We start from the raw sequence: 72089 nt of genomic DNA on the forward strand, positions 1-72089 counted from the left end.
TTGTAGAGTATATTTCTTTTATAGGTGATTCTTTTACTTATCCTAATAGTTCCTCTCTTACCTAAGTAAAGGATACCACTTCAAGACCTCAACATCCTTACCATTATCATTGGAGATATGAATTATAAACAATACACATCCTTTCCTACAACTACACTTGGCCTGCATAGCTATGACTATCGTCATTGATGTTTCTTTCTTCTTACCCTACAAGATTCTTTATTCTCCCTTTCCATCCAATAACTCAATAGCATTTTCATAAAAATCTACCTTAATCCTGTGAAGGTATAACCAATTCATACCTAGAATCATACTGTAGATCCCCATGGAAGCACATTTAGATGTGCTAATGTTGACATACCATTCAACTCAAATTCACAAACTCTTACCCAATGATGAACCCTTTTCTTAGGTCCTGTAGCCAACTACACTAACCAAGACTGTACATGCATTTCTTTTCTCAAACCACACTTATCCACCAGGTCAGGGTTAACATAACTATAATTAGATCCAAGGTCAATCAAAATAGAAAAAAAATTGATCACAAACATTATTTCCCATATCGATAATGAATTCCTAATGATCCACCTGCTAGTTATCCAATGCTGCATATATTCGAGGAATAGTCTGTCCAACATCCCCAATATCTACACCTCTTAAGCAATGTAAATCTGCATTCTTCCAGCTTGTCATAGTGAATAATCTCTCGTATGATGATCCTTGCCAAAATTCTAACACTGTAAAAGCTTCATTCCATCATCCTTATTCTGATCCTTAGACTAAAATCCTTATCCACTGTTAGATGCATTGAACTTCTTGTGGGGTGTTTCATTCTCCTTGTCATATGTATCTTGTGGTTTTCCTCTCTTCTTAACCCATGTTCCCTTATTATTATCATTACTCTTCCAATCCTACTTAGACTCAGTCTTATGTTTTGATTGCTTGTAATAGTGCTTCAACTTTCTCATGTCTCCCTCCAACGATCTAGGTTAATCAAAGTCAATACTATATTTCAATGATACTAGCAACCCATTGATGAATATTTGAATCTTTGCTTTATCCTCCTTAAGCTAAGTCACTTATATCAACAAATCCAATAATTTTCTAGTGTACTACTCATTGGTCATATATCCCATCTTTAACTCATAAAACTCCTTCACCCTATCATCGTAGTATCTCTTAGATAAATACTTCATCCTGAAAAATCTCTTGAACTCACTCCGAGTCAAGTCCTCTTCCTGAATGTTTATGACATTGTTTACATATTCCCACCAAATGTTTACTTTCCCATTAAGATTGAAGGTAGCTATCATTAATTTCATGTTCTTTGAGTAATTATGCAATCACAAAAAACTTATTCATCCCAAGAAACCAAGCTTCTGCATCTAGTGATTTCTTCATTTCTCCATCAAATGAAGGAGGCTTTTCTTTCTAGAACTCCTCTAGAAATTACTGCTTGTCACTCCTCCTATATGGATGGTAATGGTGATGATGATTTTGTCTCTCAGAAATAGAAATAGAATAGAACCGACGACATTACCCTTCCCGTCAAGTGTGTCCAAGAACATACCATCTATGTCTGTGTCATCGTTGTAAAACGTGTATTCCTACTGAGATCTGCTTTCATATGCCTCATTAGTCCCTTCCTCCTATCCATGATTGATCCTAAGTGGTCCCTATCTATGGAAGGTTGAAAAACTCAGAAGGATCACTACAATAACCTCTTCTTGTTTCTCCTGTGCCCTAGAAATAATTTCTTGTGACTAAATTATTCTTTCATTATCCACCTTACAACTCTTGATTTCTGCTTTCAAACTTTTCAAATTATTTGTTATATCAGGGGAGTACTCATCACCATGTTGCTCATATGATTTGTAGGGAGAGTCATGTGAGCTGTAGTCCACCATTTTTATTATCATCTTTGATCCCCTACTTCCTGAAAACATTCCATGTTAGATAAACCAAACACAAACATAATCAACATACCTCAATGAAGTTCAACGGAGGTTATCTCATCTACAAAATCAATCGAAATTAGCATGATAACACCAAATTCATACAATTAAATCATGCATGAAAATCATAACCATAACAATACATGCATAAAAAACATATCGATACTGACATGCATGCATGACAAACACATTCCGCCCATCTAGTCCAAGTGTTGAACCTGAGAGCTATGATACCATTCTGTAACTACCCCTCCCACATTTACCCAATTTCATTGGTCTACCGTGGTAAACATGAGAGAAATAACTACTAAGACATGACCCAACCTCCAAGCTTCACTTATGGAAGTGGGGCCATCAATTGAACCTTTGCTGACCTTCCTTAGGAGCTACAAGAACCCCAGGAGCTAAAAAACCATTCCATGTACGCAAATTCTGAGATGGATAGTTATTTCACTAACCTAGACTCCCATTCATAGGAATAACACTACATCCATGAAAGTGTAGGCCTCCAATTGCATGCATAACACTGCATCATGTGATTGCAGTCCAAATTTCTCAGTTCTGAGCCTGCGATGCCAGAATCACTGCCACCTTTTCAGGGCTTGTCTCCAGACCACTGCCTAGAATTTAATGAGACTTTCTAGAATGATAAATAACATTAAGACAAGGCCATTAATACAAAAATTGGTCAAATACTTGACCTAACCAAGCCTAACCATGATATCCATTTCATCAAATATATGGTGAACATGTAATCTATAGGTCATGAATGCATAATTAAACATAAGTGTCTAATAATTATCTGATAATTTTCAAGAAGGCCTAATTTACTCTCATAATAGCTGCAATAAATATATTATCTCATGTATTCATTAACCATTCATCAACAAATCACAACACTTCAAGAGCCAATGAAACTATACATCATATAACCAAAACATAACCAATAAATGAACAACATATACACCATGATAAAACAACCTTAAAATCCACATAATAACAAGTACGCTTACTCATGGAAATACAAGAGGAAAAGAGAAGTTATTAACATATGAAAAATCCAACCAAGTCAGGGAATTCACCCAACCATAGATTGGGCTGAACCAAATTTATCTTTCATCCAATGAACCATATGCCATATTCCAATCATGAATGTGGGATCTCATGGAATAAATTAGGAGAAACCAAACCAGGGTTTCCAGAGGCTAAACCACCTCAAACCTCAACCAATGATTCCACCTCATGGTTGGACATCACTAACACTGACCAGATCGGTCTATACCCAAGTTGTGTAGGGATCCAGAGCATTTGTCCCAACCACAACTCCAGGAACTAATAGCCCAACCCATGACCTTCCAAAGTGATAGAGAATTTTTCTAACTAAGGCTCCAGTACTTGTAACTCAACCCAAGTTGTTTCGGGGCTCCAGAGCATTTGTTCCGACCAACAGCTCTAGGAACTAGTAAATCAACCCACAACCATAAGGATCCTAAGCACCAATAAGAAACAACAAGTGGAAAACCGACAACACCATGGTTATCCACGAAATGGAAAGGCTAGGCAAAACCACTACAATCCATGCAATCCTCCATGCCAATGAAAGATCATAACCAAATAACCACATGCATATATCATGCGTGCTCAAACTAGCAAGGAAATAATACATGCAACTAAGCACTTGAAAAGAAATCCCACTATAGTTGTTGATCCCACTGTCCCCTTGCACTTTCTTGGTTTTCCTTTTCCTTCTTTCTCCAATTCCAATGAAAATTAGAATGCTCCAAGCATCCTCCAAGGTTTCTCTAAGTGTGTAACAGTATGAGAGAGAGAGAATAGAGAGAGAGCCCCAAGCTAAATCTGACAAAAGGTCATCACATTGATAAAAGGCTATGAACTAATCCTCATAAGCCTTTTTATCATTGAGGTCTCTATTTTCTTCATTTTCATTAATTTTCCTTCAATTTTCCTCACACACAATTATGTGACCTTTTGCCTTCCTTTTCTCCTTATTTTCCATCATTTTCATAAATAAATGCCAATAAATACCACTTTGCCTTTGTGAATTCCTTTGCCAATTTACACAACCATTTATTAATCACGTGTGATTCCCATTACTATGTTTTTTCATAACATTCATCTTAGAATACATGTTCCATGACCTTGGTTATTATTTTATTTGTTTGCATAGGAAATCAACCAGGGGTTGTTACATATATTATAAAAACTACTAGATATTTTACGAGATGGTTTGAGGAAACACCTATGCCTGTGGTAAACACAAATATAGTTGTTAATTTACTTGAATTTCACACCATCAAGCATTTTAACGTTCCTAAATCTCGTCTTTGATAATGCATCATATTTTTTCATCTCATGAATTAGATGCATATGCTATAGAAAAGGGAATAAATATTAAATATTCAGTAAATTATTATCCACAAGGAAATGGTCTTACTAAATCCTCAAATAAAATCTTACTAAAAATTCTTAAAAGAACGGTTTCAGAAAATATGAAAAATTGGCGTACTATGCTATTTAATGCACTATGGGATTTACACCAAAACTTACAATTGGAAAGTCACTTTTTTTCTTGTCTATGGTAGAGAGGATATTATGCCCCTCACATATTTCTTCCTTCTTTTCAGTTTTCCCAAAGTGTTCAAGAAATTAAGTCATCAACCATGAGAAACAAAAATAATGACTTACTGAATTTGAAGAAGAAAGATAAATGTAGGAATTTATAGGGTAACTTCCTAAGACAGAACACTAAAGGACACCGCTCACACACAGATCACAGATCAATACACCAGTATTTTGACGTGGTTAAAACCCTCAAAGAGGGAAACAGTCCACGGCCTGAGCCAACGCAGCCACTTCAGGCAATTTATTAATAAAAGAATGAAAATTTACATAAGCTTCTCTCATGAACAGTTAACCTACAAACACCCTCCATGCTCTTTAAATAGAGATCATGGACCAATCGGGTGTTAAGCCACGGATCAAGTGTCGGTAATACTAAGGAGAGAATGAACCATCAGATCACTACATATCGTGACTGTCAGATTGTAAATTATAAAATGTACATAGTAAAGAAACACACTTTACCTAATTCTATACTAGACCAAGTTATACTTAACTATTTCCTATGTGTCGGAATATCCTAACATCCCCCCTTAAGAAGAAATTGGGATAGGATTGAAGGATTTACAAATATGACACAATAGGAGAAGGAAGGAGGCACTAGAGCCTATCCCCCCTTAGTGGCAACTTCTTGAACTCCAACCATAAATCGAAGTTTAGTGAACTTCGCCTCTGTGAGAGCCTTTGTAAAGATTTCTGCAACTTGATCATCTGTTAAACAATATTTCACTTCAAGAACATGGTCGTGGATGAGCTTTCTAATGAAGTTCATGTGTAGTTCAATGTGTTTGTTGCGCTGATGTTGGACTGGATCTTTGCATAGTTGAATTACACTTTGATTATCACACCAAAGTGTAGTCGGATGTTGCTGCTGAAAGCCAAACTCTGACAGGATCCGACGAAGCCACAAGGCTTCCTTACTAGCTTCTACGGCACCACGATACTCTGCTTCTACTGAAGAAAGAGAAATGGCACCTTGTTTCTTGCAAGCCCATGTAATAGGTCCTGAACCAAGAGTGAACACATAACCTGCAGTAGACTTCCGATCATCAGGGTCACCAGCCCAATCGGAATCAGTGAAACCAACCAATAGAGGAGCTGCTTCGACACTGTAATGAATCCCAAACTGAACTGTACCTCGAACATAACGAAGTATTCTTTTAGCTGCTTTCCAATGACTTTCATGTGGGTTTTGCATAAACCGAGCAACAACGCCAACAACAAAGGAAAGGTCAGGACGAGTATGGGTTAAATACAAAAGTTTTCCTACAAGTTGACAGTATAAGGTAGCATCAACTTCAAGAGAAGTACAAGTGACTGAAAGTTTGACTCCAGACTGAAAGGGAGAAGGGGCTGGCTTACAGTCTTCCATGTGAAAATGACGTAGAATATCACAAGCATACTTGGACTGGGAAAGGGAAATACCTTCCTTGGATTGTAAGACTTGAAGACCAATAAAATAATGTAAGTGTCCTAAGTTTGTCATTTCAAACTTCCTTTTGAGGCTAGACTTCACATGGTTTATAAGGTTGGGATCACTACCAGTCAGGATAAGATCATCAACATAAAGAACAAGAATGATAAGAGACTTGCCCACTTTCTTGGTGTAGACAGTATTGTCAGAATGACACCTAGAAAAGCCATTTTCTAAAAGAAAGTTATCCATTTTGGCATACGAAGCTCGAGGAGCTTGCTTGAGACCATAAAGGGATTTCTTAAGCCGACATACAAGGCTGGAGTCTATTTGTATAAATCTAATAGGTTGTTCCATATAGATTTCTTCATGCAAGTCCCCATGCAAGAAGGCAGATTTAACATCCATCTGATGGACTTCCCATTTGAAAGAGGCAGCAAGGGAAAGAACAAGGCGGATAGAGTTGATTTTGGCAACAGGGGAGAAGGTTTCAGTGTAGTCAATGCCTTCAACTTGTGAAAAACCCTTAGCAACAAGATGAGCTTTATGTTTATCAACTTTCCCATCTGGTCCATACTTTGTTCTGTAAACCCATTTGCATCTAACAAGTTTTCATCCCTTTGGTAGAGGAACAAGATCCCATGTATCATTTTCCAATAATGAATGATATTCTTCATTCATAGCTGCTTCCCAATCTAGATGGCCTGAAGCTTCTGCAAAGGTGTTAGGATCATAATTCACTGAAGCTTGAGCCAGTAAAGAAGAGGCTCTATCAAACTGAGAACGTGTACGTCGCTGATCTGTAGGATCACCGGCAAGATCACCTGCTGCATCCCGAGTAGCACAGACCCATTTTGGAAGTTGAGGAGTTGAAGGAGGATCCTGAGAAGGTGGGGGGGGATTTTCATCCTCGCTTTCATCATCTGAAGAAGAAATATTTTCAAAAGTAGAAGAGATAGGGAGAGGTGGCACATCCACCGAACTAGGCTTGTAGGCCGATATATTTTCAGCAAACCTTACATCTCTTCTAATGATAACATTTTTGGACTTAAGTGGAATAATTCTATATCCTTTGACATCTTTAGAATATCCAACAAAAATACATTTTTCACTCTTAGGTTCTAAAGCTTTATGTTTCTCATCTGGAATATGGGCCCATGCTTCACTTCCAAAAACACGAAAGTGACTTACATTTGGTTTAATTGAGCTCCATGCCTCTTCTGGAGTGATATTATTTAAAACCTTAGTAGGAGTGCGATTTATTATGTAATTTGCACAGTTAATTTCTTCTGCCCAATAATTAAGACTAAGTCCTTTAGATTGAAGGATACAATTAGCCATTTCCTTTAAGGTGTGATTCTTCCTTTCAGCTACACCATTTTGTTGTGTAGTATATGGAACAATATGTTGCATTTGAATTCCATTCTCAGTGAAAAAGTTGATGAATTTGTTGTTAACACATTCTCCGCCATTATCAGATCTTAGCTTAAGAATTTGATGTCCATATTGTTTTTCAACAAAGGCCTTAAAGGCCAAGAACATGTTAAATACTTCACTCTTGAGCTTTAAGAAGTATACCCAAGTGCGTCTGGAGAAATCATCAATGAAAGTTAAGAAATACTTGTAGCCAGAGAATGAAACAAATGGAAGTGGACCACATAAATCACTATGCACGAGCTGTAAAGGGGCTGAGGCGTGCCAAGAGGCACGTTTTTCAAAACTGTCCCGATGATGTTTTTCAAGTGCACATCCGGAACAAACACCATCTTTGCAAGATACCATTGGAAGACCTGTCACCATATTTTCTTTACATGGATTCTGAAGGGACCGATAGTTTAAGTGACCAAATCGCTCATGCCAAAGTTTGCTCACTTCATCGTTATGAGCAAAAAATACTGAGGGAAGATATGATGACCCAAAGTTGTGAAACTTATACAACCTTGTAGAATCATCAGCAATGCCAGTAGCTGAAATCTGTCTAGGATCTCTTAGTTCCTTCACTACAACATCGTGCGGTGAAAATTCAACGATTTTACCTTCACCTGAATGAGTTATCTGATATACAGATAGAAGGTTGCAGGATAAGGTTGGAACACATAATGCATCATTAAATTGACCATTGTCTATATGAATAGTTCCGGTCCCTACAACGCTAAGAGATCTATCATCACCAACATATATGTTTTTGGTGTTACAATCATTTAAAGAAGAAAACATGGCTTTGTTTTTGGCCATGTAATAAGAAGCTCCAGAATCAATGAGCTACTCATGAGAATGAGAAGAAGAAGATACATTTAGTGCATAGCCAGACCGAGATGCTTGACAACCACATGCAAAAATTGCCATTCCTGAAGATGAAGTTGAAGTTGAAGAGTGCTCCAAATGGATATTATGCTTCTTCATTGCTGCTTCCAAGGCTTCCATCTTCTTAAAGCATTTGGATTCTAAGTGGCCATCTCGATTACAAAAGTTGCAATGTCTATCAGTCTTCTTCCCTTTGTTTTTATTTGTCTTATCATTTTGTTGAAATGATTTTCCATTTTGAGGCTGAAATTGCTTAGGACCCTTGTTTGGTTTAGGACCATTCCTTTTAGGATACAACTTCTTAGGATTCTTTGAATTTGGTTGCTACTGGGCGGCTAACGCTTTCTTAGAAGAGTTTCCAAGATGAAGAAGACCAAGGTGTAAGAGTTTTTCTTGTTCTCTTATTAAAGAATCACAAAAGGAATCAAAGGAAGGGGACTTCTAGGCTTGTCCTTGAGAAATGAAGGCTTCTCTTGTAGAATGGAAGGTGGAAACAAACACAGAATAGGCTGGTCCCAACTTAGTAAGAATGGAGTAGATAAGGCTACTATCTTCTTTCTTAACCTTAACACCTTCCAAGAGAAGTCTAAGCGTCTTGAACTTGGACAAAAAATCTTCAATGCAAGAAAAATTATTGGGGTCCAATGTAAGCAACTCATTTTCAAGTTGGTGGGCTTTAAGTTCATTTTTAATTCCAAAAACTTTAGTGATCTATTTCATTACTTCTTCAGAAGTATCAATTTCTGCAATATGGAATTTAAGATCTAGAGAAATAGACATCCCTATCAACCCACATGCTTGATCTTGCCTATTTTCCCATTTAGTTGCCTTATCTTCATCTTTCGGTTTGGTTTATTGGCCTGAGGCTATTCTGTAGAGACCTTTACTTCTAAGTAAATCCACAATATAGGACCACCATTGGAAGTAGTTGGTGCTGTCAAGAATAACTTGGCACGGACTTTCCATTTTAACAGAAAATAAAGCTATATATGCTGAAACTAAGTGTTCCAATGGAAAGATCTCAAAAAATTAGGCTGGTTAAAAAAAAACGGCTCTGAAAATGGCTTCCGGATGAAGAAGTTATGGCTTTTTGAGGAAAATTTGATGAAGATGCCGACGAAGTGCGGGAATGTGCGGAAATGAAAAATCCCTCCCCACAAAAAGGAGACTTGAACTCAAGACCTCTACTCTCATAAACTAGCTTTGGACCAAGTGAGCTAAACAAAAAGTTTGAGAGAAAGAGAGGGGCGGGGGGGGGTTCTTTTTAGTCACTGAAACTTTGGGTTGCGTGCTTACTTTGAGAAAGCTCTTTTTCCCTACAAAATAAAAAACACAAAGCCCAACATGGACATACAAAAAAAAATGAACCTCTCGGCTCGAAGTTAGATTTAGCCGGAAACTAAATATTTTTCTCAATGTTTCTGATTTTCCAATATCACACTAAGGCACAACAGAAAAGAGCATACGCATGAGAAAAATCCTTCCTTTCTGTTTCTGATTTGCCCAGATCGCACAGAGTCATAGGGCAAAGAGCATACGTAGAAATTAAAGGTACAGATCCAGTAATAAAAAAAACAAAACGCTAAATAAACCGAAACCGAAATAAACAGAGAGAAAATAACTGTAAACTGCAAATAAACACTGTATACCTCCAGATCTTAAAAATGACGTAGCTAGGGCTACCGGAAACCTTTTCGCATGAAATGAAAGGGGTTCCTCACTGGAACAGATGCTCCCAACACAATAGAGCAATCCTCTCGGCCCGAAAGTAGTCAAAAACAGTAGATCTAGGAAACGACAGTCGGATGCAGTTCTACTGGCTTCAGATTTGGATCACCAATGGACGCGGCCCTCAAATAGCTCTGATACCATGTAGGAATTTACAGGGTAAGTTCCTCAGATAGAACACCAAAGGACACCGCTCACACACAGATCACAGATCAATACACCAGTATTTTGACGTGGTTAAAACCCTCAAAGAGGGAAACAGTCCACGACCTGAGCCAATGCGGCCACTTCAGACAATTTATTAATAAAAGAATGAAAATTTACATAATCTTCTCTCATGAATGGTTAACCTACAAATGACCCTCCATTCTCTTTAAATAGAGATCATGGACCAATCGGGTGTTAAGCCACGGATCAAGTGTCGGTAATACCGAGGAGAGAATGAACCGTCGGATCACTACATATCGTGACCGTCGGATTGTAAGTTACAAAATGTACATAGTAAAGAAACACAATTTACCTAACTCTATACTAGACCAAGTTATACTTAACTATTTCCTATGTGTCGGAATATCCTAACAATAAAGAGCTAAAACTAAGTTTGACTGACATCAACAATTGGTTAATCATTGGTTTGAAAACAAGTCTTCTTCTAACAAGAACTTTGAGGTTGGTGATTTCATTTTAAAATGGGATAAGGATCATGAGGATAAAGGGGAACACACCAAGTTCCAAAATTTATGGTTGGGACCTTTCATTATTGCAGAAAAGATTGGACCCAACACATTTCAACTATAAAGCTTTGAAGGTCAACCTGAGTCACTCCCAGTCAATGTCCAACTTTAAAAAAAATACTTTTCATGATCTTTGTTTGAATAATTTTGTACATAAGCTTTCTATTTTTCTTGTATGCCCCTTTTGTCTGTGTGTTGTTTATTTTTATATTCCGCAATAAAAATGCCTGGGAATATCTTTAATATTTTCATGTATTAGAAAATTATTGATTCACATGCTAATTACTGAAAATTTTCTTTTAGTTTGTTATTAATAAGCAATTGATTTTCTCAAAGGTATCCTTCAATCTATTTTAAATGAAAATTGTAGGGACTCTTTAAGTTCACTTCTATTCATAGGAATTCATATTTTATATTAAACATGTTATTTCTTAACAACGTCATCTTAGATGAAAGGGTAAACTTCTTTTACCATATGACCTCTTAAGGATCATAGTTTCTCCCCATCCATTAAGTTTATAATGATTTTTTTCTTGAGTGTAATTGAAAATTTGTTAATTGGGAGATAGGAGGTCTCATATTGAGCCAACCTACCATGATCATAGGATCTAATGGAAGTGACATTACCACAGCTGGTCACCAAGCTAGGGTAATGGATTTTAGTCATTTGGATAAAAGACAAGAGGTATCATCATGAGCTGCCTTGCTCACTCTTACTAGTTCCTATGAATGGAACTAGAATCATCTAGTTACCAAGCAAGGGAAGTGGCTTTCAATTACTCTTGGTTCAAATAATAATAATAATAATAATAATAATCTGATTGACAACTTTGAATTCATTTCTAATGAATGGGACATTGGCACATATGAGGATTAAAAGGTAATCTTGTTGAGGCTATGAACGCCTGCTAACAGCAGTGGCTCTATTTGTGGTATTGAAGTCTTATTATGATGCCAACTTTCCTAATTGTTGTTTATCATTTTAATCTGTTACATTTATGAATCCTTATGGATACTTAATGAATTTGTTTTACTTTGAAACCAGTGAAATGCTTTCTTTTAGGAAGGCACTAATGAACAATTGTGTTGACTTATAGATAAAAATAAAAACAAATTAAAAATTTAGTACATGACATGTGACATTGATTCTATCTGATATTACTATAATGTTTCAAGTACAGATAACTAGTTTGACTCAGTAATTTTCCAATTGTTGGCAGGCCAACCACCTCCCCTCTCATTTGCCATCAAATGATAAGGGCCCCTCTTGATTTTTGGTTTTTGGTTTTTATTTTTATTTGGTTTGAATACATTATGTATAGTTTATTTTTTTTCTCAAGAAGTTATGTGATATACCTTTGATTTCTTTTATAAGTTTTACTTTTTTTCATTTTTTATTACTGATGCATTCCCTTTCACTAGACTTTCATCGAGAGTGACGAACCTTGGTTTATGGTCTCATAACAAAAAAATTTACCAAAGAATTATCACTTTACTTTGCATTTGAATATGTGAAAAGAAAGGTTGCTACAAATTTGTATTTTGTGGCAGCCTCAACTTATATTAGGGATTTTATATTTTAAAGTCATTTGAATATTAATCTCTTGATATTAAATGCATTAGGTTTTATTTTTATTTAGTATTTGGTACCTCTGTTAAACGATATATATTTGGTCTATTAAACTTGCATATCAAATGTTGAATACCTTATATCACCTTAGTTTATATTGTTTAATATAATGTTGTCAAGCGTTAAATAGGGTTTAATATTAAATTTGAAACCTATGATGATAACTATGGTTTGGAGATATTTTTTGCCAAAGTTCCTCGATCCTCTGCTTTAATCATTGTGATGTTATGTGTGATTATTGTGGGTTTTACATTATTGGATTTGGTAATATGTGTCAAAGGACTCAACACCTAATTCATTCCACTTGTGTTAATCCAACAATTATCTGCACCCATGTCTATCTTCATCATACTCTGTACCACATATTTTATTATCCATATATGAAAATGATTGTTACGATTTAAAGATCAAATTGACCTCCATCTGTATCATTCTCCTTTCTCTAAATGTTATTCTATCGATGTTGAGAGTTAGGGTTTCGAGGTTTCCTCCTTGTTACATGACCATCCTCTAGTTTCAGCTTTCTATCCTTCCTGTAAACCTATTGAAAGTTTAACAATGGATTGGTTTCTTCGAATCAAGTCTATTGGTACTAATATTCTTGAATCATATGAAGAATACAATCAACTGTTTCACAATGTTAGATGGTTCAATTTTCTGTAACTTTTTTCAGGGCTTTTGTTATGCAACCAACTCACAAATAGATAGATCAACAACTTAAAAATTATCCTCCTCAAGGGGGAAACCTCCTTTACATTACATAAATGAAAAATTCTTGGATGATTTCAATAAAAACATCCTTTCAATATATAGGAGTCTAAGGGGTCACAATATAATCAGAGCCTAAATAACAATAATAATGTAAGGGCACGACAATAACAATAGTAGGCTTCTATGGGGCACAATAATAACAATGTGGGGGCCACATGGGAACAACAATAAAAATAAGGGGGCTACATTAACAATAACAATAAGGGGATACACTAGTATTATAGGGACCTAACATGCCCCTCTCCTTAAAAAAAAATAGTTGTCCTCAACACTTGAGTAGTTATGGATGTTTCTATATAAAATTCTCATCCTCCCATGTAGAATCTTTAGTGGGTAAGTTCTTCCACTTGATGAGACACTCTAAAATTTATCGATTTCGTAGTTATCGAGTTCTTTTTTCCATGACTACTTCAGGTTCCAATATGGTTTTTCCTTCCTCTTCAAGTTCTGGAAATATCGTTTGAGTTGGGAGCTTGTCACCTATAACCTTCTTTAACCATGAAACATGGAAAAATGGGTGCACTTGAGAAGATGCAGGAAGCTCCAATTTGGATGCCATAGTACCAATATTTTGCAACACCTTGCAATGATTATAGTACTTTGGCGATAATTTATTATCGTTCTTAGCTTCCTTGAGGGAAATTTGTTTGTATGGTTGTAGCCGTAAAGATACCCAATCACCTACATCAAAACTTATTTTCTTCAATGCTAATCTGCTTGTTGTTTCATTCGATTCTGCACCAAAGTGAGGTTATCCTTGAAGAGTTGGAGAACTTGTTGTTGATGCTTGATGTGGTCTTCCACTGCTTGAACCTTAGAATTTTCTCTTAAAGATGATGTGATGGACGGTGGATGATATCCATAAAGTGCCATAAATGGGGTCATTTTTTCTACAGTATGGAAGGAAGTGTTATACCACCATTCGACTAGAGGTAACCACTTGACCCATTGTGTTTGCTTACCAGATAAAAAGCAATGAAGGTATCATTCCAAACATCTATTCACTATCTCAATTTTCCCATCAGAATGAGGATGATAAGATGAGCTATGAGCTAATTGAGTACCCAGGCAATAAAATAATTTCGTTCAAAAATTTCTAGTGAAAATGGGATCTTTGTCGCATACAATAATCTTTGGGTTTACATGTAGCTTTTGAATTGTTTCCATAAATGCATTAGCAACTGTACTAACTTTAAATGGATGAGATAATGCAAAAGAGTGTGCATACTTGGTAATTATATCAACTACCACCATGATGAAACTCTTTCCTTCGGACTTTGGTAAACATGTGATAAAATCCATTGAAACCTCCTCCCAATGTTGACTTGGAATGGATAGAGTTTGTAACGGTATTGGGGTCTTAATTGCTTCAACTTTATTTTGTTGGCAAACCAAACATTCCACCACAAATTTTTGAATATAATATTTAAGGTCATCCCAAAAAATTTCCTTCTTGACCCCGTGGTAAGTTTTTAAAAATCCTAACCGTCGTCCTAAGGGAGAGGTTTGCAATTCCAAAATAATATTTTGTTTGAGTTGGGAATTATTACAAAGATATAAGCTATATTTGTACCATAATGAATCATTTTTCCAGCTGGATGTATCGTATGTATTGGGATATTGCTACAACTTTTGAATGAGTGTCCACACTTCTTCATCATTCTTCCATTCATCCCTTGCTTCAGTTATGAAATTTGGTTGGATAATAGAAATGGCACAAATAAATCCTTCCACATCCTCATCCTTTCTTGAGAGTGCATCTGTAACAACATTTTGCTTCCCTTTTTTGTAGATGATTTAAAATTCATAACCCAACATTTTTGTGACCCATTTTTGCTGCTCTTCTAAAGATACTCTTTGTTCCAAAAAGTATTTAAGACTATCATGATGTTTTTTACCTTGAACTATCTTCCCATTAGGTAAGTTCACCATTACTTTAGTGCATGTAGTATTTCCAACATTTCCTTCTCATAAATACATTTGCGTAAATACTTTCCTTTGTTTGGACGACTTTCAAAAGCAACGGGTCTTCCTTCTTGCATTAAAACAACATCAATTCCATTTCTTGAGGCATCACATTCCACAATTTTTTTTTTTTGTGAAGTCTAGCGTAGCTAAGATTGGTGCTTGGCACATTTCCTCTTTAAGATGTTCAAAGGCCTTTGCTTCTAGATTCCAAGAAAATACATCTTTCTTCAGTAATTTTGTTAGAGGTGCTACTATTATCCCATAATTATTAACAAACTTGTGATAATACCCTATAAACCTGAGAAACCCTCGCAAATGCTTTATGGTTGTGGGGGTTTTCCATTCCTTTATGGATTTAATTTTGTTAGGGCCTAAATAAACACCCTCATGAGATATAATATGACCCATATATTCCACCTCCTATACTCCAAAGAAACATTTGGAGGTTTTTGCATATAATTCTTTCTCCTCCAATAATTTTAGCACCCTGTCAACATGTTGAGCATGATCCTCCCAAGATTTGTTGTACATTAATATATCATCAAAAAATACTAACACAATTTTTCTAAGGAAGGGTTTGAAAATGGAATTCATAAAACCTTGAAATGTAGAAGATGCATTAGTAAGGCCAAAAGGCACGACCAAAAATTCATAATGACATTCATGAGTTCTAAATGTTGTTTTTAGAATGTCTTTAGTATTCATTCTAATTTGATGATATCTTGAATGAAGATCTAACTTGGTGAAGTAAATTTATCCATGTAATTCATCCAATAATCCATCAATGATAGGAATGGGAAATTTATTTTTAATAGTGAGCTTGTTGATCTCCCTGTAATCAGGAAACATGCACCATGATCCATCCTTCTTGTGCACCAATACTACTGGAGCCAAAAAAGAACTTTGACTAGGTTGAATTATACTGGCCTCTAGCATTTTTGTGACCATACGTTCAATTTCACTCTTTTGGGAATAGGGATATCTATAAGGACTGATGTTTAAAATAACACTTCCTGGAATCAAATGAATATCATGATCATGATCACGAATAGGTGGGAGGCATTTGGGAGTCTCAAATACCTTGGAATGATTATCCAAGGCATTTTGTATATCTGGAGAAACAAATGATTTCTATGTTTGAACCTCTACTGAGCATAATTGTGCAATTATGCCCCAATGTTCTTTAATTAGAAGATTTGTCATGCTATTAGAGCTAATTGTCTTTCCTAGTTTCCCTACGATACCCATTAATTCAAACTCCTTTTATTCCAAAAAAAAATCAACAAAAGTTCTTGAAAATTAAAAGCTATCGTAACCAAAGATTGTAACCATTAGACTCCTAGTACAACATCAACACTACCCATTGGAATGGAGAGCATGGTACTATTCAATACATATTCCCCCATGATTAGCTTGATATTATGGAACTTTCCATAGTAATTTATAGTTCCTCCATTTACAACCATCCCTTGACACTTTGGTGGTGGGTATAGGAAGTAATTCATTCCTTGGCTATCTTACAATGAACAAAATTATGGATACTACCCGAATCAATCAACACTATTACCTTTTTATTCTTGATATGTCCTTCTATATTGAGAGTTTGAGGAGTGGTAATTCCTACCAATGCATTACAAGATATGTTCATACTCATTTCTTCTTTCTCTAGGGTTGGTTCCTAGTGTATATCCTCTTCTTTTGAAGTTTCTTATTCCTTTTCCTCCTCCTCTTCACAATCTATGTAAAATAATTTCTTCTTTGCACACTTAAGATCTTTAGTGTATTTTCTATCACAACTGTAGGAAAGCCCTTTTTCTTCCAATTGTTGTGGTGTTAACCTTGTAGGTTGTGGAAGGCTAGGATAAACAACACTTCCATCTTTATTGTTGTGAGTTGTAGGATTCCTTGTTGCCATAATTTTGTTTTCATTTTTTCTTGCCAACTTGAATGCCTTCTCCAGTGAATTAGGCTCCTAAAGGTGAACCTCATGTTGGATGTCATCCTTTAAAAGACCTATGATGAAATCAATCCTATGCTCCTATGGAATATCATTTACCCGTATATTCAATTTTTGGAAGTCCTCAATGTTCTCTAGCATTGAACCCTTAAATAAGGTGTTTCTCTTTGTATCCTCATATTGTGCTATCATTTCCTCCAAAAAAATTGACCAAGTGACAAATGGTTTACGAGAAAAAAGCCATCGATACCATACAAACTGATTGGGTTATAAATATAAAGTTGTTATGCATAGATTTTGTGTGTGTTGCACATTATGGAGATCAAAATATTGCTCCATATGTAATATCCATGTTACTGAATCCTTGCCATCAAACTTCCTCATATCGACCTTTGGAATATGGTGGGTGTTCAATCTAGCATTGGAGTCTATGAAATCATGATTAACATTTATTTTGTTCTCATAATGAGTTTCATATAATACCTTTTTGCCATTAGGAAGCATTCTTGTAGCAACTTTGTCAAATCTTCCTTAACACCTTTCATGTCTTCTTTAATACCATTCTTCAAATCTTCCATGTTACCTTTCATTTTTTCTTCTATAACATCCATATTAAATTTAATGATATCCTTAAAACCTTCCATGTATGATTTTAAACTATTCTTCAAACCATCCATCTTAGCTTCCATTTCATTTTCGGCTACTCTTTGTGAGAGTGAAATTTGTTGCACTTGATCTCACAATTTTGATATATCATGTTGCATTTCTTCCTCTTCTTCATGTGTGATAGAAGAGATTTATGGTTTCTTACTAGGTGTGTCCTTTTCTTGTTTCAAGGAATTTTGAAATAAAACAATGATATCTATGCTTCGCTATGCCCTTTGAATAACTTCAAAATATTTTTTCAAACAAAAGTTATGCAAAGTTTAAAAAATAGACACCTTTTTCTTTCTTTTTAGGAGCTCTTATTTTAAACGATCTTAACTCTGTAATTTTAGATCTCCAAGTTCTGAAATTTCTTCCTATGGTATCTCTATGTGTTCTCTTTCCAACCTCACAAGTCTGATCTAGATTGGATTCTTCAAGAAGTAGTTATGCCAAATCTCCCACGATGACCTGATTATGGGCTGGTTCAGTAGAGCGAAGTTGTATGGGATGCCACATGTTATTGTTTCAACCTTCGCCTCTAAAATTTCTACACGAAAACCTACAATTCGTGCAATTTCTGCCATTTATTACAAAATTCAGATCTGATTCCTTAAACGAAAGTTACGATGATTTTCCCTAGGTCACATGTTTGGGACAAAATTCTGGAGCATGAAAAATTCCTAACTTCCTCAGAACATATCTTTGAAACTATAGTGATCCAAGATCTGAATTGTTTGCATGAGGTTCTTCGAGATTTCATCTCCACATGGTAAAATTTTTAGCTTCTGAAGTGTTGAAGAAAAAATATTATAGTGAAAATTCCAAGATGACATGTTTGAAGAAGCGAAACCCTAGAATGCAAAGCCTTGATACCAAATGTTATGAAACCAACTCACAAATAGATAGATCAAAGAATTAAAAATTATCCTCTTCAAGGGGAAACCTCCTTTACATTACATAAATATAAAATTCTTGGATGATTTTAATGACAAAACCTCCTTTCTATACATATGAGTGTAAGGGGTCACAATATAATTAGAGTCTACATAACAATAATAATGTAAGGGCACAAAAATAACAATAGTGGGCTTCTATGGGGCACAATAATAACAATATGGGCGCTACATGGGCACACAAATAGAAATAAGGGGGCTAAAATAACAATAACAATAAGGGGCTACACTAGTATTATAGGGACCTGACAAGTTTAATCAAGGTGTAGTTGAGGTGTTTACCTCTTCATTTGATGGCAAGAAGGCAAAAGTGGGAGATATAGAAATGGTTGTAGATGTTAACTTTATAGCAGAAGCGACTAACATATATGTTGGTAGGGAAGAATGGTCAAAAAACCAAAAATTTCATGAAATTCGTTAAAGTAGGTTGCTGGGAAAAAAAGAGTACACTTATAATGTAAAAGGTATGCCCATTACCTATCTAAAACCTAAGTGACAGAATATGGTGTTGTTTTTGAGTTGTTATATAACTTGTGAGGGATGTTATAGTATCATCTTTCTTTATCACATAAGGTGTTTGATTGATCTGTATTGGATCATTATATCGTTTTTCATCCATCTCGATGCATTTGGAGAGGAAAAAATGGAGAAATAAGCTCATGAGACCATTTTTACTAGCGGGACCCACTTTGGCAAAACGGGGTTTGAAACCTTCTGGGAGCATTTTGACACACAAATGATGTTTTTTAGGGGTAAAAAATTATGGCTTTAGTGCAACACCATTTCATGCTATTCTACACACAAAGATATTTCCAATGGTGCAAGAAGCATGTCAATCAGGGTCTGTATGCAAAAGTTATGCCACTCAGAAGTTGAACTTCCTGTTTTCACCCCTATAGTTAGGGAGGATGTCATGTTAGTAGCCATTATTCATGGAAAATTGGCTAGCCATGTGATTGTGATGTAAAAGACTCTAGAAGAGTCTATATTGTAACTTTAGTTAAGAGTTTATGTATTCAAAATTAAGCGCTAATAGGCTATTGGGTTGTGTTATAACCATTCCACTAGGAGGAAGAGGCATGCCATTCTTACGAGAAAATTTTATTCCATAACTCAGAAAATATAGCCATGAGAGATAGGAGGTAGATCACATAGAGAGGATCTGTGCACTATAGCAACCCACGGGAAACAGGCCTTACTTCTTTGTACTCGCAGTCATATTTCCAGATAGAGAAAGAGAGTGAAGTGACCTCACCTTCCAGATGGGTTTTCTCCCGAAAGGGTTTTCTCCCGAAAGGGTTTCCCAAAGAGCATATCTTGTGTCTTGTGTGTATGTGTTCTTATTTTTTCACTCACTACTTTTATGCATAATTTCCATTCAGATGCATGCACTAATTACAGTTAAATCTACATATCTTAAATTTAAATAAAACTGTAATAATGTAGAATCTCATATTTTTAATATAATATTATCAGATCTGTTGTGATGAACTGTCCAATGGAATCTCCATAACAATTTATAGATCATTGATGGTATGTTTAGGTTATAAGTTGAACTTTCTTTTATTTCTGCATAGGATTCTGGCTAAAATGTCCTCCACATACCTGAAGTAACACCAAAATGCTAAGCATTCTCTAATTCACCATAGTTTTATTTCTATTCTAGTTAAACATCAACTAGCTAATATTCGGGATGATTGGGAATATTTTTTGGCCTATAACCATTTCGATAAAACCCTGTCTTCCAGGGAGATTGACTCTTAGATATCCTAACATGCAACCTCGTTCCCAAAAAATTTCCACCTTCACCATTACATGATGCCATGAAATTTGATGAGAAAGAATATTGTCAAGAGACTAATCCTTGTCTCTCGAAAGATGATATGGATTTGAGGCCTGAAACTTTTTATATTCGCCGAGAAGCTGCTCTGGATACTCCTGTTGGTCAGGACGAGGTAAAATGAAAGCTCAACAGTTAGGGTAATTCCAAAATTTATGAAGTTAAACCCCAATCTCATTTTTCCTGCCTGGAAACTGCATGTCAACATATAGAGAGTAAGCAAAAAAAAAATTTTGAATCTGATATTACACTAAAACTAACAACAAAAAAAACTTTCTAAGATGTGGAAAAATAAACACAGGGTTTCTACTGATAAAAATTGTGTTTATCTTGAGACCAATGTAAAGCCAAAGTCTAAAAATACTAGGCCAAAATCTACAAGGAATTATGGCTTCCCTTATCATGTCAAAGGCACACTAAGAGTGGATAATGATTATGATAAAATTGCTTCGGAGGCCCTATTAGATATTTTCTCGCACCAACAATTTTTGTTTTATAGTCCACGTCTTAATCACCAAATTAATCACCTCATAGGAAAATGAACAACTCTGATCTTCCTATAGGCTTAATGAAACACTTCGACAACAAAATTCTACCAGTTCGATCAATAAGTCATAGGTCTCTGACACTCATATCATTTTCAAATATTCAAAGGTCAAGGTCACAATCTCTCTAGATTCTAATGATACTAAATAAATATTTTATTATTAATATCTCTCAGTTGTTGGAAAGATAAGGTATTCTTATATTTTGGTTTTATTTTCTAAAACTGAAAGAGTGTTATATAATCCCAGATTCTGTAACGACCCTCTTCTTTTTTTTATTTCGTAAATAATCCTTTTTTCTTAATTTGTCATAGATAATTACATTGGCTGGTTTATTGATCTCATATTTTATGTAGCAAGTACCTATGAAATATCTCCAACTCCTAAGGATGATAGTGAAGGATTTTCTATTAGTTATTTTGTTGATGTTTTGTTATTTGCTCGAAGGGTTGAGAGGCCTAAACAATAAATTATGTTTATTTGTGTAAAAGGATTGTTTTTATATTTTTATTTTATTATGGACATATTATATGGTACAATAGTTATATATAATCCCTCATTTTTGTAAAGAAAAAGAGAGGATCCAAGAGGGAGAAGCTGGGAATAAAGGAACGTTGTTTAATTTTTACTGTAGAATACTTATTTTATATGGTGAAATGAAATGGAATACTTATGTTTTACTGTGGAATACTTATTTTTTATTATGGAATCTTATGTAATGGGATTATATTAGGATTAGGATTAGTTTCCAAAAGAAATCCTTCTTCAGAAGAAAGGATCATGGGATATCAGAGTTATAAAACCCATCAAGGATAGTTATACCAAATGACTTGGGCTATTAAAGAGCCTCAATATAGGATATTCCTCCCTTGTTGACTTAGTGTGTTAACGCTCGTGTCAACAACCTTCCTTTTTGAATTTTTTTGTATTATGCCACAGTTACAATTACTATCTTAATGCCAAAATACTCAAGTTATTTTAAACTACTCTTAAAGATGAAAATTTGTGTTGGTTTATTGATTAGGAATTAATACTCTAAGAACCTAGATGAAATGCATCAACAATTTCTTACAAAATATCAAAATTATTTAATAAATAAATATTTTTTAGAATAAATGTTCAAAATGGCATAAAAAGAGGATACATGATTTGAACATAAGGACTTCATTATAATGTAAAATGTCTAAGCAACATAAGTTTGATTTGAATACTCTTAAAATCATTTTTCTTCAAGAATTAAAGATGTATGGACATATGTACTTAATCTCATGGGAAAATAAGATGTGCCATAATTAAGTTATGTAGACATTTATGATTTGTACATAGATATTACCTAAGGAAAATCTAAATATGGTAACAAACTCAGAAATACCATTCTAGAGTTGATAGATTAGCGATTGATGGGATAAGAAGAGATGACATTGGCAATATATCAGAAAAATTCAAAACTGATATTCTCAGTACTCTTATCTCATAATTATATATTTTGAAAATTAAGGAAAATAAAGAAGAATAAATTGCAACTTCGTCTATTTTTTTCCCAAAATGTAGAAAGAAACATCCTTTGAGAGAATCTCCTTTGAATAATATTGAATTTTGTGATATTTGTGTAAGGAAACATATAACATAAAATTTCCCATTAATTCCAAAACTTAAAGCAGTTTATGAAGGAGATAAAAAACCTACAAAACAACTTTGTTTTGTTGCACCAAAAATACCTTGGTTTCCTCGAGCATGAGGTATGTCTCAAATTTTACCCAACAATTTAATTCTTATTATTCGAACCAATAATACCCAAACAAAATTGGATTTATCCTATGCCTTGAAAATCATGGTTACCACAACAAGTTCAAAACTAACCTTTGAAACAAGGATGGTGAGGGTATAATTGTGGGAATATGTCAAATTTATCATATTTCCCACAATAATATCCATAATATCCTCCACAAACACAATATACCCCACAAGTTCAACAATCATATCTTGCCCAACTTGAAAGTCACAAATTCCTCGACCAAAACAATTATAATTACCATGAAACCAACCTCCTCCACTACCTACCTAGTTACCTGCACAACCCATTCCAAACCCCAACAATAAGACAATAGAGTAACTCAACCCACTTACAATGCTCATTTATAGAATTTGCCAACTTATGTGATTACCCATCTTGATTGAGCGATATTCATCTTAGATAAGGAAAATTAATCCATCTTGATTTAAATGATATTCATATTACATCAAGAAAATTAATTTATAAATATTCTCCTATTATTATTGAGGAAAACATTGACAAAACACCTAGTAAATTAAATGATAATATACTTGTATTGAAATAAAAATAACTTCCTCCACAATAGGTCAACCATAGCCATCTTAATCTCCTCATTTCCCATAGACATTGAATTTACATAATCAAATCATAAAATCTAAATATGAGTTATTAGGTGAATTAAATATATTCCAATCTATACAAAATTAGTTAGGGAATTGCGTTGAAGAAAACTAGGAAGAGAAGAAAAATTCAAAAGTAGTACAAGTCATTGGCATTCTAATTGTAAAGACTTTAATTGATCGAGAAGTTGCAATTAATGTCATGGTAAAAGGAACTATGGATGAATTACAATTATCTAATCTTTTTAAAACACCTACAATTTCACAATTAGTTTATATATATATATATATATTCCATACATGACCAACGCCTTTTGTACACAACCAAATAAAGTTCAAAAACCTAGTATTTTTACATGGTTAAAACCCCCATGGAATGAACCATATGGCCACTTGAGGCAATTTTATTGATGCACAAGAAAAAAAAGTTACATAATAAAAGTTCTCACAATTTATCACAATTCTCACAATAATATCATAGTCCTTAATGATATTTCTAGAATGTATTTTTCAAACTTGTCAATGCACATCTTCACATTGTGAATAGAACTCTATTCTTCCATTGAGAATATGGTATCATTTAGATGGCATTTTGTGATTTCTTCTTTGCATTTGCTCTCATTCTTTTCCAATGCTTAGCAGAATATGTACAATTATATAAGGTAGGAAGATATGTTAGTTATGGCTTAATATTTTATTTATGGCCTTTTCTAATAGTAGTCAAATATTTAAAGTTTTTTTATCCATTTACTTAGATGATTTTGCATTAAATTTCACGTGGATGTCATTTCCTTCCATGCTAGTCCAAAATTCTTTTCCAACTCTTAGTAGGTGCAAAGATCATTTTATTTTTCCATATGATCTATTATGTGCTAGGAAATTGCAAAAGTATAAAGGAAGCATTACATGATGAGTGCAATTGTCCCCTATATTGAAGTTCAAAAAGGTAAAGGGTCATGTTACATAGTTCATTCCAATTCAAAATTCAATCAAACATGGGTTGTAGCTATATTTATATGACATTATCGTTAATTGAATTCTTAATTGGTTTCCATGTGAAGTTTGATTAAAAATGATTTTCCTATAGTTATTTGAGCGAGATTGTAAAAAATTCTAGGAATTTCTACAATTCCAATAAAATTTTCAATTAGCTTCATCAAATTCTGCTCACAAATATTTATAAATTAATCTAATTTTGTTGCCCTCTTTTTTCTCTATAAAATCTACCACACAAAGAAACCTTCCATTTTATAGCTCAAAAGAGAGCTCTAATACTAAAAATATAGTATAGAAATCAATTCAAAACTAGAACATCTACACAATAGATAACAATGGATTAAATGCATCAATAACAGACAAAACACTTCAAGTATGGTATTGCCATCAATTAATCCTCAAGGAGGAAACATCACATTGTTTATTTTTTATTTGTAGTACTATCTATTTCCTTGGAACATTCTAGTAGGTGGAACTTTCTATTAAATCTTCTTACTTTCATTGCATTCACATTACCAAATGGGCCTTGTTTATTAGAAATGACTCTCAAATATAAAAATTATCATTCAAATTTAGCACGACCATAACTATCCCATATCGCCCCCTAGGTATACTACAAAAACCCCTATGAAAATACAATATGAAGTAGAATATCCACTCTAATAGACTTGACCTATTTAGCATTTTGATTGGTGTGTTTAGCATTAATTTTAACATTTCCATCCCAAATTCTAATGTTTTTTTTTTGTCTTTGTTTCTAATCTCTATGCACTTACCAAAAGGAGTTTCAATGCTACTAATAAAAGGAGTTGAGAGAGGCAAGAATAAATCCATCAATCCAAACACTATATTTACTCTTAGGAAAAGCTACAAGCTTGATTTTCATGGATGTGGTGATGAGGGAAATCCATACCAACCTTCATGATACTAGAACTATATTTTCGACAAACTATTAGCCAAATTTCATCTCTATAAGCCATACTATAGTGCATTTGCTAAGAATTTTGTGAAAGCTAAAGCTATATATCATGATAACAAAATCTTGTAAATGATATATATCCACACAGGAGTTTTAGTTATAATTAGACTTTAGCATTCAGATGGTTGTGAGCATGTGGGTTTCTTGTCCCACAAACAAAGGAGGGCTTAAAAATAGATTATTATTATTATTATTATTATTATTATTATTATCAAATTTTAGGTCCAAATACATATACGAAAGAACTACAACATAGTATCATACTTAGTTGTTTTGAAATCTTCTTAGTAGAGAAAATAATAATAATAAAAAATGCTAACTAGGACCAAAAATACCTTTTCTAAGGGGTTAACAAAATGCATAAATAACATAATTGTTCTATGAAAAATACAATAAAACATTATCTTTGAAAATATTTACCCCAAAACCCTAACATTAATCAAATGTTAAAGATTGTAAAAGAATAACTTAATGTAAAAAGCACAACCTTAACCCCAACAACTATAATGACTTCCTAACATTGAGTTCTATGGAAGAAAATGATTCAGTTACCATTATAATGATTTTGTAGTCCATTACTGTGACATTAATGCAAAAAGTGAGATGTTCATAAACAAATACCATAAGAGCACCTTATAAAAGCATTTATCATAGAACACCATGCTTATTTGCTATATAAGAGCCCATATTTATTTGTAATTTTTACATTATAATCTTAATAAACTATAAACGGCATAAAACATATTTTTTTATAAAGATTTTATATAACATTGTCAATATTGATTAATATTTTTTTCTTCATTATAGTTTATTAAAAGATACATTTTTTTGAAAATCTATAATTTTTTTTCTTCATAATATAGAATATAGTTTCATATTTTCAACATTATTAATAAAATAAATAAATAAATAATTAAAATTTTATGTAATAAATTACATAATGGAATATCCACAACAATTCATACTTCAATCTCTCAAAAAAAAAGGATGCAGGGAGTCTATGGATATGATCCATTACTAGGATTATTATAAAGGTACCCTCATGTGGGATGGTCTCCTAATCATATGAAGGGTTCTCTGTCTTTTTTTTGTTTGTTATTTTTCTATTTTGGAACTGAGCTCTATATTTGAGTAGGGTGGGATTGGGATCTTTCGGTTGTTCCCATAGTGTTATCTCTCCATGTATGTCGGTTTATTTTATGTATGATGAGAATGATAGATTGTAGGAGATTTTATTCCCTTGCATTCAGGTTATATTTGTTTTTCTCAAAAGCAGGCGCCTCTTATGGCTGGGGCTTACTCGCTTTAGCTTGTAAAAGTGATAGGAATTTGATTTATATAGGAAATTATAGATTTGTATATGATGTATGTGATCTGTTGGGAAGTGACTTTGCCTCTCAGAACATTAGTCCATTGGAGATCATTAGCCAGTTGAGTGAGGTATAAATATACTCTTTTGCTTGCTTAGGACATATGTAGTGATATAAACACTTTGCGTTTTGCAAAATTTTCAATTATAAAAGAAAATCAGTTTTTTCCTTTGAAAACAAAAACAATTCATACTTCAATATTATAGGATGTATTGACAAAATCATTTATAATTTTACAAATTCAACATTATTATTATTTTGTATTCACTTTTTGATTTATAAAACGTGCAGCTTTTTACATTTAAATAACAATGTTTCTAAGTTTTAAAATATAAAGTATATTCTTTAACATGATAAGGATATTCAAAGAAATGTGTAAAGTTCATTAATCTCATAAATATTTGTATAAAGTATTTTGATGAAAGAATATAAATTTTTTTATAAAATTTAATTTCTTAAAATAAAAAATATAAATTTTAATAATGAAAAATGATTACATTTTTGTATGGATTTCTATAACTTTAAGGATCTCAACTTTACCAAATTTTCTACCAAGTAGATAGTTTCCAAAAAAGATTATACATTGCCAAAATAATTTAACTATCTAGAAATGGAAAAAGAACCAAAACACGAGTTAAATACATCCAAAAGCCATTATGCATCCAATGAAGTTACCTACGTAGAGTTTTCTAGTTGCGAGCTAGGAGACAATAGAGGAATGAACTCACAATATACATGTTTCTCCATATGGCCCATATGACCCTGCATATAGGCAACTTTTCCTGAAGATTCCATTGTCCCCTGTGTAGGCTTTCTAGTCTCTCTTTGTGCTTGTGGCTTCTGTTTCTTAGATGAGAGTAGCACCAAGAATGTAGTCACCACCCTCCACAACAGGGAATTCAACACTTTATAAATTCTCTATCGCCACTCCACTAATTTGATGGCTTGTCTCTCCCTTTCCTTGACGATGTGCCCCATAGGATCTGTTCCTCTATGCCTCAACATCCATAACACTTGTAAACCCTGAGTCCTAATGCTAAATCCTTGAAAACTGACCAGACCAAAATGGAGGAAACACCATTATTGGAATACCCTGCCAATTTATTGATCACTGACTGGGGGTGATGGATGGAAACACCAAAGTGGAAAAAATGGGTGCACAATTGAGATTCTAGCTACAAACAAAAACTTAAGACAACTACCACTCTCTCCCACATAACATCTCTTGTGTACCACAAACTTTCCATGGAAAATCTCAACATTAAATAGAATTTACATCACACAAACTTGAGGGTGTGGGAGGTGTGTGAGGCCACCCCACCTATATTGTCATAATATTTAGTGGGGTGGAGGGAACCCTTCCGGGATCCCCTGTACCATGCTCATCCAACCACATCAGGGGGAGATATGGCTTCACATTTAATTGTATTATAAACTCTAAATATAAAAAATGAGCAAGTTAAGAGAATATCTAACACAAAAATTATAAATTAATAAATACCATGATCATTGAGAGAATACCTATAAGGAAAATTTCTACCATTCACAGTTTTTTTCAAATATAAATACATATACATTGATTTTCGATTTCCCAACCTACTGTTTATTGTCCAGCAAGATTGACGCGCTATTAAAAGGTATTTACTCTGCAACAAGATTGATGTGCTATTAAAAAGAATTTGTCCTTCATACATCAATAAATCATGCAATATGGTTAATGATGGATATGTTTCTATTAAGCTCAGGACAATGATCACAACAACATTGGAGGTGGATTGAGTGTACTTGAACAAAGTATTTAGTGTTGGAAGGCATAAGTGGATGTTGTTGTATGAAATAACATATATATGTTTGTAAAATAACATATGTGCATATTGTGTTGTGGTATTTATTATGCAGGTGTACATTATAGTGATAACAAAAGTAACAATTTCCATATAATTACAATATTATTTAGTCGTAGAAAGATACATTCATATGTAAGGTTATAACTGAGCAAGCACTGATCATGAGAAACAAACCAGTATAGTAAATACCAAAGGAGAACAAGCCAACGCAGGGAAGGATTAAAAACACTTTTAACCTACATTACTAACGTATAAAAAAACGTAGAAAGAACATAGTTCTACAATATTTTAACAAAAATGTATGAAGCCAAAAGAAGGTTGTAACCAAAAGAAACATAAAATATATTACATTAAATATGCTAGTTGAACTAAATGATCAATTAATCTATTGCGAATGACAGGTACAACAACTAAATAAATAAGGTACATAAAAAATTTATTCTTATAATAAGTATGAGGGATTTTCAGTGTATATATCAATAGATTGTTAATGTTTGCAGTCATAGTTATTTAGTAAACCCAACAATATTCGACTTCCATGCAACTTGGCTTTAGTATGTTCTATGAGAAAACACTACTGCACATGCAAAATTATTAAAATCTAGTTTTAATTTATAAATAAATGTTAAGTGCATGCCTTTTATTTAAACATTTCATAATTATGTGTCTTGTATTACATAAAATATTAATCAAAGCAAGATAATGAAAGATAGGTAATTACTCCCACATGGAGAGTTATGTAAAATTAGAGAGTTAGTTAATTGACTCGAGTTGAGTTAAGTCAAGTCATATTTTGGGTAAAGTCAAATTTAGTGTGTGTTTGCATGTTGAGTTATTTTGGGTGAATCGCTAGACTAAAAAATGTAAGTACCCCTCATCGAGTACATTTTAATCATCAAGTCTTATGTGATCAATAGAAGAGTCATTACTCGTGTTATTTTGTGTATATTAAATTGTACGTCTTTCTTCCTCTACCTTTCCAACAAATTGATATCAGAGTGGGGTTAAAAAAGCCAAGGAAAACAGATTAGCAACGATTCATGAGAAAGAAGAGAGAAATATTTTTTTTGTTTCTTTGGTTGAGCTATAATGCACCTTGTAGTGTTATTGAGGGTGTTATAACGCAAAAGGGTTTAGTGGTAAAGTAGGTTATAGTTCAAAAACTTCATACACATTTACAACACACATTTTTCTTGATTAGTCTGTGTATTAGAGCACTAACAAAGTTATTCTTTATCATGAATAATGTTAGCACGCAAGCCATCATCAAAAGAGGCGTGTGAATAGAGAGAAGACCATTTTTTTTTTAAGTTCCAAGTCAAGTTTGATTGCTATGGTGAGAGGGTTTTTAAAATCCTAAAGGTTTTTTCTTATATATGTTAAGTGGAGTGCTTTAAAAGAGCCTTTTTTATTAAAAAAAAATATAAAAAGGTGAAACGACTTTATTTATTAAAAGAAGTGTTTCTTCATAAGGTGATTTTATGCGTGGTGTTTGGAGAGTGTTCTTTAAATTTTTATAGCATATATTTATAATTTTTTTTTATAAAGTTTTCTATATAAACAAATATAAGGAGTTAAAAGGGGTTTTATTTGAAAGGAATATTTTTTTAAGATGGCTTCATCAAGCTTCCAGCCTCAGTTTTCATTGTTTATAGGGTAAGGTTGTGATATGTGGGACATTAATATGGAGACCATGTTGAAGGTGCATGATGTGTGGGAATATGTCATGGATGGATTTCTAGAACCTAAAGATGAAGCAACTAAACAAGCCCTCAGTAATGTAGAGAGGGAACAATGGAAGAAAGACAAAAAGAAGAATGCATAAGAGTTGTAACTTATCTAGCAGGGAGTGGACTGAGTAGTGTTCCAGAAAATTACGATCACGTCTTCAGTAAAGATTGCATGGGACACTTGTTGACAAGCTATAAAGGTATGGCCAAATTCAATATTGTTAAGTTGCATAATACTGGAATAAATTTATAAAGTATGCAAATGAAGGAAATAGAGGACATTGATTCATTCATGAATTAGGTCATGGCTATCATAAATTAGTTAAAAATTTATGGTGATGATCTTAAATATCAAATAGTGGTTGAGAAGGTTCTCAAATTTTTTCTACCAAATTTTACGTTGTGGTAGTAGCCATAGAGGAAGCCAAGGATTTGGAAATGTTGACAATTGACAAGTTGATGGGATCACTTCTATCATATGACGAAAGGATAGAAAAGAATAAGGATTCCACCTTGGAAACCACATTTAAAAGTCATGTTTCTATTTCAAAGGATAGAGGTCGAGGCAGAGGTAGATCGAGAGGCAAAGGACAAGGAAAAAGACATGGTGGTCAGAGAGATGGCAGAGAAGAGCAAGAACATGGAAGTATAAGTAATAAAATAATATTCAAAAACATCTAAAGAGTTGACAAATCAAAGGTGAGATGTTATTATTGCAATAAATTTGGTCACTATGCCTGTGATCACAGGAAGAAGATAATTGGCCAAGGAAATTAGAGTGCTAATGTCACTACAGATAATACTAACCCCATGTTCCTAGATTTACATACCATGCATGAACCTTCTAATAATGTGTGGATATTAGACAATGGTTGCAATAACCACATGATAGGAAACAAGAATTTTGTTGCAAACCTAGATCAATCTATGAAGATAGAGGTAAATTTGGGCACTGACAGACTGTGGATGTATATGGAAAAGGAGTGGTCAACATTCTAACCAGGTATGGGGATTTGAAGAAAATTTCATAGGTATATTATGTTCCTGGTCTCAAACATAATCTTATTAGTGTTGGTCAATTAATGAAAAAGGGATACATAGTTATTTCAAGGACAAGAGTGTGTTATATATTACAAGCCCCCAAGCAAGCAACTAATAGAAAAGGTGAAGACGTTGAGGAACAAAATCTTTTCTCTAATCATGAATTACAGTGATCAAGCCAGTTCTTTTAAAATTGCATGTTCGAATGATTACTGGTTATGAAACTTTCGATTTGAACACTTGCACTTCTCTGGTTTAATATTGTTGCGGTAGAAATAGATGGTTAGAGGATTACCTTCCATTAAGGAAACTTCTAGTACTTATGAGTGTTACATCTTGGGAAAGAAAAACCATGAGAGTGTTCCAAAAGGAGTTTCATACAGAGCAAAACATCCACTAGAGCTAGTTCATACAGACTATGTGGACCTATGAGGACACATTCAATTGGTGGAAGTTTTTACTTCCTATCTTTCATTGATTTTTATAGTAGAAAGACTTGGGTTTATTTCATGAAGTAGAAGTACGAAACTTTTTCAAAGTTTAGAGAATTCAAAGCCTTAGCAAAGAACCAAAGTGATCATCAGATCAAGGTATTAAGGTCAGATCGTGGTGGAGAATATGATTCGAAGGCATTCCATGATTACTATAAACACATGGAATCAAAAGGTAGTTTACAACCAGGTACAAACCGCAGAAAAATGGTGTGGAAGAGAGAAATAATATGATAATTATGAACATGGAAAGGAGCATGTTGAAAGGAAGAAACTTGTCTAATGAGTATTGGGAAGAATCAGTTGCATGTGATGTTTATGTGACAAACATATCTCATACAAAGAGCATAATGAACAAAGTACTAGAAGAGACATGTTCTTGTATGTATTGCATCGTATCTCATCTCAGAGTGTTTGGATGTGTAGCTTATGAACATGTGCCTAAAGAGCTAAGAGGTAAGTTGGATGATAAAAGAGAAAAACACATATTTACTGGTTATAGTGAGTAATCAAAGCTTACAAATTGTATAACCCTGTCACCAAGAAGACCATAATCAACATAGATGTTATGTTCAAAGAACAAGAGTCATGGAATGGGACTGTAGATAAAAAAAATTGATGTAAGAGTGCCACTAATTAAAGAGGATGATGTAGTAGAAAAAGATCATCTAGAATCACAAGAGAAGACACCAAACAAAGTCACACCAGCAAGTACTCCAAGATTTTTTGAACAACGTGGATCTTCAAGTAGATAAACATATCAAAATTCTCCCAGCAATCAATTAGGTGATGAATCAAGAAATGGTAAGAGAAAAATGAGAAGTCTAAAAGATATGTATGATTATTTGGATGTTAGTTCAAATTTTGCACTGTTTTCTTTTCAACCTTCATTGTTTGAAGAAGCTACCAGAGATGAAAATTGGGTGTAAGGCATGGATGAAGAAATTGAAGCTATTGAAAAGAATGATACATGGGATTTGGTTGATTTTCCAAAGGATAAAATCTCAATGGTGTGAAATGGGTTTACAAGACAAAGTTGACTGAGAAAGGTGAAATTGACATATTTCAAGCAAGACTTGTAGCAAAAGGGTTCTTGCAACAACCATTAATATATTTTGGAGAAATGTTTGCTCCGATAGCCAGATTGGATACTGTAAGAGAATTCTTAGCAAAAACAATGTAGAACAAGTGGAAAGTATATTAGATGGATGTGAAATCAACATTCTTGATTGGATTTCTAGAAGAATAAATTTATGTGCAATAACCTCTAGGATATGAAGTTGAAGGACAAGAAGATAATTTTTACAGGTTAAAGAAAGCACTTTATGGACTCAAGCATGCACTAAGAGCCTAGTATATATGAATTGACAGCTACATGATCAAGAATGGATATTGCTAAAGCAACATTGAGCCTACCTTGTACATAAAAGTAAATGAACATGTATAGATTTTGATTTTTTGCTTGTATGTTGATGACATTATTTATGCTGGTGATCTTGAGTTAGATGAATTTAAACAACCATGAAGAATGAATTTGAGATGATAGATCTTGTTCTCATGAAATATTTTCTTAGCATAGAAGTTAAGCAATCTGAAAAATGATTTTTTATTTTCCAAAATAAATATGCGAAATATTTGCTGAAAATATTTAAGACAAAAAATTGCAAACCTACCCCTACACTAGTTACAACAAAAATTTAAGTAAGTATGATGAAGGATCAGATTTCAATCCAACTCTATTCAAAAGATTGGTTGGCAGCCTCATGTATCTCACAGCTACAAGACGAGATATTATGAAAGGAGTTAGTTTGATTTCCAGATTTATGGAGACTCCAAAAGACACACGTTGGAGAGTAGGAAAAATAATTCTAAGATACATAGCATGAACAATAGATTGTGGCATAATGTATGCAAGCACAAAGAAGAAGGATTTTATTGGATATACAAATATTGATTTTTCAGGTAGTTTGGATGATAGGAAGAGCACTTATGGTTATGTGTTCCATCTTGGTTCAAGTGTGATTTCACGGACATCTAAGAAGTAGCCTATTGTGACACTATCATCATTAGAAGAAAAATATGTAGTAACAACATCAATAACATGTAAATAAATATGGTTAAGAAGAGTATTGGATGGACTCAAGAAGAAACAACAAGGATCAACAACAATATATTGTGACAACACCTCAACCATTGCACTATCCAAGAATAGTGTATTTCATCAAAAGAGAAAGCATATTGATACAAGATATCATTTCATTAGAGAACTTGTGAGAAATGGAGAATTCCACTTGAAGCCTTGTAAATCAAGTGATCAATTGGCTAATTTATTTACTAAGCCATTATCAAAAGATTTATTTGAGTTTCATAGGGGAAACTTGGGTGTTATAAGCCTAATTGAGACATATACCAACAAACATGCTTTAGTTTTCATGAGTCATGTCTTAGTTTAGAAGTCATAATTAAGGGGGAGTGTTAAAGATAGCTAATTACTCCTGCATGGATAATTATCTAAAATTAGAGAGTTAGTTAATTGAGTGAAGTTGAGTCAGGTCAAGTCATATTTTGTGTAAAGTAGAATTTAGTTTGTGTTTGCATGTTGAGTAATTTTGGGCGAGTCACTAGTCGAAAAATTTTAAATGCCCATCACCGAGCTCATTGTAATCATCAAGTTTTATGTGATCAATAGAAGAGTTGTAGCTCATGTTATTATGTGTGTGTTAAATTTCATGCCTTTCCTCCTCTACCATTCCAACAAAGATCTCACCTTCAATCTTCAATTTATTTAACCAAAAGATGAAGTACACGGCTTTTTATTTTTTAATAAGTGTTGTTCCTCCCAAAGAGAGGTTAGGAACAAATACTCCACCATCTTCTATGAGAGGCTGTTGTGAAAGTGGCTAGGAAATGATCTTGGGTTGGTAACAATAAACTTTAATTGATACTAAACACATAAGGAAACCAAAAAAATATTGGAAATTACTATTCCCATACCTCTTTGGAACTAGTATTTAGCTCAACGCTGAAGTCATCAGGAGGGCTTAGAGCTGTGAGTTTCATTGAAATAACTTAAAAATATCACAAAAGAATGGATTAAAATTGAAAAAACATGTCGAGGCATTCAAAAATATGAAAATGAGTAAATTCGTAGCGTTTTGACTTAGCTTTATTTGTTTATGAAAGGTTTATACATAGTTGATGAGTACCTCGAGTAAGAGTACTTTGCCTACTTTCTAAATTAATCCTAGAATATTCAAGTGAATGTTAATTATTTTCAGATTAAAGAGATTAAATAAAAGAATAATAATCTTTATAGGAAATGATAGACAATACTACCTAGGGGCACCTTGTAACCAAATCCTTCAAAAATATCAAACATCCGTTGATTTTCTTTGTTCTAGCCTGAAAGAAAAGAAAATCAAATTTATTCATGGAAAAGGAGTTACAAAAATAATTTTCATTCCCCCCAACCTCTAATTTTATTGATTTTACTAAGACTGAAGGAGGAACAAATGAAATATATTCATGGAAAAAAGTTATTAAAATAATTATAAAAATAAATAAAATAGCAAGTACTTCAATAAAATTTAAGAAATATAATAATAGCCTAATAAAACTAAATCAATACAATAATAAAATAAACTAATAAAAACCTATCTTCAATTCATAGAATGGGTATACTTTGATAGCAGGGTTGGGTTTACCCCTTCTGTGAGACTGTGACTATCTCTAGCCTAACTCTTTGTAGCTCTCACGTGGATGAAATCATTGGGAGGTTCTACCTCAATTTCCTAAGCACTAGCTAGAGAATCTATGGGCTTTTGTGTAGTAGCTAACTTTCTTTTTCTACAATAGCATCGATGTTTCTTTTGATATAAAATATCAAACCAGATATAAATACAGTGAAATGATATACAAAGACACAAAATTTTGAAAATGAGCAGTGAAATGATATATAGAGACAAAATAAAAATAAAAATTCCTTTGACTGTATCTTAGGAGCGTCTTTTATGTTGTGCCATTCATTTCGAATGCAGCTTCATTTCTTCCCCTTGAGTATGTCTAAATTATGGAATGAAACACTGGTTTTCCATGAAGTTGAAGAGGCTCTAATAATGTCATATATGCAATTATTATAGTGCCTTACAAAGCAACCATGATTGATGTCTCTTGATGATATCATGATTTCAGCCCCATTTTTGTTTTTAGTTTTGACCGGAAATCCATTAATGTCACAACGATTTGAAAATACAACAATTCAGGCATCTCCTGATGAGATTCCACACTCCTTCTCTAATCATTGGTTATTAAAGGAAATTCTACTACTATGAATTGGTGTGTTTGCTGTTGGAAAGACAGAGGAAGAAAGACACAAAAGTAACATAAAATTCACACACAATCACAATAACACGAGTTGTGGCTCTTCAATTGATCAACCAAACTTTATGATTACAATGAACCCAATGAGGGGTATTTAAAATTTTTCATCTAGTGACTCACCCAAAATAACTTCACATGGACACGCACTTTAAATTCGAATTTTCCAAAAATATAACTTAACTTGAGCTCACTTGACTTGACTCAATGAACTGACTCTCCATATTTAGCCAACTCTTGTATGCTAGAGTAATTACAATTTCCAACACTCCCCCTTAATTACAATCGTATGAATCAACATGACTCAATTGTGCCTGCTAGTCTTTATCCAGATCTTTTACTTCAAGGATGCATATAGAATTGCATTTAAAAGAGCATGTAATCAAGTTACATAAACACATAAAACAAGTGGAATTCAAAAGCAACCATGATATCAAAGGCACAAAAGCAAATTGATAACAGAGTTCACCAAGTGTGGGCTACGTCTCTAGGCTTTGCTCAATGTGGGGAGGCGTCTTTCATTAATTGGTAGTGAAATCAAATTACAATCAATTACAAAATGACACCTTATACCTCCACTTCTGGGGATGGCCTGAAAATGCAAAGGTCTGCTGTAGAAATGGGCAACACCATTGAATTCGTGGCACATAATTGTGTCAAATGACTATAAAGTCGACCTTTTTATGGTTTGGCCAAAATTGGCCCCGAGAATCTCAAATATTCCACCAAATATTACTTATCGAGGGTTAAATGGAGTTTGGATGCTTAGACGAATCTAAATGCACCACTGTACTCCTTGTAGAAAATTGGGTAAAATGAGTATAAACTTAGCCTATTTATGATCTGGTGAATTTCGAGGTTCTAGGGAATCTAAATATTCCTAGTTAATATTCCTCAAAATATTCCCTCCATTCAGCTCTTGAAATTTGTGCCAAGGATCATGGTGTCATCTCTTTGGTGCATGGTTCAACTTGATGGCTTCTCTCCCGTGTGATTAACACCCGATGCAATGAGTGCTGAGTGGACTATTCAAAAATCATGAGAAATTAGTCAGTTACAACTACCTCTCATGGAAATGGTCATAGATGAATGACTTACTTAACGCAGTTGAATCCGAAAATGATATCTAATATAATGCATTGCGAAAACCTCAAAACTTAATTCAAAAGAGTGAAGGGAACTCTACTTGAGTGGTTCATGAGACACACTACTTTCTAAAGTTTTGCAAATGGTCTAGCAAGCTAAGTGGGCTTAATTGTGTGGAAAACTCCACAGTTAAGCGCGCGCTTGAGCCAAAGGCAATCTGGGATGGGTGACCTCCCGGGAAGTCCTGGTTACCAGGTGCAAGACCTGGAAGTGATGATTGATGCTATGTGAATCATTTCACTAGTTTCAATCCCACTTCTTCACCCCTATGAGCATCACCCAATGCAATGAGTGTTGAGTGGACTAGTCAAAAACCATGAGAAATTAGTTAGTTACGACTACCTCTCATGGAAATGGTCATAGATGAATGACTTACTTAACGCAGTTGAATCCCAAAATGATATCTAATATAATGCACTACGAAAACCCCAATACTTAATTCAAAAGAGTGAAGGGAACTCTACTTGAATGGTTCATGAGGCACAATACTTGTTAAGGTTTTGAAAATGGGGTAGCAAGCTAAGTGGGCTTGATTGTGGGGAAAACTCTACAATTAAGCACGCTTGAGCCAAAGGCGATCTAGGATGGGTGACCTTCCGGGAAGTCCTGGTTACTGGTTGCAAGCCCCAGAAGTGATGATTGACGCTATGTGATTCATTTCACTAGTTTCAATCCCACTTCTTCACCCTTGTGAGCATCACTCGATGTAATGAGTGCTGAGTGGACTATTCAAATATCATGAGAAATTAGTCAGTTGCGACTACCTCTCATGGAAATGGTCATAGATGTATGATTTAATTAATGCAATTGAATCCCAAAATGATATCTAATATAATGCACTGCGAAAGTGCTAATAATTAATTCAAAAGAGTGAAGGGAACTCTACTTAAATGGTTCATGAGGCACAATACTTGTTAAGGTTTTGCAAATGGGATAGCAATCTAAGTGGGCTTGATTGTGGGGAAAACTCCACTGTTAAGTGCACTTGAGCCAAAGGCGATCTGGGATGGGTGACCACCAAGGAAGTCCTGGTAACTGGGTGTAAGCCCCGAAAGTGATGATTGATGCTATGTGATTCATTTCACTGGTTTCAATCCCACTTCTTCACCCCTATGAGCGTCACCTCATGCAATGAGTGCTGAGTGAACTATTCAAAAATCATGAGAAATTAGTCAATTATGACTACCTCTCATGGAAAAGGTCATAGATGAATGACTTACTTAACGCAGTTGAATCCCAAAATGATATATAATGAAGCTATGTTTATATAACATTTTTTCGGCTCTAGTTTCATTGACCACTTGGTGATCTATTGGTGCAAAAACTGTGTTTGGGACTGGAGTTTGTGGGTTCAAACCTCGGCCTGACCACGTTTACATATAAAATCTAAAGTTTTTTTGGTCAGAGTTTGTTTAATGGTTAATCGTATATACCCCCGTCGTTGGCTCCCATGGACTCATCAAGCAAGTTCAATTCCTGTTGTCGGCCCATATATATATATATATATATATATATATATATATATATGGTATGGCCAACAGCCGACCGGCCGGCTGGTCGATGGGGTTGACCACCTGCTCGTCGGTTGCCGACTATTTAAAAAAAAATATTATTATTATATAACAACCCACTTTCTCGCTAGTTTTTTAGGGGATATTAGAAATTTTAAGTAGGTGAAAATTTCACCTCCACTGGCCACTAGAACAGTCCAATTTTTCGCCTCCTTCATGAAAATCAGCAAGTTGATTGAGCTACTTGGAGCGCATTCTGATTGACCCATACAACTGACTGAATGACTGACTAAGCCACTGATGTCAGTTAACACGTGTTTCTCCATGATTGGTTGTCCTTCAACTATATGCTACATCACCATGTTGACGTAATCATCCGTATTGTTGATGTCATCATGCTAAGCGGTATTGTGGTTCTTGCCTACAAAAATTTTAGCTGTTTTGGAAAAACTTCAGTGGACCATAAATTTCACATACGGTGTCTGTTTGAGGTGACGTTTGTGTCATTGGATTCAGAATGAAGAACTATTCAATTTTATATTAGTTTTAATGAGTTCCAAGGACTTTAAAAAATTAGTATTCTGGGATCCTCCTAGATCATTCCTCCCCACTAATGAGATTTTGGGATGCCAAAAGTTTTATCAATAGATTGGTAAGTGAGGAAATTTCTCCCTCACTTTTTCCTTTTCAATCCAAAAAGCCTTAATTGGATGCATTCCCTTGAAACCAATACTAAGGTACTCCACATCTCCCCGTCGTGAAGTCTTAGTTCTCCTGTCAAGAATGATATCCTCAGGTTGTTTGTCCAAGTATTCCAGTGCAAAGTCATCCACTGTAGGAACCTGTCCAACCTCTTCAGTGTCCATGATAAAAGGATGTTCATAAAGCTTCAAGTTTTTAATGTTCACCATTAAGTACATTTGCATGTATGCTAGCAAATCAATATGAAAAGCATTGTCTCCAATCTTCTCTAATATGGTGAATGGGCCATATTGGATTGGTCTCAACTTCTTTCCTTCCCATTTCATTCTATCTTTTCTTATGTGTAGCCACACCTAGTCTCCAACCTATAACTGGCGATCAACCTGGTGATTATCATGTCAAGCTTTATATTGAGCTTGACGTTTCTCCATCTGCTCCCACATTGCCTAGTGAATCATCAAAATTTGTTGAATGAACTTTCGTGCCTTGTCCCTGTCATATTTCTCACTAGAATCTTCATCTCTCTCAAATACCATGTCTAAGGGATCCTTTAGAAAACACATGGAGCATGTATCGAATGGTGAGCTCTGAGTGGATGAATGGACTGCCCTATTGTATGCATGTTGTACATAAGGAAGTTGCTCGTCCCACAACTTGGGATGCTTTCCAAAATAGCCTGGAGTAAATCTATCACTGTGTAGTTGACAAATTTTTTTTTTATGTCGGTCTGCAGATGAAATTTTGTGCTCCTCTTCAGCTTGGTGTCCATCATTCTGCACAAACTCATCCAAAAATATTAAAGGAAATGAGAGTCTTGATCAGACACAATCGATGGGAAACCCAAAGTGGACCCATACAAATTGGAAGAAGAGATAAACAATCTGCTTTTTACAAGGCATTAAGACACACATTTTTCTAAATTGATCCATAGCGACATACAAATTGTTATGAAACCAGCTCACAAAAGAATAGAAAAGATAGATGAACGCCTTAGAAATAAGCCTCTTCGAGGGGGCAACCTCCTTTACATTACACAAATGAACAATTCTTCAATGATACAAATGACAAGACCTCCTTTCCATATATAGGAGTCTAAGGGGTCATAATATAATCAGAGCCGACATAACAATAATAATGTAAGGGCACAATAATAACAATAGTGGTATTCTATGGGGCACAATAGTAACAATATGGGGACTACATGGGTACAACAATATAATAAGGGGGTTGTACTAATAAGAAAAAGGGGTTACACTAGTAGTATAGGGACCTAACATGCTCCTCTCCTTCAAAAAGTGTTGTCCTCAACGCTTGAGTAGTTCTTGATGCTTTTGTATAAAATTATTGTCCTCCCAATTGGAATCTTCAGAAGGTAAGTTCTTCCACTTGATGAGATACTTTGAAATTGATTGATTTCGTAGCTGTTGGTTCTTGTTTCTGTGATTGCTACAGGTTCCAATATGATTTTTCCTTCCTCTTCAAGTTCTGGCGATATTATTTGAATTGGGATATTCCACAACTTTTGAATGAGTGGCCACACTTCTTTGTCCTTCTTCCATTCATCCCTTGCTTAATTTATCCAATCTGGTTGGATAATAGAAATAGCACAAAACAATGTTTCGACATCCTCATCCTTTCTTGAGAGTGCATCTACAAAAAAAAATTTCTTCCCTTTTTTATAGATGATGTCAAAGTCATAACCCAACATATTTGTGACCCATCTTTTCTGTTCTTCTAAAAATAATATTTTTTCTAAAAAGTATTTAAGACTATCATGATCCATTTTTACCTTGAAGTGTCTTCCCATTTGGTAAGGTCGCCATTTCTTAAGTGCATGTAGTATTGCCAACATTTCCTTCTCATAAATAGTTTGCTTGATATGTAGCTGTAAAAATACGTAATCACCTACATCAAAACATTTTTCACTGCGATGTTGATCTACCCGTTGTTTCATTTGATTCTACACCAAAGTGGCGTTATCCTTTAAAAGTTGGAGAACTTGTTGTTGATGCTCGATGTGATCTTTCACTCCTCGAACCTTTTTCTTCTTGATATGTCCTTCTATCTTTAGAGTTTGAGGAGTGCTAATTTCTTCCAATGCTTTACAAGATATGGTCGGATTCATTTCTTGATGCTTGATGTGATCTTTCACTTCTTGAACATTTTTCTTCTTGATTTGTCCTTCTATCTTGATAGTTTGAGGAGTGGTAATTTGGGCCAATGCATTACAAGATATGATTGGATTCATTTCTTCTTTCTTGATGTGATCTTTCACTTCTTGAACCTTTTTCTTCTTGATATGTCCTTCTATCTCGAGAGTTTGAGGAGTGGTAATTCTTGCCAACGCTTTACAAGATATGGTTGGATTCATTTCTTCTTTCTATGGGGTTGGGTCCTAGTGTATATCCTCTTCTCTTGATGTTTCTTGATCCTTTTCTTCCTTCTCTTCATACTCTATGTAAAATAATTTCTTTTCAGCACACTTATGACCTTTAGTGCATTTGCTATCACAATTGTAACAAAGCCCTTTTTCTCTTTTTTCTTCTAATTGTTGTGGTGTAACCCTTGTAGGTTGTGGAAGGCTAGGAGAAACAACACTTCCATCTTTATAGTTGTGAGGGGTAGAATTCCTTGTTGCCATAATTTTTCTTTCCACTTTGTAACAAAGCCCTTTTTCTCTTTTTTCTTCCAATTGTTGTGGTGTTGCTCTAAAGAAGGTGTTTCTCTTTGTATTCTCATAATGTGCTATAATTTCCTCCATGAAAATTGACCACGTAACAGGTTGTTTACGAGAAAAAATCCCTTTATACCATAAAAATTGATATTGTTCTAAATATGAAGATGCAATACATACCTTTTTTAATAATATTACACCATGTAGATCAAAATATTTCTCCATCTGTAGTATCCAATTTACCGGATCCTTGCCATCAAACTTCCTCATCTCGTTTTTTCTTGATTTTAGGAGCTTGATCTTCAAATGACTGTAACTCTGTACTTTCAGATCTTTAAGTTCTGAAATTGCGACCTGCAGTATCCCTCTGCGTCCTCTTTCCAATGCCACTAGTTCTATCGAATTTAGATTCTCCAAGGTAGAGTTATGCACAATATCCCAAGATGACCTGATTATATACCTTTTTAGAAGAGTGAAATTGTATGAAGTGCCACGTGTCACTGTTTTTACCTTCGGGTCTAAAAAATATACACAGGAAACTACAATCTGTCCTTTTTCTATAATTTCTTACGAAATTGCAATCTAATGCTCAAAACAAAAGTTATGATGATTTTCCCAAGGTCACTTGTTTGGAACGTAATTCAGAAGCCTACAAAAAGACCAACTTCCTCAGATCATATCTCCGAAAATATAGCGCAAAAAGCTCTGAAATTCGGACTCGAGGTTTAGCGCGATTTCATCTCAAATGGGTTTTTTTCATTTCTGAAACATCGCAGAAAAAAGTTATAGCTAAAATGCCACGATGACCTATTTGAAGTAGCGAAACCCTAGAATCCAAAGCTCTGATACCAAATGTTATGAAACCAGCTCACAAAAATATAGAAAAGATAGATGAATGCCTTATAAATAAGCCTCTTCGAGGGGGCAACCTCCTTTACATTACACAAATGAACAATTCTTCGATGATACAAATGACAATACCTCCTTTCCATATATAGGAGTCTAAGGGGTCAATATATAATCAGAGCCGACATAACAATAATAATGTAAGGGCACAATAATAACAATAGTGGGCTTCTATGGGGAACAATAGTAACAATATGGAGACTACATGCGTACAACAATATAATAAGGGGGTTGTACTAATAGCAATAAGGGGTTGCACTAGTAGTATACTGACCCAACACAAATAGTCATGACCTCTCCTAGATAAAGTCAAACTGTCAACATAATCCAATGACACACTTTCCCATGGATGACTCGGAACTTGGAGTGGTGTGTAGAGCCCCAATTTTCTATTAGTGGGCTTGTAAACTGAACAAAACACACATCCCTTTACATATCGAGTCATAATATTTTTCATGTGAGGCCAATAACAAAACCTTTGAAAATGACACAATTTTGCCTACACCAAAATTACCCAACACAAGAGATGTATGTGCCTCTCTGATTACATGTATTCTTTCATTGTTGGGAATACAAAGTTTACTAAGATGGTATAGCAATTTTCCTCACAAATGGTATTTGTCCAGCTACGATCGATTAGTCAGCTTTGCATAAATCTCATTAAAATATTCATCATCAACATATTGTTCATCATAACTTTCAAAATATAAAAAAGTATTTTGAAAAGCTATAGATGCAATAATAGGAGGGCTAGAAAGCATATTTGCCACTTTGTTGCTAGTGCCCTTATTGTATTTTATTACTAAGTGAAATTGCTGGAGGAATCCCATCAATCTAAAATGACGTGCTTGTTGAAGCTTGGTTTATAACTAGAGGTGCTGCAAGGGTTAGTGATCTGTGTGAATGTTGGTCTCCTTTCCAATCAAATATTGCTTCCACTTCTTCATGCTTTGAACAACTTGAGAGAATGTCTCTGAAGGGTAACATACGGTTTTCGTCTGTTGCATCAATACTGCTCCCATGGCATACCCATTGGCATCTGTCTTGATCTCAAAAGGCTGCTAGATTCTAGGTAAGCCCAAAACTAATGCGGTAATGATATTCTCTTTCAGGTTATCAAAGGCTTTTTGCTAATTCCCTCCCCACTGAAAGTTTTATTCACACTTGTCAATGCATGCAAGGGGGATGCAATGACGGAGAAATTGGTAATGAACCTTCTCCAGTATTGTACTACAACAAAAAATCTACGAACCTCTATAACATTGGTGGGTTTAGTCCACTTCACAATCACATCAACCTTAAATGGATCTATTTTCAATTGTCCACCTCCAACAATGTGACCCAAGTAAACCAAAGATATCTTACCAAATTTACACGTAGACATTTTGACATACAATTTTTCTTTTTGAAAAACATCAAACACCTTTTTAACATGACTCACATGATCTTCCCATGTCCTACTGAAAACAAGAATTTCATCAAGATACACAAGTAAAAAAATCATTAAGAAAAGGCTTGAAAATATCATTATTCACCCTCATGAATGTGGCTAGACCATTGCATAGTCCGAATGGCATCACCAACCATTCAAACAACCCTTGCTTTGTCTTAAGTGCAGTCTTCCACAAATCATGTTCTGAAATCCTGACCTAATGAGAGCTAATGTGCAAGTCCAATTTTGTGAAATAGACAACATTTTTCAATTGATCTAATAAATCATTAATGAGAGGGAGAGGGTACCGATTCTTTACTGCTATTTTTTTGAGTGCCGATAGTCCACACACATCCTCCATGTGCCATCCTTCTTTGGCGTCAACATAATGGATGAAACACATGGAGAAGAATTTGGCTTATGACCCCTTAGTTGAACAACTTCTGCACCTATTTCTTTATCTCCTCCATCTCAATGGTTGACAACTTGTACATACCAATATTTGGTAAAGGAGCATCCTATTGCAAGTGAATTTCATGTTGGATCTCATGCTTTGGAGGCAACCCACTGGGTTCGTAAAAAATCCCATTATAGTTATATATAATTTCATACAATTCTTTTTTATGAGCAGGATCACAACCTTGGAAAGCTTCAAATGTCTCTACATATTTTCCTTTGACAACCATGAACATGCAACCATTGATGGAATTGATCAATCTCTTCATCTGACCTGCACTTACAAGACTAGCATTGATCTTGGCACGATGAGCTCTAACAATATATTCTACCCCATATTTCGTGAGATGATACTTGTTTTCATGGCGAAAGAAAACTTGTTTCCTTTCATATAAATATGGGCTCCCCAATACAGTGCCATTGATATCCAAAGTTACAACATCAAGGTCAACCTGATCTACTAGTTTGGATGTGATCACAAATCTAGCTCTACACTGCTTGGTTACATGTAATTTGACTTTATCACACACCCAACCAAAAGGGTAGGGTTTTAGATGAGGCTTGGTTTCTAACCCTAATTTCTTAAATAAGGATTTTGAGATCAAATTTTCTTGTGAGCCTGGACCAAACAAGGTTTCCACTTTAGCATGTTTCATCAGAACTCTAATGTGGAACAATTCAATTCTCTTTCCTTCATTAACAAGAGACTCATTGGATGAACTTGAACTTGCATGCAATTCATAATTTTCATTATCATGAAGAGAAAGGGCACCTTGTATGCCCACAGCTATGATATGTGTCTCATCACTGGATTCAAATCCAGGATCTTGATGTACAATTGCCGCCATATTTTACTTGTTATTTCCACCAAATCTTTTTGGCTTCAAATCTGGATGAAACTTCCAACAATTTTCATCACCGTGGGCTTCCTTCTTGTAATGTGTTCAAGATGGATTTTCGAATTTCTTCCATCTTGGTTGTAGCTGCCTTCTTGTCCTTTCCCTTGCCTTTTCCCTTGAACTTGCTATTATGAGGTTTGAAAGATGATTTCTTGGGTTAATATTCTGTCATTCTTGCCCCTTATTTCAAGGTGAATTGCCTTCACACTAGCCACATCAATAATAGTAAGCTCCAATAACAACAAATAATGCCTAACGTAACTATGTAAAGCACCAATATACTTTGTTATGGTTTCTGGTGAAAAGTGAAATGCCCAATTTTAAAGCTTGTTTTCTAAACTCTTTTGTGAAGATTTGTACATCTTGACCCTTTCCTTGTCTCAAGTATTTCCATTCCATTAAATCCTTTTTCGATAACCCAAAGGATAAAACTTATATTTCAATGGAGAAAAAAAATTGGACCAAGAAGAAAGGAGATTACCTAGGTTTTTTTTACCTTTCTAAAACTTGCTCTCCCACCAAATGAGAGCGGTGCCACTCAGTTGAAGATATGATAATTGGATCTTGGCTCATCTTCCTCGATCTAATAAATCCAACAATAAACCTCGATATGTCTAATTCAATTGTTTAATTTATCTGCATTACATTCTCCATTATATGTGAGCAAATCAAACTTTATATCTACCTTCAAAAATGGCTTCTTAGATGCATTCCTATGATGCTTGTTAGAATGATGAGAAGAGGAAGAAGAATAACTATCACTGGTGAATGGATATGCAGGCAGATCTTCTCCTCCACCTCCATGGTTTACCAAGGCATTATCATCAGGCTCTTTCTTCTCAGGCTTGATTGTCTTCTCATATTTTACAAACAACTTGTCAACTTTCTCTGTCATGGTGAAGAAGATCTCGTGACATTTTCACTCTTCCTCCATTCGAGCTTCCTCATCTACCATGTTCCGTCCTCATGCTGCACGCCTTGCTTCGGTATAAAGGATTTAAGTTTTCCTTATCCTCTTTAGATCTTTTTCTTGGTTAGAATTCACTCATGCAATTCACATCAAGAAGACCTGCTCTGCTACCAAAGTTGATCGAGATATTTTACTTGAAGGATGAATACATAATTGCATTTAAAAGAGAATGTAACCAAGTGACATAAACACATAAAATAATCGAAATTCAAAATAAACCATGAGTTCAAAGTTACAAAAATAACTTGATAACGGATTTCACCCAGTGTGGGCTACATCTCTGGGCCTTGCTCAATGTGGGGAGGCCTCCTTCATTAATTGGCAGAAAAATCAAATTACAATCAATTACAAAATGACACCTTATACCTCCATATGGGGATGGCCTGAAAATCCAAAGCTATACTGTAGAAATGGACATCGCCATTGAATTTGTGGTGCGAAATCATGTCAAATGACTATAAAGTTTACCTTGTTCTAGTTCGGTCAAAATCTAGCCCCCGAGAATCTAAAATATTTCTTCTTGAGGGTTGACTGGAGTCCATCTTCTCAGATGATAAATCCAACCACACCACTGTGCTCCTTATGTAAAATCGAGTAAAATGAGTATAAACTTGGCCTATTTATGCTTTAGTGAATTCTAAGGCTCTAGGGAATCTAAATATTTCCTGCAAAGGTTCCTTAGAATATTCCCTTCGAATATTACTCAAAATATTCCCTCCGTATGGCTCTTGAAATTTGTGCCAAGGTGCACAATCTCAACTCTTGGGTACTGATTCAACTCTGCGGCTTCTATCCCCTGGCTCGATGACAAAGTAGTGTTTATATAACATTTTTTTGGGCTTTTGTTTCACTGACCACTTGGTGGTCTATTGGCGGAAATATTGTGTTTAGGGCCCAAACCTTTCCTCGACCACCGTTTAGATATAAAATCCAACGTTTTTTTTTGTTTAACGGTTAATCATATATACTCTCACCACTGGTGCTGATGGACTAGCCGATGGACCCGTTGGGCAGGTTTGACTGTTGTTTCTAGCCCATTTATATAATATATATCTATATGGTATGGTTGTTGGCCGACTGGCCAGCTAGTTGGCTGGGTTGACTGCCCGCTAGTTGGTTGCCAACTATTTAAAAAAATATTATTATTATATAATGATCCACTTTCTTCTCAATTTTTAGGGGATATTAGAGATTTTAGGTAGGCAACAATTTTTCCTCCATCGACTGCCGGACTAGTCCAATTTGTCACCTCCTTAGCAAAAACTAGTACGATGACTGGGATGCCACATGGTGCATTTTGATTGGCCTGTACAACTGACTAAGCGACTGACTGGGTTTTTGACATCAACTGACATGTATCACTCTGTGATTTGTTGTCCTTTGACCATATGCACGTCACCCTGTAGACGTCAACAGACGTACAAATGATATCAGAATCTGTACTGATGAAATCATCATTCCAAGTGGTTTTGTGGGTCTTGCCTGCAAAAATTTTAGTTGTTTTGGAAAAATTTCAGCGGAACATAAATTTCACATACAGTGTTTGTTTGAGGTGTCATTCACGCCATTTGGTTTAGAATGACGAGATATTCTATTTGAGATTGGTTTCTTTGAGTTATGAGGACTTAAAAAATTTGGCCTTCTGGGATCCTCCTAGATCAAGGCTTACAATAGAAATTGACTCAATCATCACTCAAATATGTCTACTGGTCTCTTTCTTAGTTGGGCTTAAACTGACTCAAAACTTTTACAATTTTGGATTTTCTTTTTCGTTTCTTCTAGATTCTATATCCTCGAAATTACTTCATTCTATGTTGGGCATTCTTGCTATAGGTTCCATATTTCTTTACTTGTTGTCGTTGTAATGTTTCTTTGATTTTTCTTGAATTAGTGATGAAAAATAGAATAATCATGTCATCTACAGCTTCCTCTTTAGTATTTGTTCAACTCTGGACTATTACCACAAATATTCATCTTCAAATTATCTTCTTTGCACTGCTTCATGTGCTTCATATTCTTGACGTTCTTTCTGACATATTTCGTGATAGCAATATCTCATGTCTTCTTGACTCCATCGCTGAAAAATGGTTTCAATATTTTCATCTTTATCTTTAGAAACATCCATGTCCTTTCTTGCATCTCATTCTTCATATTCTCTCTTAACTAGACTACTATCATGTTTACGTGCATACCCAAAATCAATGTTAAAAATATTTTCTTTATGCTCTTCAATGAGAGCTTCCTGTTCTACCTCTTCTTTCTCTACCTTTTTTTCCACTCTTTTACAAACCTCTGTTGCTGCAAACATGTTGTATTCAACTTGGGTTCCAGACACAAGTGGCCTTCTCTCACCAAATAACAACATATGAATGTGTTATTTATGTTGCATCATGTGCAACCACTCATCACCAACTAATAGTTATTCATCATATTTAACATCAACATAATTTTGATTCACTCTATTGTGGGATATCTCAACATGCATGTGCTCTTCAACAATTTCAACTTCACTAAATTCATCACTTGTGACTGGATTCACCAATTCACATCTCACTTTGCAGTCATAATCCACATGTGTTTCGTCATAGTGGGATTCACCATCATTTGCACCATCGACATTACAATGGAGTCCTTAAACATTTTATGCTCTTGCTCTGCTTAACACACAAAGGTTTCAACTTCTCTCTTTGCAATATTTGTTGCATCTTCTTCATCCATATGAATATTTTTATAATGGGTTTCACTTTTATAGTGTTCATGACCATCATCCACTTTTGAGTGGGATTATCCAAGTCCTGTTGTCTTTTGAGAGTCTTTCTCATCTACTTTCATATTTGTAGATGACTCAACAAATTTTGACACATCTTGTTGTTGCATGTCATCCCCCCTTGCACTAAATTCTTCTTCCAAGATCTTCCATGCTTCCTTGGAAGTTGTAGCTTTTGCTACAATGCACAAACACTTCTCATCTAATACATGTTTTATAAAATTTAATGTTAAAGCATCGCATACTTCATCATATGGGTTGTTAGACTCGTATTCAATTAACTCTTTAGCTCGAAGAAAAGTTAGCATCTTGATAACCCAATGATCAAAATATTTATGTGTAAACATAGAAGGTGGTAGCAAATCAAAGCTACACCAATCACCCTTTATTTCTTCTTCATCTTATGCTTGACTCTTAGTTCCTTGGTTGGGGTCTGAACCTATCTAAACATGGCAACAATATTTGCCTCTTCTTTTTGATTCATTTTCTTAACTTCTTCAGTTGCACTTTGCGACCCATGAGTGTTGTTTTTCCTATGTCTTATAGTTTTTTTCCTGATTGCATGAGGCTATCTTCCATATTTCCCTTGAAAATAAAATATAATTTTGAATATGCACCCCATAAGGCACAATATTCATCGAAAACACCAAAAACATTCATCCAAAACACTATCATACTTTAAAAAACACCAAACTTTTTTACAACAAACCTTTACAAAGTACTAAACTCTTACATAAAAAATAAAACCCTTTTTTAAGTTTTATAAAAGCCTCACTAACAAAAACCTTTACAAACCTCCTTTATTACCTTTTATAAAAAGCACTTCATCAAAATGGTCCTTTTCAAATCTCTTGAACGAAGCCCTTTATGACCTTTTCAAAATCCTTTATAACTTTTTAATGAACAAAACTTTAATCACTCCTTTTGCTTTTTAATAAAACACTTTATAAAAAGAAACATTATAAAGAAGGGGTCACGAAATTTCGAAAATACTTTCATATTAGTCAAAGGCCCACGTGACTTATTTTTTTAAACCTCTTATAATTCAAACCTTGGGTGAAGTCTATGTCCAGGTCCTTGGAAAATTTTGAAAACCCTTGAACGCTCGCAAAGTTTTCCGACTATATTTATGTCGATAGGTGTTCATCTATTAGAATCGACCACTTTAATCTATTTTTAATTATTTTTTTATTAATTTTTTTTGTTCTTTTGGTCTAAATTCAAAGATGCTAATATATTGTCCTCGTCGTCACTCTATTAATGGCTAGAATTCACATCATTAACTTCCATGCATATCTAAATCACATGCTTAAACCATATTTAAATTAATTTTTTACATGATTAAAAGTTTATTGTGCCTATTGTTCATAACCACGTATCATAATTACTAAAAATAAATTTAAAAAAACATGTATTGAAAAATTATTATAACGATTCATATTCAACCATTTGTTAAGTGTAATATTCGCTCCATTACGTGCATCCGTCCTTGCACATTCCATTGTAAAACATATACGAACTTGGTTTTTAATTGTAGTGGATGAATTAGTAGATGATAAAATGGAAAAGTGCATGAAACACACTAAGGTTTTGTGCCTAATTCCTTGAAATTGTTGGTCGTTCATATTATGTAATGGCGATAATAATCCTCCTCTTCATGCAACACTGGATGTTTGTTTCTGTTTTGAAATAATAGTTTTATTTAATTAGTACAATCTTTTAAAAAATTTAATAACTTTTGAAGCTTCAAATTATTAAAGCATCTGCCAGTAACATCTACTCTAACCACTCAATGGAATATAGTCCTTGGTTTTGGTTGCCAGAAAGGCCTTGCATTTGCTATATTTCTTATTGGGTTTTCTTTGCAATTCCATCTAAAGGTTTCAATTTTAGGGTTATGGTGAAATTTTGAAAAATTAGGTTTGCGTGCACTATTGTTTAAGGATTCTTAAATACTTTTACTTTTTTTTTGCAATAGATAATATTAAAATAGAGGGCTCCTATGCAGTGCTACCTGGACATCCTTACACATATCCATTACCTCCTCCAACAAGTTTTTTACAATTGTGAGTGATCTAACTGCCACAGGCTGTCCAAGAGCTTATCCTCTACACAATAGAATTCAATCCACAATGGCTAAGGAAGCCATTTTTGGATAGGTGGGAGAGAATCAACAATTTTGGATTATCTAGTGTTGCAAACAAATTTGTTAGTTTTAATGTTTTGATATTGTTACTTCTCATTCTTCAATGTAGTAGTTGTGAAGCTCGATTATTGTAATCCAAATTCCAATTTATATTTTACCAGGGAATTTGGTGATTAACAATATGAATAATTTTATATGTCACTGCACACATTTATTTTGCTTTTGAAAATCATTTCAAATAAATGGTATGAATCAAATGTAATATTAATATTGTATGTAATATGTTTGGTAAAAGATATATTAGATTTAATATATCTTTCAGTTTTAATTGAAATTTTTTGCAGGGTAAGATGGGAATATGGTTAAAAAATTACAGGCCTATTTTAATAAATATTAGTATTTAAATAGGCATAAGAACATCAAGAACTTTGATCCATTATCCTAAAAAACAAAAAATCTCATATACCAATTTATAACTTCACTTCACTTTAAAATTAAATTATAATTATTAACCTATACTTATAAAACTAAAAAATTTAAATTAAAAAATACACGATCTACCCACAATATTTCTTAAAAAAATTAAAAGAGAGTGTCCCATTCTTATATGAACTTATTATTTATTTATATTTATATTCTATAAATAATAAACTTATTCAGAAGAAATTAACCTATTATTTATTTTTATTCATATTCAATAATAATAAATTATTTCATCCTCTTATCCATATATATTATTTTTTTTGCGATTTCTTAAAAAAAAAAATTGTTTTCTATCGTCCGTGGATAACTTGGGAGAGAATCAACTTATCATTTAATAGGTATATGAAAGTGGATCATTTCTCTCGCAAATAGTCCATCATTACATTGTTATAAAATAGTCTTTTCCCTTCATCCTCATTTAAATATTTTTACTTTATCATTTAAATATTTTTACTTTATCATGAGATATCACTTAGTATATAGCCATGTCTTAGGGAGTACAAAATATGTCAAAATTTAAATAAAAAATATTGAGATATATTTTTTATGGGGTAATTTTAGATTAAACGTACAAATTTAAATAAAGAGAAATACACTATTTACACACAATCTTCTTTAAAATAATTAAAAGAGAGTGTCCAATTTTTTTATTCACTTATTATTTATTTTTATTCATATTCTATAAATACTAAAATTCTTTAAAAGAATTAAAGGAGAATGTCAAATTATTTTATTAACCAATTATTTATTTTTATTCATATTCAATAATAATAAACAGTTTCATCCTAGTATTCATATATATGATTTTTCTTAAGTTTCTTATTAGTCCATGCCTGGACTATAGCATTCGATATGCCGTTGACTGGCTATTAAAATGCGCGTTGACCATCATTTTAGGCGGGTTATTCACGGTTTAACCAAACTTTAGGCTCGGCAGTTTGTTCGCCAAAAATCTTTAACCAAAGTTTTCACTTTACCCTCTTATTGCCGGCCTCACTTGCCCGATGTGAGGACAAGTTCATTTATCCTAAGTTGTTTTTGGTTCATGTTCTCCATGTCCTGGTTCCTGTTCGTGTCCTGCATGCAGTGCCCTGCACGCTGCATGTGCCAGGTGTTATAGTTAATAATTTTACTTCAAAAGAAAGAACAGGTCCCTGCCGATCCAACGGGATTGAGAAACACCATTCAACAGGAAAGATTGAGAAACACCATTCAACAGGAAAGGATCCGATCCATAATGGTGGTTTGATTTCTCCAACCTTCGCTATGCTCACGATCAGGACCCAAACCCAGACTCTTACCGCGGAATACTGGTTATTAATAATGCAGCTGCTTACAGCCATCGGCAAACAGTACGACACACACCTAACAGACAGGCCCACAACTACTACTCATCTGTTCAATCCGGATTCAGGTAAGCTTCTGTTATATTCATGTCAAGATTAAATAAAGATATGATATGGATGCCCTTTTTGGAAATTTACGTCTACCAAGCAGTACAAAGCATGATACAAAAATTGGTTGTCAGATGGTTTGTCACATTGGGATGAAATCAGAACCAGACTGCTATTAAAATCCCCTTTTAAAAATGGGTTGGCAGATGGGCTGTCAACTGGGATGATATCAGATGTAAACCAAAATCCAACCCCCATCGTGGTCAAAGTTGAGAACATGACTGTTAAAATACGCCTTTGATAAACAAATGTGGGAGACTCGGGAGTCGGAACCTTCAATATTATTCCTTATTTGTGAACTCTCAGGCGTCATGAAATATATGAGAACCCAGGGCCCCAGATGAAATACCTACAAAATGTGGTAGCTGCCAAATTGTATCAACTTTATATGCTCATGAAAACACTTAGGGTTTGATGCAGGAGTTGTGTAGGTGAGAGAGGCAGGTGGCTTTCCTTTTCTTGCCCGCTCACTTTTCTGCCGACTGCTTCTGGCCTTCAGATGATGCTAATAATTGAGTTGTATATAATTTTCTTTCCATATGTTGGCAAGATCTCAACTCTATAACACCCATCACAAGGTTTTCCTGCACCTGGGACAACTTTTCAGGTGCGTGTTAAGAAACCAGGTTACATCACAAGGTTTTCCTCCACCTGGGACGACTTTTCAGGCACCAGTTGAAAACTAGGTTAGTTTATTGTTTGCTGATGTGTGATATATACTGAGAAGTCCGGGGATTATTTCTTGTCAGTCGTCTAATTGCTGGTTTTTATTAGTTATGAAAGTGTCACTCTTAAGTAGGAAATTTTTGAGAGAAGTTTTTGTTAGTTTACTCAAAATAGGTGAATTTGGTATTAGACGATATTGTGTCTTTGTCAAGGTTACTGAATCATCCAGGTATAAAACAATATATTAGTGACATAAAATAAACACTAATCTCATCAGGAGTGTATTCTAATGTGTTATATTCGGATAATCAGTATTGTGGTCATTTTCTGCATTTTTATGAGTTACTCAAGCATTTCCGTAGATCATTTTGGATTTTGAAATTTGTAGCCACTATGTTAGTTAGGCAAGGTCACGTGATAAGTCCTGCTGTATACACGTAGTCCATTCTGGGCTGTAGCTGAATCCAGGATGGCCGTTCTTCAGTTCTTTCAAATCTTTAAAGTTTTTGGTTGGTTGAATCCTTTTTTCTGATTGGAGAGGTTTAAACTCCTCAGCAATATCAGCTTTTCAATAGCATGACATTTGTCTATGAAGATGCCAACCGGGGGGAATAGCTCAAAGTTACCCAGGACTTGCGTCCAAGCTTCTATGAAAGTGAACCTCTGTTTTTTCGTGTACAAAGTACACTTGATTTATCACTTGACCACATCCTGCCTGACAGCTGCTTTTTGGATGGTGCTTTTGGTGACATGCAATATTCAATGTTGTAGATACATGACTTGGATGCCAAGCGATTAACTCTTAATCCCAGTGCTCTCACAATGTTGCATGAGTTTTTAGGGAGAGTAAGACCCTTACTGCTTCTCTGCAACTTAATGTGACTGTGTTATGAGATATGTTGGAGATCGTGTACAAAATAATCTGTGTAACAATCTTGAAATGTATGTTTGACTTCGAACTGAACTCTGAATTGTTGATGATATCTAAAATATTTTAACAATCTTGAAATGTATGTTTGACTTCGAACTGAACTCTGAATTGTTGTTGATATCTGAAATGTATGTTTGACTTCGAACTGAACTCTGAATTGTTCATGATATCTGTAAACTTTGTCTTTATCTACTGTCACTACAGTACATTGCCCTCGAAGCACCACAGAGATTTGTATTGCATTTGGTATTATTTTACCTATGTTTCTGTTTATTGTTTACTGTACAATTTGCTTTTCTGAATTGGGATGAGTTATTCATTTTCTTTATTCTATATATGTAATTTCATTATGCACATATCCAGCATGCTGTACATACTTTGTGACTGTATATCATGATAATCTGTTATAAACTTTACTAGCCAATTTGGTACAAATGATTGATTTTATTTCATTTTGTTTGTTATCTGAAAGGCAATTGAGAAGCGCATTTCAGTTTATTCTCAAGTACCAGTAGAAAATGTAGAACTTATGCAGGTTCTACGGTATGCAGTTAAATTTTAATGTAACCATTTTTGTATCATTGCAGATTGTATTTCTGTTAATTATGTACAGCTCATCTTTGCAATCCGTTTTATTATTATATAGTTCCATAACCGGATATCTAAGTGATAGTACATGAACACAGGTGTGAGGAAGGTGAATTTTATAAATCTCATCATGATTATTTCTCGGATAAGGTATGACCTTATGAGTTAGCCAATGTCCCGGTAACCTTTGTTTTGAAGTTTTGGATTACTTATAGATGTTCAAACTAATATATCTTTCCAACTGTACTCTAGAAATTTATTTTATTGAGGCAGTTTCTCGTGCTTGTGATATAGCTTGATTCCTGTTTGTGTTTTTCCAAATTGGGTCATTTTCAAAGATTGAGGCAGTTTCTTGTGCTTTTGCTGTAGCATGGTCTGTGCTTGTGTTTTTTCCAGTTGGGCTGTGCATTATTATAATTTATTATATGCTTCCCCCAATTATTCCTATGTTCTATCTAGATCAATATTGAGAGGAACTACCACTAGTCCACTGTCCAGCTGACAATTTTTATTCCTATGTTCTATCTAGATCAATATTGAGAGGAACTACCACTAGTCCACTGTCCAGCTGACAATTTTTTTTCCGGTAATTACTGATCACATATCTGTTTTTTTCTCTGTTTAGTATTTTCTGAAATTTGTTTGGTGGTTTATGAATCTTAATTTTTTTTTTTTATATCGAAAACATGATCTTCAGGTAATGGCAGGATAGAACTCTGCAACTTAGCATTAATAAAAGGGTTTTCGTGGCAGGATAGAACTCTGCAACTTAGCATTGATAAAAGGGTTTTCGGGACTCTCGGTAAGAAGAGGAAGAAATCTCTGCACTCCTGATATATGATTTGTCAGAGCTCAACATAGGTGGAATCAGAATCTGCATGATCTTCAGGTAATGGATAGAACTCTGCAACTTAGCATTGATAAAAGGGTTTTCGGGACTCTCCATAAGAAGAGTAAGAAATCTCTGCACTCTTGATATATGATTTGTCAGAGCTCAACATAGGTGGAATCAGAATCCGACCTGACCGTGCTCTTCACTTCAGCATTATATGAAGAAACTTTATTCTACAATTGAAAATCATCATATGAGGCTCTTATCTTTGGAGCGTTGGACGAGCGTATTTTATCCCTGGCAGACTGTGCAAAGCCATCTGATGTCTGCATAATATTTCCATAGAAGTCTTTTCTTGAATGCTCGGACTTCAAATAAGAAATATTACCTCGCCTTTGGCTGTGTGTGTAAAGGAGTGTTTCACGATGGCTATCAAGTAGCTTGACCAAGAAAGAAAACAGGAACTACAGGTAGGGAATGACAGACATCTATAGTCTGAATTTTGTTCATTGATGTTCTTCAGAACTTGTAATCTCTATGTGGTTATTACACCAAATTCCTCAGAACTTGTAATCCATTTGCTGTTTAGCTAACTTGCAATTTCTACTCATAATTGTATTGTGTCGTCCCTGCAGACCCCGACAGGGACTACTGCCACGGCAGTGGCTCCTTGTTAAAAAAGGTTGTTTTCCATCCACAATGACTAAAGAATATGTCTTTCGATAACGTGGGAGAGAATCAACCTATCATTTGATAAGTTTATGAACATGGATCGTTTCTCTCACAAATAGTCCACCGTTTCCTTTCTCTCACAAATAGTCCACTGTAACATTGTTATAAAATAGTCCATTTTTCACTTCATCTTCATTTAAATATTTTTACTTTATCATGTAACCTATGAGGTATCACTTAGCATAGCCATGTTTTAGGGCATACAAAATGATGTCAAAATGTAAAAAGTAAATAAAAAATATTGAGTTATATTTTTATGGGATAATTTTAGGAGATATTTTTAATTTTTTGTATTTTGTGTTTAATAAAAAAAAGTTAATCGTTGTTATCTAGAATTTAATTAAAAATTATTAAATTAATATAATATTATATGAATTTAACCAGCATCAAAATTTCATCAAATTCACCTCATTAAACTATGTTTTATTTTTTAATATTTTACATTATTGCTAATAATATTTTCAAAAATATATTATTAATATTAATATTAATATTAATTCTATTAATAATATATTAATAACCTTTATAATATTAAAACTATAAATGATTTTAAATTTAAATATAATACAATTATTATTAATAATATTTTCAAAAGTATATTATTAACATTAATATTAATAGTAATACCATTAATAATATTATTAATAACATTCATTATATTAATAATGTTATATTTAATGAAATAGATACATTATTATTAATTTTAATAATATAAATTACCTTAATAATATTTATATGATAATTATATATTTTTATATAAAAAATTAATTTGTTATATTAGATTTTATTAATGTTACTAGCAATATTAACGTTATTATTATTAATATTCTTGTTTTAATATTTAAATAATAAAAAAACATTCGATCAAAATAATATTACTAGTAATTAGTGTTATTAATAACATATTATTATTAACAAAATAACAATAATATTATTATGATTATAATAATTAATAATAGTAATATTAATTTAAATAATATTATAAACATATTAATAATATTTTTAATATTATTAATAATTATTAGCAAAATGTTATATAAAATATGTCAATTAATAGAAATATTAATTAATACATTACTATATTAACTAAAATATTAATTTATTAATACAATATTTAATATGTAATTTACATATTAATAATAGGTACTCATTCCCGGTCTCATTGCTGAGTGACAGGTTGAGAAGCACACGCACCTATATGCATATCCATATATCATATCGAGACATCCATAGATGGGTAGAAGAGATATATTTATATCCATATATGCATATATCTACATATATCTACATATATCCACACCCATATCCATATATCGATATGGATACAGATATAGATCCATACATAGATACGGATATGGATCTCCATCTTACTTACGCGACTTAATACTGGCTGGCCTGGTGGGGGGCTTAAAATGCCCATGGTAAACTATATGGGAATTGGGTACGGGTATGTACAGAGCGTGGAGCCTTCCTGCCTGATGGGTGCGCGCTTTCAATACGTTACACCTTCTCTTCAATGCGTTCTTGGTTGGGATGAAACTGACCCTGCCCACGAGGGGGAGATCCGACTGACCCTACTAAGAAAGAGGAGACTCAGGATGCGGGGCCTGCGGCAGAGCCACAACACGGGAAAACGAACAACGAGATCATTGATAGGTATAACTGGCTCGTGGCCTGTTGAACGACTACAGCTAGCTGTAGCGAGAACCTGAGATCGCTGATTAAGGGGCGATCTATAAGGGGCTGCTATGTACACTTGGGTGGGCCATAAGAGCCCCCATTGTCAAGATGTATGTATGTATGGAAAGGACCTGAGCGCTCATCCTGGCTCGCTCCGGCCGGTACCTATAGATATAGGGGGGATAACGAGATGGATCGGATTCCTAAGGGATCATTGACCATGGGACCAGCCGAATCGACGTCCCTGCCTCCTGGAGAACAGCTGTTGTCAACGAAGCGACCTGTACATTCCGTGAAAATGAGAAAGGATTATGGGGGACCTGGTCCTCTGGTCCTGCAGGCAGAAGGAAGGCCGCGAGAGGAAGGAGTGGATACTAGGAAACATATCCCATTATGTAAGGGGACAAAGGTTTCCATCCGTGCAAAACCAGCAAATAGCGTATATCTTATCTAAGAGTATAGTAGTTTCCCAAACCGATAGGGATAACGGGAAAGGAAGAAGGAGGAAGAACCGCGAGGTTATCCCTTCCCCTACCCCCCGACTAGTATAACCTTGTGGAATCACCCGAACCCAGGCCTTCCTACAGTAACTTAGTGCTGCGCCGCGCTAATTTAGCCCAAGCCGGAGATGAAAAATATATCTGAATCCCTTCCTATTCCTTCTTCCACATGTTCAATCTTTTTCTAGCGGTTTTCCCAGAGATCTTTCCCTTTAACGCCACTCTAATTCTGCTCATTCATGGAGTTGTATTTAGTACCTCTAAGAAATATGATTATCCACCGTCAGCAAGTAATGTGGGTTGGCTTGGATTACCCAGTGTTGTGCGCCTAGGAGGGTTTCAACCCGTCTCGACCAAAGAGAGAGGAGGGCAGCGTGCTTCGGAATGCGAAGGTTTCAAGTCTTTATCGCCCGGAATAGCTCCCTCACCTAATGCATGCGCGGGTTCGGACCGCAGGGAACCGTAGCATGGGGGTACTATCATCGTTTTGCCGCCGCAAGGCTGGCTAATCGCAACAGGGGCGAGGTAGCTACCCTCAGGATGTTCCGAAAGGCGCATGAGTCCGAACGCTATTATTAATGTGCGACCGACCCGGGGCCGGATTAGTACCTGTGATTAACAGGTTCGGCGTGGGCTGGAAAGAAACGGCGGCAACGGCGAGTAAACGACCGAACATGCTGCAACCTAGGGATCACTGGGCTACTCTTTCGCTCTATAGGGATCGGGGCGAGAAGTGGGGCATAGCACAATTTGGGAGGGAGGAGGGTTTGGTTCGCCCGCCAGCGAGGGTGACTGATCCTGCCGCAGTGTACTCCTATTGCACCAGCAACCGATGCTTGTCGAGCATACGACGATGCGTGAATAGCCTTATTCTTTTCTTTTTTCATCGAATATTGAATCGAGGGAGGAAAGGGCGGTAGATGGTAATGCGATGTCCTACACCACGCGTCCCCGCCGAACCCATGCTGCGCCGCGGAAAGGGCATCGGAAGATGGGCAAATCAGGAGAATGCCATACCAACCAATATGGGTTTCAATACTGGGTCATATCGTATGATACAACTAAATGGAACCAAGCAGCCGAGGAACTAACTGGATAGGACCTTCCTTATAGATCGAGCACAGGATAGGCAAGAGATCCTGTGAGTTATGGGGAATATATGCTCCGAGATCTGCCGAACAGCTGACCCCCTACCCCGACCCGTACAGTGGTTTTGGGTCTCGTGGGCTTCTGCGCTATTATCCTGGGTGGGCATACATAATAGCGCATATTAGTATTAGGCTCAATATGCATGCGCAACGAGGCGAGGAAGGAATAGGCAAGCACCACTCTAGATCCAAGTGGATGCTACGCTACGCCTGACCCGCTGAGTGAGCGATCTATGGCGATTCTGGACGCACGCACCGGAGCCTCACCTATATGGGATATCCAAAAGGCCTCCACGGGAGAAATAGAAGGTGGTTTTTCCAGAGTTTAGATCTGATCGATTCCTCCATCTGGCTGCTTTCTCTCGTAAAGCCAAAGACGCCCCCCGTTCATTGAGGACAAGGTACAACTGTTGGTAATTCCTACCTATAGGTAGGTAGGTAGGGGCGAACTCGAAGGCGTCTGGACATGATCGAATAACCTAGATCCGGGCTGGGATAGTGGCATATGCCATATACTCCTGCTGGGGGGCATCGAATGCCCATCAGTTCCGAAAAGGTTCGCTCATGCGCATCCTACCTACCTACGGCTAGTTCGCGCAAATCTGAATGAGTTATCACGGACGAGCCACATGCAGGGAAACTCGCATGTGTGGTTCTGGCCGCCTTCGGTATCTAATAACCATGCTTTTGCTCGCCGCTGGCGCACCTCTCCTTGCCCTCCTATTTGTCGAGCAAGGGAATAACCTAACTATCGCCCATTTTTTCCGGAATCATTTTTTGAGGAAAGACGATTCTACATATTTTTGCCAAATCTTTCTATTATTAAGTACGGCTGGTACCATCCTGATGTGTTTCGATTATTTCGAACAAGAGAGGTTTAATGCTTTCGAATCCATCGTATCAATTCTACCTCCTACTCGCAGTACGCTCTTTATGATCCCGGCTCATGATTCAATTGCCATGTATTTAGCTATTGAGCCTCAAAGTTCATGTTTTTACGTGATCGCAGCATCAAAAAGGAACTCTGAATTTCCCACGGAAGCCGGCTCGAAATATTTGATTTTAGGTGCATTTCCCCCTGGAATATCATTGTTCGGGTACGACCGGACAACTACCGATATATGTTATTCCCGTCAACATTACGGCTTATATTATGGGTATATGTTATTCCTGTAAACATTACGACTTATATTATGGGTGGATATTGTATCAAATTAGAATTTCCATCCGTTATGGCAATATTAGCCAATATATGAATAGGGGGGGGGGACGAATCTATTTGATTCTATATAGATACATATGTATTGGTATATACAGGTACGTCTAGGTATATATGGGTGGGTATATCTACCAAAATATTTCCCCTCCTCGCCAAACGTCCTTCAGCGATGGCGACGGGCGGCTATGTCTTGATCTATATCCCTCCTACGTGCACAAACAATATGAGGGACTCTATAGAGATTCCCCTTGGTCTAATCCCACGACGGAGAGTATCCCCGGCGTCAAGTTCGGATTGGGGGGAGTAGAGCGAAATGGATCTCCTTGGAGGGGTATTCCGAAGGTGTAACCAGGGCAAGGCAACGGCGGGTGCAAAAAAAAGTGAGTTCCCGATACTGAAACCAGAGGAGCGACCAGTTGGTTCACCAAACCCCAACCCAGCGTCACACGATATCCCTCCTGGTCCGACGAAGGGATCCAGTGCCCTTATCCCGACTCCTCCCGGAATAGCGTTATCGGAGCCGAGCCAGGAATGGCCGAAGTGATGAGTGGACACCCACCACTCTCGGTTAGAGAGGCCCTCTTCAAGACATTCAGGAAAGATGCTCACAGGGGCTAGAGACACTCATAGGGACTTCTACCGCGCACGCGCTGGTAAAAACCACCCACCTCGACCGGATCTACCGAACGGATCAGGCCCGGTCACGTAAACCACCAGCTTCACCAACCAAATGGTCTTGGACAGAGACCTGCTGCTTACTGCCCACGGAAACATCCGATCCCCGATTCGAGAAACCTCACTACTTATGCGTTTTCAGCATAATATCTTGCTTGCCTTTGCTTGCCGGATGGGGGGGATTCATTCGCCCGTCGGCATCGGCAGCAAGCAAAGAGGTTGCGTGCATCAATCAACAAACAAGAGAAAGGCAAAAGGATTTCTTTACAGGCGGATCGGCAGGATAGGCACGCAGGCAGATAGGATTAATAACAGGAGAAATGACAATAATACTGATCACCTATCGGGCATAGATAGGGCAGTTTATCATCATTTTTTTTTCTTTTTCGGTTTGTTATGGAGCGAAGCGGAGCGAAGCCGCTTGCCCGATGCGGACAAGCTTCCAAATCGATGGCGGCCCCCCTCTCAAATAAGTAACTAAGGGCAGTCGAGTGTACTATCCTTGATGCTTATTGGGTGGTGGGCATCGGAATGAGTGAGTGACCCCTATAAAGGAGTAGGGGCGATGGCGGCCCCCCTCTCAAATAAGTAACTAAGGGCAGTCGAGTGTGCTATCCTTGATGCTTATTGGGTGGTGGGCATCGGAATGAGTGAGTGACCCCTATAAAGGAGTAGGGGCGATGGCGGCCTTTTAGTCGAGTGTGCTAACGCACCCTATCAGTGGTGATAAATTCTATGAAGCGAGGTTACGAGCTTGCTCTATTTTACTACTATTTCTCTTGGGTTTCACTTATTGGACGAGGGGGCCCAACCTTTATCGCTCACCTGGGACTGATTCCTTTGCTTTTTTCCGCTACTGGGCTGGACCTGGGGGTTTGGGATAAAGAACTTGCTAAAAGTAGGTTCATCCTTGCCCTCAGAAGCGCAAGCCCTCCGGACCTTGTTGAGTTGAACGGTGCTAAGGAAGTACGACAGTAGCCCCGGAGAGGAAGCTAGTGAAAGGCCAAGCTTGGAAAGGGCCACGGTGCTAGGTCGGTTTAGTTTGTTTAAGGCGGGACGAAAGGTGGTGCTTCCATACTTAGAGGATATCTATTTTCAGAGTTGAACGGGACTTGGAATTGTCCTGACTTGCCTATAGGTTTCGGGTATGGGAGCCCCAGCCATTTAGTTGGCAGGAACTTGGCTTGCTCTTAGTGTTCGTGAGAGCAGACAGTTGGCTCCTTTATTATATTGTTGCTTCCCGAAAGGGGTTCACATCCGATTCAGGCCAATATAACCAAAACCACCCCAAAGGAAAGGCCTACGAGTCTACCCGATGCCCATGGATCACAGATAGCTGTAATTCTTCGATAGAGTTGGTTCCCAGTGACAGAAGACTATGCTGCCCTTCCGGCTATAGTAAGGAGAAGAGATATCCATCCCCCTGAAAGGCAAGCTCAATATTAGCGCTCGACCGTCGGGATAGACCTTTTTCAACAAATATTCAGGAGTTCTCGACCATTAGGGAGAGCCCTTATTGACTTCCCTTACCAGATATAGATGTAAGAGTAAGGTAAGAGATCTACCAGAGGAATAGACCTTATTGACTTCCTGGTAGACATGGGCCACTAGACAGAAAGAATAGAGCCTTTCATGGACCTTATGGGCATCTTGTTTATCAAGGCATCTCAGAAGTACTCCATTGTAGTTTGTTCAAAACAGGATGCCATTGATCAGTTGGTACTCGGTGGACCTGAGTCGTAAAGATCTCTTCTATTTCGAATTTAGATGACTAGGAGCCATGCTGTGTTGCAAATACTATCTCAGTTCATTATACCAAGAGCCTGTGTCTGTCGGAATAGATAAGATTTCTTGTGCATACATCGAGATTTCTTTCTCCCAGCCTTCTTCCCCAGAATCAATCGGATCCGGTGCTGCAGTACGCTACCTGGACTGGACGCTAGCTGGATGAGGGAGAGGCAGTACGCTACTTTCGCTTGATGGATGGGGGAGAGGCTGCTTGGCGAGTAGTTGGGTTGGTTGTTGGGCGACAAAGAAGGGAGTTGCTATCTGATCAACGAAAACCACCACATCATATATAAGGCGTTTACTCACACGGATCGAAGCAAAATAGCAAATTCTAGTCCCTCCATCCTTCGTCCTATAGGCATTTCTCTCTGGGAACTCTGGGCTGGGGGTCAGAGAGGAATTGGAAGCTTTACCCTTCGGGGGAAAGGTGCACAACTCAACTAATACCATGCCAAGACCTTAGTAACTCCTAAGTTTATGGGTGTTCCTCTCCATAGTGCACAAAGACCAATATGAATGCCAACATGCCAAGCAAACCCATGCACCACCTCAATGAGCAACCAAATAACATAATGAGCCATAATACTTAGGGAAAACCCTCTCCTGGACAGTCGAGCGTGCTTACGCACCCTCACCATATGAATAGTGAGTCCCTCTCCTCTCCTTATCAGTCGAGCCCCCTAAAGGGTCCTTGACAGTCGAGTGTACTATCCTTGATGCTTATTGGGTGGTGGGCATCGGAATGAGTGAGTCGATGGCGGCCTTATAGTCGAGCGTTCGTTCATTTTACTTATTGGGTGGCCCCTATCAAATAAGTAACTAAAAAAGTCACTAACGTACCTCTCCTCTCCTCTCCTCTCCTTATCAGTCGAGCCCCCTAAAGGGTGCGTTAGCACACTCGACTGTCAAGGAGAGGGACGGAGTCACTCACTATTCATATGGTGAGGGTCCTCTCCTCTCCCTCTCCTCTCCTCTCCCTAATGGTCGAGCCCCCTAAAGGGTCCTTATCAGTCGAGCCCCCTAAAGGGTCCTCTCCTTAAGAGTCAATCCTGCTTACGCATCCTTAAGAGTCGAGCACCTAAAGGTCCTCTCCTTAACAATCGAGCCTGCTTACGCATCCTTATGGTCGAGTACCTAAAGGTTCAATTTACTTATTTGGTGGGGGGGCTATGGTCGAGCCTGCTTACGCATCCTCTCCCTTATGTTCGAGTACCTAAAGGTCCTTAACAGTCGAGCCTGCTTACGCATCCTCTCCCTTGGGGTCGAGTACCTAAAGGTCCTTATCAGTCGAGCCCCCTAAAGGGTGCGTTAGCACACTCGACTGTCAAGGAGAGGGACGAAGTCACTCACTATTCATATGGTGAGGGTCCTCTCCTCTCCCTCTCCTCTCCTCTCCCTAATGGTCGAGCCCCCTAAAGGGTCCTCTCCTTAACAGTCGAGCCTGCTTATGCATCCTTAACAGTCGAGCACCTAAAGGTCCTCTCCTTAACAGTCGAGCCTGCTTACGCATCCTTATGGTCGAGTACCTAAAGGTTCAATTTACTTATTGGGTGGGGGGGCTATGGTCGAGCCTGCTTACGCATCCTCTCCCTTATGGTCGAGTACCTAAAGGTCCTTAACAGTCGAGCCTGCTTACGCATCCTTATCAGTCGAGCCCCCTAAAGGGTCCTTGTCAGTCGAGTCACTAACGTACCTCTCCCATAGGTCGAGTCACTTAACGTACCTCACCCTGCCGGGCCTCTCCTTATAGTCGAGAGTTCGGCAGGCTCACCCTACCGGGCCTTTGGTCGCACGAAAACCACCGAATCTTCTGTATCAGCGAGGAACATTGATGTTCCCATCCTTGGCCTTCCTCATGCTCTTGTTCCCATCAGTAACGGAAGGAAGGAGGAGATTGATTGCGGTGGGAACAGGGAAGTGGTGGGAACAGGGATGCGGCGGGAACCGGAGTAACAACGCTTGGCTATTCATAATTTCCCTCAATCTTGGCTTCGGGCAGTTCATTCTCTTGTCCCTAGCTTGGCTCTTACCGGCAGGGAGCTATCTTCCTTTAGTTCCCATCCTTAGGCCGGGTTCGTACTATAAAATAGACCACTTGCAAGGTATATCTACGGGTATATATGTCAATGTATCTATATCTATATGAATCTATATATCTATATCTATTGGTATCCATTATCCCTTCATAGAGCAGTTCCATTCGTCAATATCTGACTACTAGATCAGGGGGCCCAACATCTCCGCATTTGGTAGAAGGAAGTTGGATGGGGCCGGAAACAGAAAAAGGACGCGGGAGCCATTCAAGTAAGGTCGTTCCGTTTAAAGCATCTATGCGGGGAGGAAACTTCTGACCCTTCTTCTCGGGAACGCACAACGAATCGACTTATACATGTCATACTGACACTCCTTGGCAAGGCGAAGTCCATCCAACAAATGGGCATTACCACACAGCTAAGCTCATGGCGCGGAAAGCGCATGCACAACGGGCGCGCACAACAAACACAGACGCAGCGCACTGACTAGCCTGCGCTTCATGGGGCCTGCCTATGCGTCTTACACACGATTAAGGATTTGTGGATACAGGGAACAACAATACCTTATTTCGATCTATACAAATCTATATGTACTAATTTAGACTTTAGTTTCATGATCTTATCAATAACGAAATGTATTCCTTGCCACTATGAAGATTAAGAAGGGGGCCCCTCCTTTTTCTCCTCTGGCGGCTTCGCACCTTAAGCAAAAGTGAAAAAAGAGCATCTTGAATCGATACCGAATTGGTCATAAAGGTAGGTTTTCTTTACTGAAACATGGTTGTATAATCGCTTTTTGAAAACTCTTATCTTTATCCATCACACGGAGTACACTAATGGTTGGAATGCTCTTCTAGTTGCTTCATTCGGTACATGCAGTAGAAATATGATCCCATTAACCAACTGGATTCTAATAACAGGATCTAATCACTGGATGGGAGGTTCTAAATAAGGATGGAGAAAGGAATAAAAGGGATGGGCTTCTCCAGGCATATTCTGCTTGCTTTCTCTAGGGTCGGCCCAGTGATCACAAATAAAGATGCGAGTGAGTAACGAATGCTCCCAAGTAGCACCGGTCCTACTCAGCATTCAATGCCAGGTGTAGATGCCGGTACTCGATCCAGTCGATGCCAGTCATAGCTGGGCTGGGATACTCGGGATGGGCTACTCGGCCGATTGACTCAGCTACTCGAATCAGCTAGGATACTCGGGCTGGAGACACTCATTGACAGGAAGTCACATTGAGCACCTCACATAGACGATCATAGACAGACAGAAGGTCATTCCCATAGGAACTCATACCTCGAACTCTGCCTCGAACTCTGCCCTCTAACCTCTCGACCTCGACCCTAGACCTCTACCTCGAACTTCACCTCACTTACCGATACGGAACGCTCGTTCCTACTTCGAATGGATTGAAGGTCCCGGAGGGGCTTGCGCTTCCTAGTGCAAGGAATGAATGACGCGTACGATGCACCTGATGATCATCGACATACACATGGATGGTTTCATTCACGCTACTCAGGTAGTGACAGTCAGGGAGGGGAGAGCAGGTACACGCCGTTTTGATACAAGTGATTTTGAGATTGATTATTGGCCTACCAGGCAGGTTTGGAGCAGGCACAAAGTCTCGTTGCACCAGATCTTTCAAAATATTCTCATTCGCTCTTTTTGATTCATAATATTGCATTCTTAGGGGGGCTGAGGCGCGAGCCCTCATCGGGGAACTAAAGTGGATTTGATTCTTACTGAAACATGCCCCTTCACGACGTTTCTCTAGGATTGCCAGGTGTCGCTGATACCCAGGCGTCATAGCCGATAGACAGTTGATCATAGCCAGCAGGTCATTGTCGATCATTGCCGGTAGTCATTGCTGATAGCCGGTTCTCTTTGCCTGATGGTGGTCACTGCTGCTGATAGTCGCTAGTCGTTGAATGATGGTACTTGCCGATACCCAGTTGCCGATACCCGAGATACATTCTCACACGGTCATCGCCAGTCAGCCGAGAGTTGATCATACCCCCATTGCCCATCATATCCGAGTCACCCTCACCACATGCCACATCACCCAACACGGGAAGGTACGGGCCCCATCTTATCTAGGGGTGAGGCACTGCCAGAGGGTTCAGAGCCGATTGCCAATCATTCCCAAATGGTCACTGACAGGATGCCGATCAACCCTCATTCCCAGAAGGTGCCGATAGACACGAAGGAGGCCTTGTCGGGAGGCCTAGCTGCCTGAACCCACTGATTAGGACCGCATTTCACTGAACGCTACGGAACAATCGTTCCTACCTCGATTGGATGACATCACAATGCATTACTTACGATGCACCTGTGAAGGAAGGGTAATACACCTCATTGACAAACACCTGTGCTGCCGATGACAGGACTCTTTGCCGCTAGTCGATCCAGGTAGGCGTCGATGCCGGTACTCAATCCAGGTGTTGATGCTGCTACTCGATGCCAGGTGTCATTCCACACCAGTACTACATGCCAAGTGTCAATGCCAGGTCTCATTGCCAGGACACATAGTCAATCAAGGTCCGGAGGGCTTGCGCTTCTGAGGGCAAGGGAATTTCCAGTCATAGCCAGAAGCTCTTGTCAGTCAGTGCTAGAACTCTTGTCATTGCTAGAAAGAAGTTATAGTCATTGCTAGAAGCTCTGAGCAGTGCTGTAGACAGTCAGTGCATGAACCTCTAGTCTGTGCTTTTACAGTCATAGCCTGAAGCTCATTGCTAGAGAAGCTCTAGTTAGTACTAGTCGATCATAGCCTGGGTTAACAGGTACTAGGTCAAGCTAAGCATCTATATATGGATATGGTCAAGATGGTGGTGGATAAGCTGCAAGTGCTGATGGATCACGAAGGTATGGCTGGCTCTCGTAGCCACCGCTTAACCATTTCAATTCAAGGGGCTTCAACTGGATCTAGAGATGGAAACCGTAAGGGATCGAGCGAGAGGTGGGAACAACCGTAAGGTCTCGTAAGTGAAGGGTAACCGTTGCATCATTGCTGTGTGAACTGTACCTCGTATCGCACCTAAAGCAATCAAATACTAGTGCAAGCAACCTTACCGGCATACAGAGATTGATTGAACCAACCATCCAACCTAGCTAAACTTACAAGCCATACTGCAAGCTACTTACCCCCATACTCACACCCATCAATCCACGCATACCAGACATACAAGCTAGCTATCCTTATTACTAGAACTACTACCATCCTTATTACTAGACCTACTCACAAGAGCTATTCTCCCTAGCTAACTCAACCAACCCAATCAAACAGACATACACTTAGTTACTGGTACAAGGAGAGCTCAGGAAAGCTATAGGTACTAGTACTGGTACCTTTGAGACTGGTACAGCTACTGCTAGTTAAGGTCAGATGCTAGGAAATCTTATTCTGGTAAGGTGAGCAAAGATCTGGTAAGGTGAGCAAAGAAAGGTAGCTACTGGTTGTCCTGCAGAGCCCGGCCCCCAGGAAACACTCCTTTTAACCTAATGATGCCTTCTTTATGCCCTAATAACCGATAAACCTCCTTACCTAATGCCCCTAATTGAAGGTAAGCTTGCCAAGAAAAGAGCTAGCTCTCTTGACTTTTATGGGTTGAAAGGCTTCTGTCGGGCTTGGTGGGGCTGGAGACTCTTTCCCCTATAAGCTCCGGTCAGTGCTACAACTCTTATCAGTGCAGAGGAATGGAACCTATTGTCCATGCGGGTAGCTCTTTTCTATGCAGGAAGCTCTAGACGACGGTGCATGAATGATGCTGACTCCCGGTCAAGCTAGAACTCTGGTCAGTGCACGAATGAAGCTCTAGAACGTGCCCATTACTCATCCAGGAGTCAATGACAGGAATCGATGCTGATACTCAATCAGTTGATGCCAAGAGTACATCATTCAGGAGGTACCGATTAACGGTTGCCCATAGATTGATTTCCGGCTGCCGATACCCGGGAGACCGTGCCCCCCTCATTCCGGTCAGTGCCAGTTGTTGACGAGTTGAAGGCCCAGTGCATGTAGAACAAAGACAAGTTGATCGCTTTAAAGACTTTAAGTTCTTATTGGGTAGGGGGCAGACTAGTTAAGCCAGAGTTGGCCGAGGTGGCTGGGATTGAGAGTAGTGATAGATTGGATAGCCCACATCTTCCGATAAAGGCGTTCCCACGGGCAACAGGCAACATCTTCCGAGAGAGGCGATACCTCATCTCGGGATAGTTATTGGCCTGATAAGCCGTGAACCACACCTCGGGCTAGTTGAGGAAGAATATAATATAGACAAGCAAGTTGGTCCTGTGTGACCTAACAAACAAATGGAAAGGATTACTTTAGGCCGGAAGCCGCAAGCTGGAAGCGGCATAGAGATTCTGTTATCGAACAACAGGGAAAGAGAAATAGTCAAGTGAACACACAGCAGCCAATTGCAATCTATAAACCCCCAAGGGACTTTAGGCCGGAAGCTGCACGCTCAAAGCGGCATAGAAAGGCAAAGATAAGAAAAAGGATTGTGACTGAACAAGGGGAAGGAGCTTTTGGTCATGGTGTGACCACACAATAGTAAGCTTTAGGCCTGCACGAACGAAGTGATGCAGCCAAGCAAATGGGTGCGGACAATGAAATGGGGCCCACCAACAGCAGGTACCAGATAGGAGTAGGAGTTCTTTAACCAGAGGATCTTGTTTCGCACCTCGTGGATCGTACCTAGTGGCATGCAGAATGAATAGTAACGGGACACATCGACCCACCATGGCATGGATGGCACGGAGCGAGCACCGGAACTGGTCCAACAGAAAACGGCTTGCTTTTAGTTAGTGTAGGCAGAGTAGAGTTACTGGCCGATCGTGACTTGCAGAGTGACTTGCAGGCTGGTCCAAGAAACAATGGATGGTCGGTCGAATCACCCCGGGCTGGGACAAGAAACAACGGCTGGTCGAATCACCTCGGACAACCTGAGGAGCGAGTGTTCTTGCAGGGAAAGCAAGCTCTATCTTACCAGGTTGAGTGCTTTGGAGGGGCAGTCCTCAATTCTTCCACGTATGATAAGGAACTATATCCCCCTGTACAGGCAATGAATAAGTGGGTGGAAGCGAGGATAGGATAAGCCTAGATAAGCTTGCATAAGCTTCGATTACTTGGCATTGATTACTTTCTCAATGAAAGCCATTACTTGCTTAAAGGGAATTCGGAGATCTCATTTCCTAGCTAGTCATTCAAGCAGCTAGTGAACCAACCAAGCAGCTGGTGAACCAACCAAGCAGCTAGTGAACCAAGCAGATAGATCTACATTACGAGCCGACCGAGCCAATAAGTCAGTGGCTGCTGGTCATGAATTATATATGTAATTACGCTCTCTCGAATCCAATCACCGTACTTCTCTGTTTGTTCCCCTCAAATGATGGCACTTGGTAAGGTCCCGGAGGGGCTTGCGCTTCTGAGGG

The 72089-nt window shown here is 36.7% G+C and overlaps 1 protein-coding gene across 1 annotated transcript; it reads left to right on the forward strand.

Moving 5' to 3' along the window:
• Positions 1–20585: 20585 nt before the first annotated feature.
• Positions 20586–56171, forward strand: LOC149240839 (uncharacterized). The gene is made up of 3 exons (XM_089370327.1): positions 20586–20657; positions 53302–53818; positions 55928–56171. The coding sequence occupies exons 1-3, from the start codon at positions 20586–20588 to the stop codon at positions 55933–55935; spliced, it is 597 nt and encodes a 198-aa protein (XP_089226453.1). The 3' UTR covers positions 55936–56171.
• Positions 56172–72089: the final 15918 nt, after the last annotated feature.

Source organism: Pinus tabuliformis, chromosome 8 (genome assembly GCF_031772625.1).
Source record: "Pinus tabuliformis cultivar Carrire ecotype Pingquan chromosome 8, CPIR1, whole genome shotgun sequence".
In the NCBI taxonomy this organism is placed as follows: domain Eukaryota; kingdom Viridiplantae; phylum Streptophyta; class Pinopsida; order Pinales; family Pinaceae; genus Pinus; species Pinus tabuliformis.

What these genes read in the sequence shown, in the direction of transcription:
- LOC149240839 (XM_089370327.1), top strand. Translation starts at nt 20,586, where the DNA reads ATGGATTTGAGGCCTGAAACTTTTTATATTCGCCGAGAAGCTGCTCTG. An exon ending in CTCCTGTTGGTCAGGACGAG is followed by an intron (nt 20,658 to 53,301) that starts GTAAAATGAAAG and finishes CCATCATTTTAG; the next exon opens with GCGGGTTATTCACGGTTTAA.